Source organism: Cololabis saira, chromosome 4, assembly GCF_033807715.1.
Source record: "Cololabis saira isolate AMF1-May2022 chromosome 4, fColSai1.1, whole genome shotgun sequence".
In the NCBI taxonomy this organism is placed as follows: domain Eukaryota; kingdom Metazoa; phylum Chordata; class Actinopteri; order Beloniformes; family Belonidae; genus Cololabis; species Cololabis saira.
This window is the reverse complement of record NC_084590.1, coordinates 49058904-49117530: the sequence shown is the minus strand read 5'-3', so window position 1 is coordinate 49117530 and position 58627 is coordinate 49058904. Positions and strand designations below refer to the sequence as shown.

General features: G+C 45.0%; 3 protein-coding genes across 5 annotated transcripts in view; 1 reads left to right on the top strand and 2 right to left on the bottom strand.

Annotated features, from left to right (window-relative positions):
- Positions 1-5056: 5056 nt before the first annotated feature.
- On the bottom strand, positions 5057-26524 carry LOC133442475 (uncharacterized). Of its 3 annotated transcripts, none has more exons than XM_061720478.1 (13): positions 26433-26524; positions 25596-25785; positions 22794-22844; positions 12018-12575; positions 11103-11426; positions 8452-8495; positions 8121-8226; positions 7622-7932; positions 7224-7317; positions 6672-6715; positions 6348-6459; positions 5840-6159; positions 5057-5542 (listed from the first exon to the last, which is right to left on the bottom strand). In XM_061720478.1, exons 2-13 carry the CDS (start codon positions 25615-25617, stop codon positions 5456-5458), a joined length of 2073 nt encoding a protein of 690 aa, XP_061576462.1. In that variant the 5' UTR covers positions 25618-25785; positions 26433-26524; the 3' UTR covers positions 5057-5455. The 3 variants fall into 3 exon arrangements, with proteins under 3 accessions (XP_061576462.1, XP_061576463.1, XP_061576464.1); XM_061720479.1 differs by having other exon boundaries at positions 11208-11426; XM_061720480.1 differs by lacking the exon at positions 11103-11426.
- Positions 26525-27951: 1427 nt separating this feature from the next.
- pgm2l1 (phosphoglucomutase 2-like 1) lies at positions 27952-49153 on the bottom strand. Its single transcript, XM_061720014.1, has 14 exons — positions 48918-49153; positions 45353-45520; positions 42972-43078; positions 41052-41136; positions 40586-40669; positions 40309-40505; positions 39730-39919; positions 39555-39652; positions 38615-38795; positions 36830-36923; positions 33695-33824; positions 30358-30547; positions 29650-29783; positions 27952-28706 (listed from the first exon to the last, which is right to left on the bottom strand). Exons 1-14 carry the CDS (start codon positions 49023-49025, stop codon positions 28604-28606), a joined length of 1869 nt encoding a protein of 622 aa, XP_061575998.1. The 5' UTR covers positions 49026-49153; the 3' UTR covers positions 27952-28603.
- A 5188-nt stretch (positions 49154-54341) lies between these two features.
- rnf169 (ring finger protein 169) overlaps positions 54342-58627 on the top strand; it is an 11389-nt gene continuing 7103 nt past the window's right edge. Inside the window, exons 1-3 of the mRNA XM_061720012.1 lie at positions 54342-54550; positions 58107-58174; positions 58551-58627. The exon at positions 58551-58627 is cut by the window's right edge and continues 7 nt beyond it. Coding sequence (XP_061575996.1) covers positions 54352-54550; positions 58107-58174; positions 58551-58627 — 344 coding nt within the window. The 5' untranslated portion in view covers positions 54342-54351. The remainder of the gene's footprint in view (positions 54551-58106; positions 58175-58550) is intronic.

Sequence of the window (58627 nt, the reverse complement as noted above, 5' to 3'; positions counted from 1 at the left end):
TTACTTTTCTTCTGACACCAGTGTAATGTCCCTCATTGACTGACACGGAGGCGTTAGCCAAGTTAACGTCGGTTTATTGTGGGTTTTACACAGGTTACTGTCGGCCGTAACCTACATCAAAAACAAACCTAAACTGAGCCAGCACAACAGCAACACAGCCCGTAACTACCGGAACAGTCAAACTTCCCCCAGCCCCGAGGCGTTCACTGACGCTCTGGGAAAAACAACACTCAACTAAACTCAACAGAACAGACAGCAACATTAACAGTTCGTTACAGTACTTTTGCCCTGATGAATAATCAATATGGGGCGTACCCGGCAGAAATCCTAAAAACTGGGAGGGGAAGATGCAAATTGCTCCATTTACCACGCGCAATGAGATTTACCAAGCCTGAAAGTAATTGCGCGTATTGTGATTGCGTCTGTATTTAATACGTTCGAAAGGAAGGTGCTAATCTGCTGCTGCTGTTATTGTGGCAAGGAGGCGACATCCAAAATCAAAGAATACGCAGAGAGAGAGTCTTTATTCTGCTGCATGCTATTTTAAAAATGGTTGCACAAGTTTTATTAAAGGCCACTTATTCTTTAGTTCTTCGCCTTATATCTTGCAACCTTCTTTTGATGTGGGGGGCCGGTGCCCCGGACCCGGGTACCCCCGCAGCCGGCGCCCCGGACCCGGGTACCCCCGCAGCCGGCGCCTCGGACCCGGGTACCCCCGCAGCCATGTCACGTTCCAGAGCCATGTCACGTTCCAGAGCCATGTCACGTTCCCGTCACGCCAAGCCCCCCGCCAAGCCCCACGCCAAGACCGCCAAGCCCCACGCCAAGACCGCCAAGCCCCACGCCAAGACCGCCAAGCCCCACGCCAAGCCCCACGCCAAGCCCCACACCAAGCCCGAAGCCAAGACCGCCTAGCCCCATGCCAAGACCGCCAAGCCCCACGCCAAGACCGCCAAGCCCCACGCCAAGACCCACGCCAAGCCCCACGCCAAGACCCGCGTCAAGACCCAGGCCTAGGCCTCTTGGGCGGCCCCCGGAGCTGTCTCGCCGGTCTGGTCGGCCTTGTGGACGTCCCCCCGAGCGTTCTCGCTGGTCTGCCTGGCTTCGTGGGCGACCCCCGGAGCTGTCTCGCAGGTCTGCACGGTCCCCAGGACGGCCCCGTTGGCCGTGTGTTGGTTTTTGTCAATCCTGCTCTGCAGCGCTTTGTTTTTTGCCTTTTTTGTATTAAACCCCTTGTTTTTTGAGAACTCCTGCCTCCAGCCTCCCTCTGTCTCCTGCACTTGGGTCTTAGAAAACCGTACCGTGACACGAAAGAAGATTTGAACGCGTCGCCCGCAGAGCTCGTGTTTGGTCAGCCACTTCGTGTGCCAGGAGAATTTTTGCCTGAAAGTTCGGCTGCGCAAATTCACCCAGCAAGCGGCCCCTTCGCATCAAATAGTTTTTTGGCCCTGGGGCCCATTCACCACTGTTTTCCGCGAACATTCATCCCATCGGAGCTCAAGTCGGCTCGGTTTGTCTTCATGCGGCATGATGCTCATCGTTCTCCTCTACGGCCTCCATACGACGGCCCCTTTAGAGTCCTCGAGAGAGGCCTTAAGGTGTTTTTGCTAGACCTAGGTGGCCGTAAAGAGCATGTTGCACTAGATAGGCTTAAACCTGCAGACACTGTAGTGGATGAAGCTGTGGTCCCGGCCCAGGTCCCCCGTCGTGGACGCCCTCCTCTGAGACCTCCTGTCGTTGCTTCAGAGGATGGACGTTCTAATTTACCACCGAAGACTGTTGTTTTTTCCCCGCAGCGTCCCGCTCAGGACGGACGGCGCAGCCGTTATGGTCGGCTGATTAAGCCACCAGTGAGGGACTGATGGGCCCTTCCAAGGACAACCTTCTGGGTGTTCTGGGGGGGGCTGTGTGGCGGACACAATAACGGACCTCGCACCCATCAGGACTAGAGGGAAAGGGGCGTGGTCACAAGTGTTTATTGGTTGCTTAGCAACGAGTGTTTGTTTGCAGTTAGTTGTCAACTGTCAGTCTTTCGTCTGTTGGATTCCGCTGTCACGGAATAAAGACGTGTTTTACCAAACTCTGGAGTCGAGCCTCATCCTGCCACAGTATAAAGTTTGGTGTAAATCGGAGTATCTTTAACTTTTTTCCTCCAGGGACAAGGGGGCACCTGCCAGTCAGCATGGCCGAGGACGGCGCACCATTCCCGGACACAAATCCGCCGAAGACCCCTGGGTTCAGCCGGTGAGCTGGGTTTTAGAGCATGGTGTCCAGGCGATCTTTGGGACGGTGAGCATCGGTTTGGTGAGCGTTCCCCGACAGAGGAGGAGACCGAGAGGTTCCGAGAGACCCCGGACCAGCTGGACCAGAGGTCTCTTGGGGAGGCCCACCGAACATCACAGGGCTTAGATCCGCTGCCAAGTGGCACTGAGACCGCGGGGGCCGTCCCAGGAGGCAGACGGACCCAGAACCGGACCGAGAGAGAGCCATACCATGCACTGAGCTTCTGATCGAAAGAAAACAAAGACAAAGTGTCATCCTCGGCTGTTTACGCAGTCAGTGGTTCAAAACAATCATCAGGACGCTAAGACACACTGGGAAATTGTTCATAATAAGGTGTTTTTGGACAGTTTTGACAGTTTGTGAGGTCCTGCACACACAAGCTGATGGCTGATTTCTCAGCCCTGGAAGGTTCTGGAGAGGTGAAACAACCATGAATGAGCGTCTTTGGTGTCCCGGAGACCCCGCTGGAGGTCCTCTAAAATTCATGACAACCGGGCCGAGGACCAGGACTTCCAGCCGACCGAGTCCGAGAAAGGCGCACCGTTATCGTACACTTGTTTGTCGATCACCGGTCCGCGGCTGGAAGTCCCGACCCGAGCGATTTAGCGGTCAAAACTCTGGCCAAACGACGCCGTTCTACCCTCAAGAACAATCTAAACTCTATCCTGGTGGTCTCGGACTCGTATTATGAACCGTGAGCGAGCGCCACGTGGGACCTTCAGAACAAACATAGAGTCCGGCGGACCGCGACCGGGGAAAAGTACTAAGTGCCACGACCGAAAAGGTTCTTCCAGAAAGTGGTTTAGAGCATGTTTCCGAGCATTTGGAACACAATGAAATTGGTTTGTAGTAAAGTGTAAAACAAATGTTATAGGCTATATCTGGGGAACCGTGAGGTCCTGGAAGCCTATACCCCAGATTTAACACCATCCTATAGTTGCCTATAAGTGTATAACGTTTGGTGTAAATCGGAGTATCTTTGACTTTTTTTCCTCCAGGGACAAGGGGGCACCTGTCAGCCAGCGTGGCCGAGGACGGCGCACCATTCCCGGACACAAGTCCGCCGAAGACCCCCGGGTTCGGCCGGTGAGCTGGGTTTTTGAGCATGGTGTCCAGGCGATCTTTGGGACGGTGAGCATCGGATCGGTGAGCGTTCCCCGACAGAGGAGGAGACCGAGAGGTTCCGAGAGACCCCAGACCAGCTTGACCAGAGACTCGCGGGGAGGCCCGCCGTGCATCACGGGGCTTAGATCCGCTGCCAAGTGGTGCTGAGACCGCGGGGGTCGTCTCAGGAGGCAGACGGAGTCAGAACCGGACCGAGAGAGCCATACCATACCTTGAGCTTCTGATCGAAAGACAACAAAGACAAAGTGTCATCCTCGGCTGTTTACGCAGTCAGTGGTTCAAAACACGCATCAGGACACTAAAACACACTGGGAAATTTTTCATAATAAGGTGTTTTTGGACAGTTTTGACATTTTGTGAGGTCCTGCACACACAGGCTGATGGCTGATTTCTCAGCCCTGGAAGGTTCTGGAGAGGTGAAACAACCATGAATGAGCATCTTTGGTGCCCCGGAGACCCCGCTGGAGGTCCTCTAAAATTCATGACAACCGGGCCGAGGACCGGGACTTCGAACCGACCGAGTCCGAGAAAGGCGCACCGTTATCGGACACTTGTTTGTCGATCACCGGCCCGCGGCTGGAAGTCCCGACCCGAGCGATTTAGCGGTCAAAACTCTGGCCAAACGACGCCGTTCTACCCTCCAGAATATTCTAAACTCTATCCTGGTGGTCTCGGACTCGTATTATGAACCGTGAGCAGGCGCCACGTGGGACCTTCAGAACAAACAGAGTCCGGCGGACCGCGGCCGGGGAAAAGTACGAAGTGCCACGCCCGAAAAAGTTCTTCCAGAAAGTGGTTTAGAGCACGTTTCAGAGCATTTGGAACACAATGAAATTGGTTTGTAGTAGAGTGTAAAACAAATGTTATAGGCTATATCTGGGGAACCGTGAGGTCCTGGAAGCCTATACCCCAGATTTAACATCATCTTATAGTTGCCTATAAGTGTATAAAGTTTGGTGCAAATCGGAGTATCTTTGACTTTTTTCCTCCAGGAACAAGGGGGCACCTGTCAGCCAGCGTGGCCGAGGACGGCGCACCATTCACGGTCACAAATCCGCCGAAGACCCCCGTGTTCGGCCGGTGAGCTGGGTTTTTGAGCATGGTGTCCAAGCGATCTTTGGGACGGTGAGCATCGGATCGGTGAGCGTTCCCCGACAGAGGAGGAGACCGAGAGGTTCCGAGAAACCCCAGACCAGCTGGACCAGAGACTCGCGGGGAGGCCCGCCGAACATCACGGGGCTTAGATCCGCTGCCAAGTGGCACTGAGACCGCGGGGGTCGTTCCAGGAGGCAGACGGACCCAGAACCGGACCGAGAGAGAGCCATACCTTACCTTGAGCTTCTGATCGAAAGACAACAAAGACAAAGTGTCATCCTCGGCTGTTTACGCAGTCAGTGGTTCAAAACACGTGTCAGGACAATAAAACACACTGGGAAATTGAAACAACCATGAATGAGCGTCTTTGGTGTCCCGGAGACCCCGCTGGAGGTCCTCTAAAATTCATGACAACCGGGCCGAGGACCGGGACTTCCAGCCGACCGAGTCCGAGAAAGGCGCACCGTTGTCGTACAGCATCAATGAACATCTAAAGGTCTGTGTAAAAACTAAGTTGAAATACTTTCATGAAACAAAACAAAGAAACAAAGGATTCATTTTAATTGTAAGAATTTTATTATTGATTCATCAGATCAGCCTCAATCATATTCCTGTTTACATCATATGAAATATTTGATTTCTTTCACATTTACATCATGCTCATTCTCAGTTGAGAGAAGAACATTATTGATTAACTTGTCTGAACCGGCACCTTCATTTCTAGGTCGTGTGGATTTGACCAAACTTTATGAAATATGAATCATGGATTGATATGCAAGTTACATTTTCATAGATTTTACTGCCCAAAGTCCCAGAGCTGGAACAAAGGGGGGAATAGGTCGCGCACATCCAATATCTATACAGGTGCTGGTCTCAAAACATAGATGCAGGAAAAAACAAGAGAGGAGACTTTTGCTCCTTAGAGCAGATTTATGTAGCACATCAATCGTCGTTACATTTCGAGCACGTTGTCCTTTTCTTCTGTTCCTACAGCTGCCTCTACTTCTGCTGCTAATGGTTTTATTCCTGCGTCCTTATGCTGCAGGAGGAACAAGAACATGTTTTACACATAGAAAAGATGATTCATGTACTTCAGAAACGATCCATAACTCTGAACATTTATGTGCAACACATCTTCTCTTCATGTGAAGATAAGAGGCAGCAGACCAGAGTGGTGCTGGAACCACGTCTGCTGATCTAAATCTCTGGATCTTTATGAGTGTGACACCGTCATGGAGGAGCGACGGCTGAGAGGACGAGGAGGAGCTCAGTCCTGTTAAAGGTCCAGGGTTCCACCCGGACCCTCACTAACACAAACCACCATGTTCTAACGTACCTGCCGACTCCCAGGCTTGCCGTAGCGCATCTCAGTGGCGAAGTGTTCAGAGTTGTACGTCACCAGGTTGTACTGCTTCTCTGTATCCACCAGTGAACAGGCCTCCTTCACGATATCATCAGCTGGGCGAGGTTTGTATTCATGATCCAGGAGATTGTTGACTATCCAGTAGTTATCTTCCACCACGTCCTGCAGCTTCTCATTCAACACTTTGCCATCACTAATATCACCAAGACCAACGGAGCTCATGGGGCTCATGGAGCTCGAGGAGGCCATGGCCTCCACGGCCTCCATGGAGCTGCTGGAACTTGATCCTTCCCCTAAAAGGATGAACCAGGAAGAAAAGAGTTTCAGCTGCAGCTCACTGAGATGATGCTGACACCTAAAGATGCTGACATGGTTCTACGTCTGCTCTGTTGCTGATTCACACCGTTGAGCAGAGAGAACAACCTGAAACGCTGTTTGGTTTTGTTTCAGTCTGACATGTCGGAGGAACGAGGAAACTCACTGGTTGGTACGAAGTGAACGACGTCTCCATCACCAACATAAACAGCCCAGTGGTAATACCAATCATCAGGATATACCTGGATCAGGTCTCCAGGTTTGACCTCTTTTCCATCCTTCAATTAGAAAAAAAACAATCAAGCAATCAATAAAGAGAATGTGTGATTACAACTGAAACAATGATCAAAACAAACCAGTCGACCCAGTTGTTGGTTTTAACTGGAGTTTGACAAAATTAAAGAATAGAGAGTAGAGTGGTTATTGACTTCCATACAGAACCCCCCCCCAAACCCGACACAAGCAAAAAAGAAAAATGAAATTTACAAACCATGTCAAAGAATTCCCTGTTTGAATCGGCTGAGCTGCTGGAAACTGGAAGAGAAACAAAACCAGACACCAAAAGTTCAGAAATGCATCTTTTAAGTTTGTGATCTCCAAAAACGTCTTCTTTGCTATTAAAATATCAGATATATTTTTTTCCACACATTTGTGCATTCGTACGGTATATACCAAAAGATTATATGAACGTACAGACATTTTTTTGAGTTTGTAAAGTTAGTTAAACCAAATAAATAAATTACTGAAACTGTTACAAAATGTAGTGTGGCAGGGTGGAGGAGTGGGCGTGGTTCCTGACGCGGACGCGCCCGTTCCTGAGGTTTGACCAAACTTTATGAAATATGAATCATGGATTGATATGCAAGTTACATTTTCATAGATTTTACTGCCTAAAGTCCCAGAGCTGGAACAAAGGGTGAAATGGGTCGCGCACATCCAATATCTCAACAGGTGCTGGTCTCAAAACATAGATGCAGGAAAAAACAAGAGAGAGACTTTTGCTCCCTAGTGCAGATTTATGTAGCACATCAATCGTCGTTACGTTTCGAGCTTCTTTTCCTCTTCTTCAGTCCCGAAGCTGCAGCTGCCTCTACTTCTGCTGCTGCTGGTTTTATTCGTGTTGCGAACATCCTCACCTGCAGGAGGAACAAGAACATGTTTTACACAAAGAAAAGATGATTCATGTACTTCAGAAACAATCCACAACTCTGAACATTTATGTGCAACACATCTTCTCTTCATGTGAAGATAAGAGGCAGCAGACCAGAGTGGTGCTGGTACCACGTCTGCTGATCTAAATCTCTGGATCTTTATGAGTGTGACACCGTCATGGAGGAGACGGCTGAGAGGACGAGGAGGAGCTCAGTCCTGTTAAAGGTCCAGGGTTTCACCCGGACCCTCACTAACACAAACCACCAGCAGAAACAAGTTTTAACGTACCTGCCGACTCTCAGGCTTGCCATAGCGCATCTCAGTGGCGAAGTCTCCAGAGTCGTACCTCACCGGGTGGTACTGCTTCTCTGTATCCACCAGTGAACATGCCTCCTTCACGATAACATCAGCTGGACGAGGTTTGTATTCATGATCCAGGAAATTGATGACTGTCCACTTGTCCTTCTTCACCACGTCCTGCAGCTTCTCTTTCAACACTTTGCCATCACTAATATCACCAACATCAATGACGGTACTGGAGCTCGAGGAGATCGAGCAGGACTCGAACAGCATGGGGGGGATGTGGATTAATCCTTCCCCTAAAAGGATGAACCAGGAAGAAAAGAGTTTGAGCTGCAGCTCACTGAGATGATGCTGACACCTAAAGATGCTGACATGGTTCTACGTCTGCTCTGTTGCTGATTCACACCGTTGAGCAGAGAGAACAACCTGAAACGCTGTTTGGTTTTGTTTCAGTCTGACATGTTGGAGGAACGAGGAAACTCACCGGGTGGTACGAAGTGAACGACGTTTCCATCACCAACATAAACAGCCCAGTGCTGATAACCACGGGAGATGTGGATCAGGTCTCCAGGTTTGACCTCCTTTCCATCCTTCAGGTACAATAAAAAGAATCAAGTAATCAATAAAGAGATTGTGTGATTACAACTGAAAGAATCATCAAAACAAACCAGTCGACCCAGTTGTTGGTTTTAACTGGAGTTTGACAAAATTAAAGAATAGAGAGAAGAGTGGTTATTGACTTCCTTACAGACCCCCCCCCCCCCCCCCCCCAAAAAACCCCCACGCAAGCAAAAAGGAAAAATGAGATTACAAACCATGTCAAAGAATTCCCTGTTTGAATCGGCTGAGCTGCTGGAAACTGGAAGAGAAACAAAATCAGACACCAAAAGTTCAGAAATGCATCTTTTAAGTTTGTGATCTCCAAAAACTTCTTCTTTGCTATTAAAATATCAGATATTTCCACACATTTGTGCATTTGTACGGTATATACCAAAAAATTATATGAACATACAAAAGTTTTTTGAGTTTGTAAAGTTAATTAAACCAAATAAATAAATTACTGAAACTGTTAAAACATTTAGTGTGGCAGGGTGGAGGAGTGGGCGTGGCCTGAGGGGGAGCAGGTTGGATCAGCTGATTGGGCATCAGGTGTGTCAAATCAATCTCTCCTCTCTGCCTGGGTATTTAAAGAGGGAAAACACGGAGCTGCTGTTTCTGTTCCCGATGAGGCGGACGCGCCCGTTCCTGAGGCGGACGCGCCCGTTTCTTTTCCCGATGAGGCGGACGCGCCCGTTCCTGAGGTGTACGCACCGGTTTCCTTTCCCGATGAGGCGGACGCGCCCGTTCCTGAGGCGGACGCGCCCATTCCTGAGGCGGACGCGCCCGTTCCTGAGTAGGGATGTTAATAATTAATCGATTTTCGATTAATTGCCGTTATGAAATTACCCGAAATTAACGATTACAATTAATCTATTTATTTATTTATTTTTTTCGTTTAATTTCACCAGCTGGTATTACGCCCGGACCACATTTAATGCCACACAACGCGCCGCGCACATAAAGTTGAAGAAAGAGACGGATATGTTTGGTTTTAGTAATATCATGCTCAGGCAATGAGTCTGCAATGGCCCAGACGGGAGACACATGTAGCTCAGTGCTTATCTTTTATTTTGAATCCACTCTATATTCTTCTGGTTGTTCTCCGACATGCTCAAGCCTGAATTATGGTTCCGCCTTAAATCGACGCAGAGCCGCCGCCGTAGCCTACGGCGTAGGCTCTGCGTTGTTGTAACGCGGAACCATAAATCAGCCTTCACCCGGTACATACATAGGTTTCTCTAAACATCTGTCCCCGCTACAGTTTTAACTAAAAGAAAATGTGCTCCAATACAGCAGGTCTCATCATTTTATTTTGAACACTGCCAAAACTCTAACTTAAAACGTAACTAGAACTTAAAATTTGCTTGACACAAATGACACTATTATGGCTGCTGCTACTACTAATAGCCTTGAAGTGCACTTTATATTATATTCCTTGTGGTACAAAAATGTCTTTTTGTTACTTTTGTATCAAATAAATATTTGATTAAGGAATACATTAAAATGTCCTTTGTATTTATATAAGCAAAAAAAATTATGTTTGTATCTCAGATGGGGGAAAAACGCCGCTTATCAACTAATCGATGATCGATCGATAAGGTTATCAACTGTCAATTAATGAAATAATCGATAATTTGCATCCCTATTCCTGAGGCGGACGCACCCGTTCCTGAGGCGGACGCGCCCGTTCCTGAGGTGGACGCACCCCTTCCTGAGGCGGACGCGCCCGTTCCTGAGGCGGACGCGCCCGTTCCTGAGATGGTCGCACCCCTTCCTGAGGCGGACGCGCCCGTTCCTGAGGCGGACGCACCCCTTCCTGAGGCGGACGCGCCCATTCCTGAGGCGGACGCACCCCTTCCTGAGGCGGACGCGCCCGTTCCTGAGGCGGACGCACCCATTCCTGAGGCGGACGCACCCCTTCCTGAGGCGGACGCGCCCATTCCTGAGGCGGACGCCCCCGTCCCTGAGGAGGACACGCCCGTTCCTGAGGCGGACGCACCCATTCCTGAGGCGGACGCGCCCGTTCCTGAGGAGGACGCGCCCGTTCCTGAGGCGGACGCGCACGTTCCTGAGGCGGACGCGCACGTTCCTGAGGTGGACGCCCCCGTCCCTGAGGAGGACGCGCCCGTTCCTGAGGCGGACGCGCACGTTCCTGAGGCGGACGCACCCATTCCTGAGGCGGACGCGCCCGTCCCTGAGATGGACGCACCCGTTCCTGAGGTCGACGCACCGGTTTCTTTTCCCGAAGAGGCGGACGCGCCCGTTCCTGAGGCGGACGCGCCCGTTCCTGAGGCGGACGCACCGGTATCTTTTCCCGATTAGGCGGACGCGCCCGTTCCTGAGGAGGACGCACCGGTTTCTTTTCCCGATTAGGCGGTTGCGCCCGTTCCTGAGGAGGACGCACCGGTTTCTTTTCCCGATGAGGCGGACGCGCCCGTTCCTGAGGCGGACGCGCCCGTTCCTGAGGCGGACGCACCGGTTTCTTTTCCCGATGAGGCGGACGCACCCATTCCTGAGGCGGACGCGCCCGTTCCTGAGGCGGTCCCGCCCGTTCCTGAGGCGGTCGCGCCCGTTCCTGAGGAGGACGCGCCCGTTCCTGAGGCGGACGCACCGGTTTCTTTTCCCGATGAGGCGGACGCGCCCGTTCCTGAGGAGGACGCACCGGTATCTTTTCCCGATTAGGCGGACGCGCCCGTTCCTGAGGAGGACGCACCGGTTTCTTTTCCCGATTAGGCGGTTGCGCCCGTTCCTGAGGAGGACGCACCGGTTTCTTTTCCCGATGAGGCGGACGCGCCCGTTCCTGAGGCGGACGCGCCCGTTCCTGAGGCGGACGCACCGGTTTCTTTTCCCGATGAGGCGGACGCACCCATTCCTGAGGCAGACGCGCCCGTTCCTGAGGCGGTCCCACCCGTTCCTGAGGCGGTCGCGCCCGTTCCTGAGGAGGACGCGCCCGTTCCTGAGGCGGACGCACCGGTTTCTTTTCCCGATGAGGCGGACGCACCCGTTCCTGAGGCGGACGCGCCCGTTCCTGAGGCGGTCCCGCCCGTTCCTGAGGCGGTCGCGCCCGTTCCTGAGGAGGACGCACCGGTTTCTTTTCCCGATGAGGCGGACGCGCCCGTTCCTGAGGCGGACGCACCCGTTCCTGAGGCGGACGCGCCCGTTCCTGAGGCGGTCGCGCCCGTTCCTAGTGCTGAAGGACGAGAGAGTGAAAGTATTAGTGTCTCCGTACCTGATTGTCTTCCTAAACATCTTTATATGATTGATGTAATTACCTACTGTTAACTGGCTGTGACCTCTTATGCATCTGCACTTTATAAGACGTGGTTTTATCATTTTACTGCTACTTTGTTCCTCTGTTATTGTTTTATATTCTGTCTTTTAACCTTGTGATTTTATTTATTTTGACGTGCTGCTCCTTCTTGGCCAGGTCACCCTTGAGAAAGAGATCCTTGATCTCAATGGGCTGTTACCTGGTTAAATAAAGGTTAAATGAAAAAAATAAAAATACATTTTTACATTTTACTTTTTTTTTTTACTTAAGCTTGGGTGAAAGCCTTTGTCCAGATAGTGAACTATGAAGAAATCGTGGATAACCTGTGAAAATGACATTTGAGTTTTACCAGAAAGTTCTGAATCAGTGAAAGAATGGTCTGTTTTAAAGCTTTTACAAGTTTACAAGTCACAAGTACTTATTAATCTCTCAAAACTTTTTCTGAACTTCCCAAAATCTCTGGAAGCAGCAGTGACGGCATCGTTCGTATGTTTTGTCCCGAGTCCTCACCTGGTGAAGTTGTTTCTTCAAATACTCCATAGGTCAGATGTTCTCCGTTGTTCTCTTTTACAACTTGACCCAAATGTGTTAACAGCTCTGAACGGTCGATGTCACTCATCTTCAGGTGTCGGTATCTGCATTTTCTGATCATCTCCTTCAATGTTGGATTTTCCATGTGGGTTTCCCTCAAGCCTGAGCTCTCCTCTCTGGGTGTAACCAGTGCCAGGCATCGATCAAACGACTGATGGTTGTAAGTTTCAAGGAGTCTGCAGAGCGTCTGTTTGTGTTCCTCATTGAAGTCTTCAGGATGTAGGACCAACAGAAACACATGAGGTCCAGGATCAGAGACTCTGGCAAAGTCTTTTAGAAACTTGTTCAGTTTGTCCTCTGTAGGACTCAGCAGGTCTGGAGTGTTGATGACTGTTACATGTTCGTTTCTAAACCGGCTGGTGTTTCTGGTGCAGCTGAGAGGTTCTGTGTTGAAGACGCTGTGTTCCAGTATGAAGTTCTCCACTGAGTTCCTCTGAATCCAGCTGCTCCCCAGCACAACAACCCTCAGCTCAGACACTGAAATTATAAAATAGAAATCATTTACAAACTGCGGTTTAAAAGAAGTATTAAAAAAAGATTAGTTAAGTCCTTTCTCCCATTAGAGGTACAAGTGGCTTTGTTTCCAGACTCTATTGGTTTATTTTGCAACATTCTTACAGACCCTTGGCGTTAGACATGATATGGAGGGCATGTTCCAGATTTGGACCCTATGTTTGATTGGGAGAAGGTATGGATTAATGTAGGCTTAGCATCCAGAAACCCCGATCATCACCAAATTCATCACAATTTCATACATAGGGTTTATTTAACACCTAGGAAGCACTATCTAATGAAAGCAATTGACGATCGATGTTTTTTTTTTTTTTGTTTGTTTTTTTTTTTTTCGTTTATTTCGGCATGTTTATATAGACACATTTCATCTCCAGAACATTATACATTGCATACTCAGCACATGACGAAAAGGGTACGGGAGAAGCTGACGCTTATCAAAGTCCCGCCCCGTTCTATGTAAGATTCATGATCACATCAACAACAGAATTCAGTAAGATACATAGTTTACCACATAGCAATTTGTCTAATTTCATCCTTCACAGTCCAGATAGCATGTATGTTTGTACACGTGTCCAGTCCACTCATCCTGATCACCGTTCCTGTGATTTACTACTGTGTCCACTGTTCAGTTATTTTTATGTCCAAGCCTCTTTTTGCATGCAATCCACTTTGCAATGGAGGTGCGTGTGTCAATGCAGATTTTGATTAGTCGCCGTCCTCTGGCTCTCTAGCCGCCTTTGCCCCCTCCGCTCGTACTGACTTCATCTCTTCCCGAGCTTTGGACACCTCCGACCATACATAGAGCTCAATGTCACACACACACATTTTATAGTGACTTTGTTTTGTTTCCATGTTTTGATTTATCTATGTTTATCTAGGTTTGATAATCCTTCAATAACAGTTTCTTTAACCCATGTTTGAAAACAGTTACATTTCTTGCTAACTTTAATTCATTGTTTAGGCTATTCCACATTTTCACACCAGCTACTGACAAACTATGGCTTCCCATCGTTGTCCTTATCTTTTTCTGTTTAAACTGCAGCAAGCTGCGCATGCTGTGAGGACCTTGACTAAGAGTGAACAATTTCTGAACATTTACTGGTAATGCCGCCTGTGTTGCTTTGTAAATTGTTTGTAGCATCTGAAAATGAAGTATCTCTCTCAGTTTTAGATATTTCGTCTTTATGAACAGTTCGTTCGTATGTGCCCTGGCTGGGACAGAATGAATGATGCGAAGCGCTTTTTTTTGCAATTTAAATATTGGTTCTGTAATGCCCTTGTAAGTGAAACCCCAATTTTCTACACAGTACCTCATATGTGGGACTATTAGTGCCGAATATATGGTCTTAAGCGAGTTTAAATTGAGAGATTTCTGCAATTTCCACAGAATAGACACACTCCTTGCCATCTTATTTTGAATTATTTTTACATGTGGTCGCCATGTCAAGAGGTCATCCACTAATATACCCAGAACCTTATGTTCCCTCACTCTTTCTATATTGTATCCATTAACTTGCAAGTGTATGCTTTTCTTTACATTATTTCTCCCAAATAACATGAATTTGGTCTTTGCCAGATTTAGTGATAATTTATTTATATTAAACCATGTATTTAGTTTTGTCATTTCTCTGTTAATCGCTTTTTCCAGTATATTCAAGTCGTTTCCTGAGCAGAAAATATTTGTATCATCAGCAAATAAAATAAGTTTTAATACATCAGATGTTTTGATTATGTCATTGATATATAGAGTAAATAGCTTAGGGCCTAAGACTGACCCCTGTGGGACCCCACAGACGACATCCAGGCATGTAGACGCATTTGTTCCCATCTGGACATATTGGACTCTACCAGATAGATAGCTTTTGATCCATCTTAAAGCTGTATCTCTGATACCGTAATCATATAATTTTTCAATCAAAATATCGTGATTTATAGTGTCAAAAGCTTTTTTGAGGTCAATAAAGATGCCTACTGTATATAATTTGTGGTCAAGCGCATCTTTAATCAGTTCTAAGGACTCTGTGAGGGCAAGTGCTGTCGAATGTTGCTTTCTGAATCCGTATTGGCTATCACACAGGATGTTGTGTTCAGTCATGAACTTTTCCAATCTGCTATTATAGAGTTTTTCTAAAATCTTTGAACACTGCGGCAATAAGGAGACCGGGCGATAGTTTGTAGTCATATTTATATCACCACTTTTATACAATGGTAATACCTTTGCTATTTTCATCTTGTCTGGAAATACACCGGTTTTGAAGGATAAGTTACATATGTGCGTGAGTGGTGTTATAATTCCTTTTTGTACCGCCTTCAACAGTCTCATGTCAATTTCGTCTACATCTACTGAAGATTTAGATTTGCACTGTGTGAGGGCATTTACAACTTCTGCTTCAGTGACTGGTTCAAGTAACAGACATGAATTTTTAGTGATTGTATTCTTATCAGAGTCAAAATGGTCCCAGCGCAATGGTGATTCAGGGATGTCCTTGGCCAGCTGTGGGCCAACATTTACAAAGAATTTATTGAATTGATCCACAATCAAGTTCCCGTCAGACACCGTCTCATTATTTATAATAAGGTGGTCTGGGAGTGTGACCTTTGGTTTCCGACCTGATATTGAATTCACTATACTCCAGAGTTTCTTGTTATGATTCTTGTTATCTGATAGTAGTTTTTCATAGTAATCCTTTTTTTGCTTTCTTAGTGCACTATTTATCTTATTTCTATATTTTTTATATTTGGATTCAGCTATTTCTGTTCTGTCTCTGAGAAATTGTTTATATAAAAGGTTTTTTTTCCTACATGCATTTACAAGTGATTTCGTAAGCCACGGTGTGGCTTTCTTTTTTGTTTTGTCTGTTATCTCCCTTGCAGAGCAATGTTTATGGTACAGTCCTGTGAGAGTCTTCAGGAATTCATCATACGCTTTGTTTGTTTCTGTTTCAGAGAGCACATGTCTCCATGTCTGTGTCAACAGCTGACTCTCCAATGCGTTCATATTCTTTTCATTTCTTATCCTAACTAACTTTCTTTTTTTCGTCTCGCTCTTTACAATATGATTCCACTCACACATTGCAAAGACTGGTAGATGATCAGAGATATCGCATATCAATAGTCCACTCACTGGATCTGCTTCTAAGACATTTGTAAATATATTGTCAATTAGTGTGGCACTATGTTTGGTAATTCTGCTGGCCATTGTAATTAAGGGATGCATACCTGCCGCATACATACTATTTAGAAAGTCATCTGTCCCAGCGTTGTTGTTTGGGTTTAGGATATCGATATTAAAGTCTCCACAAATGAAAACATTTTTATGCTTTGTCAGAGAGAGTAGTTCTGTCACACTATCACTGAATAATTCTAACTTTGAATCCGGGGCTCTATACAGACAGGATATTACAGTATTTCTCCCTTTACACATAGATAATTCTACAGTTATGCATTCCATTACATTGTCAATAGCTTTTGACACATTTTCCAAAATGACAAAATTAATGCTCTCTTTAATAAAAAGAGAAACTCCTCCACCAGTCTTTTTTTTTCTATTTTTACACACAAATTCATACCCACTTAAGATGAAGTTCATTCCCTTTTCTTCATTAATCCAGGTTTCTGACACCGCAATGATATCAAAGGATGTAGAAAATCCTTCCAAGTATTCCAATATGTGATCAAAATTTGCATATAAACTCCTGCTGTTGAAATGAATGATTGACAGCCTCTGATCCATCACAATGTCCTTATTGAACTGCTCCCTTGTATAATATCCACAATTTAGTGCTCTGCTGTAGTAGTAGTGTATATCCGGGTCAATTTCTTCATTCGAGTCTTCTGATCCAAGGTGTTGTTTTAAAGATAGGTTCCTTTTTTCATAATTGGCAATCCTGCCTTTAAGTTTATTCATCTTTGTTTTTTGTGAGTAGGTAATCCATTCTTTTTGTAGAGGTTTCATGGTGAGCTTTGACATATTAGCCGGTAAGTTTCTCCAACTCCTCTACCTCCCTGATCAGCACCGGTCTGGTATTTTCTGGCCCATTTTGTTTGATGTAGACTCTGCAGTTTGCCGTCCAGGTATTTTGTATTTTTCCAGCCTTCTTCAGTTGACGAGCTTTCCAGGCGATGGTGGCGTTTTTCTTGCTGAGATTCTCGTTTATAAACACACTGGTATTTTTCAGCTTACTGCCTTGTTTTAGCAGCGCTATTTTGTGTTTTCTGTTAGTGAATTTCAGCAGAACAGCCCTGTTTACATCTTCACGTTCTCCCACCTTTTTTTTCTTGGGCAGCAGTTGACATGTATCCACATGTTCAAGATCGATCTTAATGTTTTTGGAGGTTAGGAAATCCTGTACCTGCTTTTCCACAGATTGGATGTCTTCCTCCTTCATCTCCTCCTGTCCTCTCGTCGCTGCTGCATAGCTCCTGGGCTTGATCTCAATACCCGTAATGATCACATCATTTAGCTTGTTTTGTTGATCAAGCTCCTCCATTTTGTTGTTTAGAGCTATTATCAGCCCATCTTTTTTCTCATTTTCCTTTTTGAGGTGTTGAATCTCTTTCATCAGGCTTTGCATCCCTTGTAGTTGGCTCTTTATCTCCTTCAAGCATTCCAACTGAACCTCCAAGCCTTCCAGCTGAAGCTTTACTCCCTCCAGGGCCTCACCCATTTGGGTCAGGTCCTGTGGATTGAACTGGTTCCCCTTTTTTGGTGGCATTTTCCTTGGATTATCCGATTCTGTCGCTATTTGATACTTTTCGTATAGCTTTTCGCATAGCGGCTCAGTAGCCCGCTATTGTTATGTTTGAGCTTATCACTCCTTCGAGGCCTTCGAGGGTGACATCCACTGGCCGAGGGGGCCCGCGGGCGGGGCCCCCACGACACGGGAAGAAGCAGCCAGGGATCAGACAATCCCCGGCCACGCGGCCAGGAAGCCCTCACCTTCCAGGCCAACGACTCCCACCCGGCGAGGGGCCAGCCTGCCCGGAGAGACAGAGCCGCCCCGGCCGCCGACGCGGGCAGGTGCACCCGCCCCCATGAAAGTGCCCCTCCAAGACCAGAGGGGCGCCCCGCCACGGAGGCAGCGAGGGGGACCGGAGACGGGCCCGGAGAGAGGGAACCCCCCAACAGGGCGACACCCACGCAGGCCCGACAACAGAGGGCCCTAGACCCAGGCATCCCATTCATTCATCCATTCACCTATCCGATATCTATACTAATAATAATATGATATACTATCACAATAATAATAATAATAATAATAATAATAATAATAATAATAATAACCCTCTTTGTATGACATAATATTAATAAATTATTAAATTTTGTTATCCTGCCAATGGAGGCCCAAATCCTCCATGGCAGGACCCTTCCATACCGCATTCTCACCGACACAGACGCACATTCTCCTATGTGCGTATGAATCCTGTAGGGGGGGAAGGAGGGGGAGCAGAGGCCGAAGCCAGGAGGCAGGCCCAGCAGAGCCGGCCCTGAAAAGACGCCCACGCTCCCCCACCGGCCATCCAGTTGACGGGGGCCGGCCCTCCGAGCCGGGCCAGGGCCCCACCGTACCTCCACGGGCGCCAGACGGAGGGGGAACCGGTCCAACATCCCCCCATTCATACTGACAACATAAGACATAGACACCTGGGAATGGTGCCACGCCGCCGGCCAGGGGCCCGGATCCGACACCCCCCCATAGGTCCCCAGGGCTCCCACCGGCTAGAGACAGGGCCCCACGGCCCCAAGGGGGGGGCCACCAGCGGCCCGCGCCCCAGACCCCCCAAGCCGACCCCCAACCCCAAGGGCTACGAGATCACCCCCCCGCCCCCACTAGGTAATGAAGCCTATAATCGGGGACCAGAGAGAGTGCAATTCAGCCGAATGTTGTTCAGTGGAGGCAGACATTATCTCACTACTAATATGATCTGATAAAAGATTCCTAAAGTGGTTGATACATAAATTGGACTTTTGTTTCCAATTCACTAGAAGGTTTTCTAGGTTTTCTTTGCGATACATAAGGCAGTGAGGACCCGGTGTGTCCAATTAGGTTCTAATATCTTCCAAGTGACCTAATATACATATCGTGGGGCACACTGGGATTCTGTAGTTGATCCATGTGGATAAATCCTCACAAATCGCCGTCCAGAACCTCTGTACCGGTCTACAGAACCATAGAGCATGCATATAATTATCAGGAGTGTCCTCTGTGCACTGTGAGCAGATATTAGAGGTGACAAAGCCCATCTGGAACATCCTTTGTCCAGTATAGTGTATTCTATGAAGAAATTTGTACTGTATAAGTTGTAAGTTTGGGTTCTTAGTCATAGTAAAAGTATTTAAGCATATTTGTGACCAAGAAAACTGGTCGGTATTACAGTTTTTCACAATTGTTTAAACACATTTCCTGATAGACCACCTCACTTTCTCAAAACTCTAAACACAAATTACAAAACTCACACACAAAATCCAAAATCCTACACTTCTATTGCAAAAGCACACTCTACCCTCAAAACAGTGTTAACTCTTCACTAAATGGTATTTCCTTCTCAAATGCCAAACACATACATCATTTGAGTAGACATTTCTAAGCACCCACTGAACACTGATGTGCCGAATGGAAGACACTATAGTATGAATGGAAAACACTATATGAATGAGGATGAAAACTTGACAGAAAATAGAAACAGAACAAAAGTATTAGGCAGCATACTGCCTGTCATCCCTGGCTGGCCACAGGACCTCATCCACATCTCCTACAAAGCTGCATGAAGCCTTGACAGGCCTCAGCAGAGACATCGCCACATGCGTCCTCCATGGCCTGCAGCAGTGGGATGCGTGTCTGAGGATTTCTCTCGTATACCTTCCATCTCCAGGCAGAGAAAAACTCCTCAATTGGGTTGAGGAAGGGAGAGTATGGAGGGAAATATAGGACATCAACTTCTGGATGGATCCTAAACCACTCACGGACCAGAGCAGCCCGGTGGAAACTGACATTGTCCCAGATAACAACGAACCTGACCACCTCTGTGTCCTCCATCTGGTCTGGCTGGACAATGATGTTGTAGAGCTGGTCCAGGAATGCTAGAAGAAGTGCAGTGTTGTAGGGGCCAAGGGTGGCATGGTGATGGAGGACGCCGTGGTGATTGATGGCAGCACACATTGTTATGTTCCCTCCACGTTGGCCAGGGACCTCTGTGATGGCACGCTGGCCAATGATATTCCTCCCTCGGCGCCTTCTTTTTACAAGGTTGAACCCCGCTTCATCAATGAATATGAATTCAATGGCAAATTGCTGATTGCATATTGCACAACAGCCTTTGGAGTTTAGAAATGTGATTGACTGTGTGTTCTGTGTGAACAGCAAGAGAGGGAATACAGGAAGAGTGTGCAGGGTATTGGGAATTGTGTGTAGTGTTGTGAGGAATGTGTGGTATGGAATGGGAATGTGAGTCTAGAGCAGTAAATGTGCTTGGAGTTCAGCAGGATTGGTTTAGCCACCTGAAAAATGGGTTTCAGGTTGTGCACATTGTGTCTGATGTTCCAATAAATGTGTTTAAACAATTGTGAAAAACTGTAAGAGAGAGATCCACCTCCCACTTGGAAATCGGGAGAGAGACTGAATTATCCAATTTAGACACTAACCTGTAGAGTTTTGATAACAACTTTAAAGTGCTTAGATTCAATAAATCAATTATCCTAGCGGGAAGTTGTAAGTCTAATTGGCTAATTTTATATGTTTTATTTATTATGGCCTTAAGTTGTTGGTACTCTAAAAATGTATTACTGCTAACTCCATATTGAACAATAACTGTATTGAAAGGTACAAACTGTCCTCCTACAATTACATGCTGTAAATACCGTATTCCTTGATCTCTCCATTGAGCAAAGTTAACCATCTTTTTATCATTTTTCACGATGTCTGGGTTGTTCCATATGGGTGTACGGTCACATGGAAAAAGTGAGATTTTCGCCACTTTAATAAATTCCCACCAGGCTGTCAGGGTTGTGCTAATATTAATGCTTTTGAAACATTGATGATGTTTGATGCTTTGACTAATAAATGGTAATTCTGAGATGTCTAGCTCTTTGCAAAACACTTGCTCTGAGTCCAGCCATTGACTATCTAGAGGATGATTTTTTGACCATTTTACAATATAGCCTACTGTAGTTTATTGGCTATGAAGTAATACTGGAAATTAGGTAACTCTAAACCTCCACATTCTTTGGATTTTTGCAATGTCTTTAAACTAATACGTGGTGTTTTATTTTTCCACAGAAATGTTGATACATATGAGTCCAATGATTTAAACCAGGAAAGAGGGGGTTTGAATGGTATCATCGAAATAAAAAATATACTTTTGGTAAAACCATCATTTTAATGGTGGCAATTCTTCCCATGAGTGAAATGGGGAGAGAGCTCCATCTGGAAAGATCATCCTCTATTTTCTTTAAAAGCTGAACATAATTTAATTTTATTAACTCTGATAGCCTAGGGGAGATGTTTATACCTAAATATCTAATGTTCCCTGATTGTAATTGAGTATTGGTTATATTCCTAAAATTGCAGTTAACACACAAAACAGTGGATTTAGACCAATTAATAGAATAGTCAGACAGAGATGAAAATCCCTCTATGAGTGCAATTGTCTGTGATAGTGAAGTACGTGAGTTCTGGAGGAAGAGGAGTACGTCATCCGCATAAAGACTTATTTTGTGCTCTAATACTTTGCATTGTAAACCTTTAATATTTTGATTTTGTCTAATAGCTGCTGCTAAAGGTTCAATAAATATTGCAAATAGTGAGGGAGAGAGAGGGCAACCCTGTCTAGTGCCTCTTTGCAAGTTAAAACTTGTAGAGATTTGATCATTTGTCCTTACACGTGCCTTGGGAGAGCTATATAATATTTTTATCCAGTCAATGAAAGATTCGGCAAATCCAAATTTATGTAAAGTTGCCAATAGAAACTTTCAGTTTACCTGATCGAATGCTTTTTCAGCGTCTAAGGATATAATAGTAGTCTCCTGTTTATTGATACTCGAATAATCTATAATATTTAATAATCTATGAATATTAGTAGAGGAATGTCTACCTTTAATGAAGCCTGTTTGATCCGGATGTATAATAGAAGGGGTGACTCTTTTCAGACGTTTGGTAAGAGCCTTGCTAATTATTTTAAGGTCCACATTTATCAGTGATATTGGGCGGTAGCTCGATGGGAGAAAGGGATCCTTATTCCGTTTTAATAAAAGACTAATATTAGCAGAATTCATATTTAAGGGTAAGCTTTCATTCTCATTCACATTTAGGATCATTTTATAAAATATTGGTGCTAATATGCTCCAGAATTCCTTATAGAATTCAGCTGGGAAACCATCTGGGCCCGGAGCTGAGAGCTTCATGGAGTTCTCCTATTGAAAGCGGTGAGTCTAAGTTCGTAACCTGCTCATGATGTAACTTCGGCAGATTAATTTTCCCAAGAAACTCGTTGATGGATTGGTCGGATGGCTCGATTTGCGATGAATATAGTTTAAGTAGAAGTCTCTAAAAACTGAGTTTATTAAACAGGGATCATGTGTAATGTCCCCTGATTGGTCCTTAATAGATGATATGGTTGCTTTCTCCCTATTTATTTTTAATTGATTTGCTAAATATTTCCCCGATCTGTTGGCGTGTGCAAAGTTTTCCAGGCGAAGCCTTTGTACTAAAAACTGTGTTTTTGCGTCAATTATTTTATTTAATTCTATTTTAGTTTTCCTTATTCTATTAAGAATATGTTTATCTGCAGAGGTCCGGAAGGCCTCCTCTAGCATTTTATTTTAAACCACTTATCTAAGCTAGGCTTGATACTGAACAAAAACGAGCCGTCCTTTGAGCCGCCGAGCTGCTGGTATAAAACACACTGATGCAGGACGTCAGTGTGCTCTCTATGCTCTCTCTCCTAGTCTTGGCTGGGCCGTTTTGTTTTTGCCCAAAGGCTTTCCACGCGAAGCCCTGCTCAATAGGTGTGTTCACTTTTTACATCCAAACATCAAACCCAATCACTGAATATAATAACCAGTGATCTTTTTCTTTATATTAAACAACATCTAACTAGAGTTTAGTTTTTTTATGACAAATTATAATGCCAACGAGATTTAGTTTCAACATCAGAACTGTTCAGACTCAGTTCAGAGAAACTTACTGTAAGGAGGCAAGAGCTCGAGGCTGCTGCTACGTTTCCAAGGAAGTCCTCCTGAAGAGACACAAAGACGAGTCAGAGGTAACGACGAGTAAAAAGTAACGGCGAGTCAGAGGTAGCGACGATTGAGACGTAACGGCTAGTCAGAATTAACGGCGAGTCAAAAGTAATGGCGAGTCAGAGGTAACGACGAGTCAGAAGTAACGGCGAGTCAAAAGTAACGACGAGTCAGAAGTAACGACGAATCAGAGGTAACGACGAGTCAGATGTAACGGCAAGTCAGAAGTAACGGCGAGTCAGATGTAACGACGAGTCAGATGTAACAACGAATCAGAAGTAACAACGAGTCAGAAGTAACGACGAGTCAGATGTAACGGCGAGTCAAAAGTAACGGCGAGTCAGATGTAACGACGAGTCAGATGTAACGACGAGTAAAAAGTAACGACGAGTCAGAGGTAACGACGAGTCAGATGTAACGACGAATCAGAGGTAACGGCAAGTCAGAGGTAACAACGAATCAGAAGTAACAACGAGTCAGAAGTAACGACGAGTCAGATGTAACGACGAGTCAGAGGTAACGACGAGTCAGATGTAACGGCAAGTCAGAAGTAACGGCAAGTCAGAGGTAACAACGAATCAGAAGTAACAACGAGTCAGAAGTAACGACGAGTCAGATGTAACGGCGAGTCAAAAGTAACGGCGAGTCAGATGTAACGACGAGTCAGATGTAACGACGAGTAAAAAGTAACGACGAGTCAGAGGTAACAACGAGTCAGAAGTAACGGCGAGTCAAAAGTAACGGCAAGTCAGAGGTAACAACGAATCAGAAGTAACAACGAGTCAGAGGTAACGACGAGTAAAAAGTAACGGCGAGTCAGAAGTAAAAACGAGTCAGAGGTAACGACGAGTCAGAAGTAACGGCGAATCAAAAGTAACGGCGAGTCAGAGATAATGATGAGTCAGATGTAACGGCGAGTCAAAAGTAACGACGAGTCAGAAGTAAAAACGAGTCAGAGGTAACGACGAGTCAGAAGTAACGGCGAGTCAAAAGTAACGGCGAGTCAGATGTAACGACGAGTCAGATGTAACGACGAGTAAAAAGTAACGAAGAGTCAGAGGTAACGACGAGTCAGAAGTAACGGCGAGTCAGAGGTAACAACGAGTCAGAAGTAACGATGAGTCAGAGGTAACGATGAGTCAGAGGTAACGGTGAGTTAGAGGTAACGGCTAGTCAGAAGTAACGACGAGTCAGAGGTAACGGCGAGTCAAAAGTAACGGCGAGTCAGAGGTAACGACGAGTCAGAGGTAACGATGAATCTAAGGTAACGATGAATCTAAGGTAACGATGAATCTAAGGTAACGGTGAGTCAGAGGTAACGACGAGTCAAAGGTAACGGTGAGTTAGAGGTAACGGCTAGTCAGAAGTAACGACGAGTCAGAGGTAACGGCGAGTCAAAAGTAACGGCGAGTCAGAGGTAACGACGAGTCAGAGGTAACGACGAGTAAAAAGTAACGACGAGTCAGAAGTAACGACGAGTCAGAAGTAAAAACGAGTCAGAGGTAACGACGAATCAGAGGTAACGGCGAGTCAAAAGTAACGGCGAGTCAGAGATAATGATGAGTCAGATGTAACGGCGAGTCAAAAGTAACGACGAGTCAGAAGTAAAAACGAGTCAGAGGTAACGACGAGTCAGAAGTAACGGCGAGTCAAAAGTAACGGCGAGTCAGATGTAACGACGAGTCAGATGTAACGACGAGTAAAAAGTAACGAAGAGTCAGAGGTAACGACGAGTCAGAAGTAACGGCGAGTCAGAGGTAACAACGAGTCAGAAGTAACGATGAGTCAGAGGTAACGATGAGTCAGAGGTAACGGTGAGTTAGAGGTAACGGCTAGTCAGAAGTAACGACGAGTCAGAGGTAACGGCGAGTCAAAAGTAACGGCGAGTCAGAGGTAACGACGAGTCAGAGGTAACGATGAATCTAAGGTAACGATGAATCTAAGGTAACGGTGAGTCAGAGGTAACGACGAGTCAAAGGTAACGGTGAGTTAGAGGTAACGGCTAGTCAGAAGTAACGACGAGTCAGAGGTAACGGCGAGTCAAAAGTAACGGCGAGTCAGAGGTAACGACGAGTCAGAGGTAACGATGAATCTAAGGTAACGATGAATCTAAGGTAACGGTGAGTCAGAGGTAACGACGAGTCAAAGGTAACGGTGAGTTAGAGGTAACGGCTAGTCAGAAGTAACGACGAGTCAGAGGTAACGGCGAGTCAAAAGTAACGGCGAGTCAGAGGTAACGACGAGTCAGAGGTAACGATGAATCTAAGGTAACGATGAATCTAAGGTAACGGTGAGTCAGAGGTAACGACGAGTCAAAGGTAACGGTGAGTTAGAGGTAACGGTGAGTCAGATGTAACGACGAATCAGAAGTAACTGCGAATTAGAGGTAACGTCGAATAAGAGGTAATTTGTATGTCAGAGGTAACAACGAGTCAGAGGTAAAAACGAGTCAGAGGTAAAAACGAGTCAGAGGTAACGACGAGTCAAAAGTAACAACGAGACAGAAGTAATGACGGGACAGAAGTAACAACGAGACAGAGGTAACGACCAGTCAGAGATAACGACGAGTCAGACGTAACAGCGATTCAAAAGAAACGACGAGTCAGAAGTAACGACGAGTCAGAAGTAACGACGAGTCAGAAGTAACGACGAGTCAGAGGTAACGACCAGTCAAAAGTATTGGCGAGTCAGAAGTAATGATGAATAAGAGGTAACGGAGTTCCAACAACTACAGTTCATCTTCTCACCTGGTTCAGCCGCCGCTGCCATCCTGACACTGATGCTGAAGCAGCAGGAGGAGTTCAACTGGAGATCAACTGGAGATTAACTGGAGATTAACTGGAGATTAACTGGAATTTAACTGGAGATTAACATCAGATTCCTAAAATCTTCTGCTTCCATCCTGCAGGTGTTGCAGCACGTGGATGAAGAAAACAGCTAAAACAAACAAAACAGACAAAAAACATTTTATTTCACTCGTGTGTTGAGTTTATATTTGGCACACGCTAAACCCACTCTGAACCCACTCTGACACTCGCGGCGCGGCTGATTTGACCGTAAATACGAATGGCGGCTGGTTGGACTTCAGTCAAAAACTTGTACTCGTCCTACTCAGGCCGCCTGAGTAGTACGTCTGAATTAATGCATACTACTAATATTTACTCAAAAGTGTGCCGAACTTAACCCTCCTATATCTGTAATTACATTCAGGCCGCCTGGATTTATTTTGATTTTATGGCTGTAGAATTGTCAAATGTGCAAAGAATCAGTGCCATTTTTTCCCAATATAACCTCAACTTTCAATATCTGGCAGTTATTCAATATTACTGTGTGTTCTGACAGTGTAATAACTGTTTAAGTTACTTTTTGATATACTGTTTAGTCTGGCATTTCTGACGCACCGCAAGACTCTAATCTAATGTTTCTCTGGTTACTTTTGTGTTTCCAGGAACGAGGAAGTACATTCCAAAACTAAACTAAGACGTTTTGATGACAGAACAAACTTCAAAACGTTTCACTAAGTGGTTCTTAAACAACTTCTAACAAAAGAATACTAATTCCTTAATCAGGGAGGTTTTACTCACCAGCTGCTTCAACTGCCGCAGCTTCATCTGCTGAAATCAGAAGCAATTTAGAAGAGTTAAAGTTTAACACTTTTACCGTCAGGGGGCGAATTTCAGGCCAAACCAGTTTTTCTAACATCCGCATTGTTCCGACCAAAACACTGGTTTCTGTCACATTTGTGTAAATGTCCTGCAGAATCCAAGAACGAAGCTTCAACCTGCATCAAAGTTTCAGGTTTGTGGTTTTAATGAAACTATTTGTGGCTTTAGTTTAATTATGTTAATTTTAGTCTCTGAGTGTCGTGTCTTCCTACACAAACACCAACAAGGTTAGTAAATTATAAATTATAGTAAATTATAAAAATATCTAGTATGAATAAGAAGTCATAATATAGATAATGAAGGTAACAATAACAACAATAATAATAATAATAATAATAATAATAATAATAATAATAATAATAATAAAGATGAGTAAGTAAATACATAGATAATAAAATAAATACATAAATAAATGAAACAGGAGAATAAAACAGCTATGAGGAATAGAATCAGATGAATAGAAATCAATAAGGAAAGGTCAAGACAATTATAAATAAAAAGAGGATACAGGGAAAAACTTTTAATAGTTGATTAAAAATATATTGCTTTTTTTGTTGTTTATCAAATAAAGAGATTTAATAAGATAATTTAATTCTAGTAGAAAAGGGCAAATTTAGGAGTAGCACCAGCAAATGTTTGTTTGTGAATAAAGAATTTAGCGTAAATAATGATAAAATTCAATAGATGTTCAAGAGCACGATCTTTAGAATAATCAAAGTAACAAATGATATGTTTAATGTCCACGACCGTCCTCCCACTTCCCACACCACGGACGCGTCACTCACTCCCAGGAAAACATCACGTTATTTTAGCTTTAATTAAAGATGTGTGTATTTCATCTGCAAATAAAGTGTCCAACGTTTGGAGATTTATCATAAACAGACTAATAAACTTATTATGTTCCATGTTTCTCAGTCAAATGGAAATAAAACAATTAAGAATAAGATTTGAGTAACAATACAATAAACCCAACATGTATTTGTCATGGATCAATATCATTTGTTTGAATTAGGAACCAGTGAATGAATAAAACTGCAATATAAATAACTTTATTTTGTCTTTATGTCTTTATTTTATTTTGTTTATTTTTGTATTTCAGATTCAGATTCTTAAAACACAAAATGTAGAACTCTGGACTGAAAATGAACATATATATTACATTATTTGTCAAGTATTACATTATCAGTTTTGGAAAAGCCAAAAAAAGACCCACCTGAAAATGTAATAAATTCCCAATAATGTAATAAGGTATTACATTATCGGTAAAAATGTTATTACAATATCAGTCAGGATATTTTATTACCTTATTGGATTTTATTACATTTTCGATTGAGTTAAGTGCAAATTTTATTACATTTTCAGGAAATTGTTGCATTATAGAATCTACACATTTAAATCTTCATCAACGTCTGTGATGAATGAAAACAAGGAGACGGGAAAAGTTTCACCGCAATTTATTCCAAACAAGAACAAACACCTGAAGCTGCGACAGGAAACACGTTTCACAACAGGAAACAGACTTGGGGATTTAACAAAATAAGAGCTTGTGACGGAAGCAGCAGCGTTTGTGTGACATAAAATAAAACTCCTCGTTTTTTAACCGTAGGAAGTTCAAACAAAGTTATTGATCCTTTTTGGACCGAACTAGTCACGCGTTTGTCGCAGTTCACACTTAGTTTTTAGGAAACAAAAATATAAATAAATAAAAATTCTATTCTGACATATTTCCAACATTTCTTTTGTGTCAAAGTTGATAAAAAAAAAGAGAGTTTCACTCAAATTCCCTGAAAAACAATCAGTCTGAAGTGCTTTTATTTTGAAGGAAATGTGAGGGAACAGGAAGGAACATTTCACACGATGATCTTCTCAGCTCTGATTCGTCGGCTGATTGTCGATCAATTTAGTCAATAAATACGGTAGAAAAGCTCAACTTTCAGTCGCTACGTTTGAAAACGGCAAACCATCAAACCTTCTGATCGATCAAACGATTGATCAAACATCTGATCGATCAGCAGATCAAATTTGTCCTCTTTTTTTTGGTTTCAACAGGAAGTGGGGGGTGTGATGTCATCAGCAGGAAGTGGGCGGGGCTACTCGCGGCGGCGGATCAGCCCGTTCTTCTCCGGTTCCAGGAAGTCGTCCAGCAGAGACGCCGTCACCGCCTGAAGCTCCGCCTCCAGCCGGGAAACGTCACTGCAGCACAGAAACAGGAAGTGATGTCACAGAGGCCCCGCCCACAGAAACAGGAAGTGATGTCACAGAGGCCCCGCCCACAGAAACAGGAAGTGATGTCACAGAGGCCCCGCCCACAGAAACAGGAGAGTGATGTCACACAGGCCCCGCCCACATGCAGGTACGGCCACCGAAGACGGTTTTCGGTTCTACGACGCGTATCAGGACCAGAATCAGGACCAGAACCAAGAGTGCGTGGAATTTTCACGTACGCAAAAAAGAAATTCAGATGTTCAAAACTGTGCGTTCGCCCGAATCCACGCAGGTTCGTTTGAACATCAGAATCAACGTGGATTTGAGCGTCAACACTCCGCCCCGTCTCCTCCCTCAAATACATACATTTGAATATGATAATTAAGATAATTATCCATTAAAAAAACGTTCATCCTAACAAGGAATTTGCAAAAACAAGTAAAACAAATAAAAAAAAAACATCGGATGTGAGCTGGAGACAGTCCTGTCAAAAGTTGAGGTCTGGAAAAAATAATTTATTTGGGGGCATTTTTTCTGATTTCAGCTGCATTGCATTATGGGGATTGCTGTTCTTTGCTTTGCGTTGCGTTCCGTGAAGAGTTGTGGTTTTATTATGATCGTACGGGTTTGTGAATGTTTATGGGCAGCGTTAGTACATCATTACACTCTCCTTTTCTTGTTTGTATTTTAAGAACCGACACCAGAATGTTGATGTAAAGCACTTTTATCGACCTTGTGTTGAATTGTGCTGTACAAATAAACTAGCCTAGCCTCTTAGCCTCGGACTGGTTAGCCACCGCTTAGCTAGAACATCAAACGTCTGTGAAAGTGACGAAGTGGGTGAAGTAACGAGCAGTGATGTCATAAGGAGCTGTGATGTCATAAGGAGCAGTGATGTCAGAAGGAGCAGTGATGTCATCAGTCAGCTGACCTGTCTCCCGGCGCGGCGCAGAACTCCGTGTAGTATTTGATCTTGGGTTCGGTTCCACTCGCCCTCAGCGTCGCCACCACGCCGTTCTGCAGCGTGAAGGTGATCATGTGACTGGACCTGGACACGGGGAGAACCTGGGGGGAAAGTCACATGACCAGCGGGTCACAGGTAACATGACCTGCAGCTCATTGACATATAGACGTATCCTCCCATGGAGCTGCTGCGATACGTCAACGTCGCCGCCATATTGGATGTTCAAGACTGTAAACTAATACAATTAAATGGACTTATTTTTATAAAGCTCCTTTCTACAAAGAAATTTACGTTTTACGTCTCATTTATTCATTCACACACGCACTAATATACATGGAAAGAGTTAGGCACCAAATATAATATATTTAATTTTCTCAGATGGCAAAAATAAGAAATTTACTGATCCGAAACCGAGACGAAAATAAAGACCATCCATTCATTGATTCATTCATTGATTCATTCATTGATTCATTCATTCATTCATTCATTCATTCATTCATTCATTCATTCATTCATTCATTCATGCATCCATTCATTCATTCATCCTCACGGATCGGAGGTCCGGCCTGCTGCTGTCGTATCCCGTGGTGACGTCTCTGACGCCATTCATTCATTCATTCATTCATTCATTCATTCATTCATTCATTCATGCATCCATTCATTCCTTCTCCTCACAGATCGGAGGTCCGGCCGGCTGCTGTCGTATCCCGTGGTGACGTCTCTGACGTGGACGATCTTGACGCCGCCGCAGGTCGTCGGGTACGAACCGTCGCCGTGGAAACTCCGTATCCGGCTGAAGATTTTCTGGATGGTGATTGGATCGTAACAGATGACGTAAGAGGTTCTGGACACGTGGTAACCGTAGCTGCAGACAGGAAATACATACACCGTCAAAATAAAAGAGGTCCAGAAATACCTGCAGACAGGAAATACATACACAACACCGTCAAAATAAAAGAGGTTCAGCAGACTTCATGAAAGAGTCAATCTCGCCAACAGTTCATGTTGCCAGTTCAGTGGAACTGGAGTGAGGAGACCCATCCAAGATGGCGGTGACGCTGGATTACGTTCCAACACGTCATGAGGCGTCTACATGTATATGTCTGTGCCCTACGTGTATATGTCTGTGGCCTACGTGTATATGTCTGTGGTCTACGTGTAAATGTCTGTGGTCTACGTGTAAATGTCTGTGGTCTACGTGTATATGTCTGTGGTCTACGTGTATATGTCTGTGGTCTACGTGTAAATGTCTGTGGTCTACGTGTAAATGTCCGTGGTCTACGTGTATATGTCTGTGGTCTACGTGTAAATGTCTGTGGTCTACGTGTACATGTCTGTGGTCTACGTGTAAATGTCTGTGGTCTACGTGTATATGTCTGTGGCCTACGTGTATCTACGTGTATATGTCTGTGGTCTGTGTGTATATGTCTGTGGTCTGTGTGTATATGTCTGTGGTCTGTGTGTATATGTCTGTGGTCTGTGTGTATATGTCTGTGGCCTACGTGTATATGTCTGTGGTCTACATGTATATGTCTGTGGTCTATGTGTATATGTCTGTGTTCTAAGTGTATATGTCTGTGGTCTACGTGTATATGTCTGTGGTCTACGTGTATATGTCTGTGGTCTGTGTGTATATGTCTGTGGTCTGTGTGTATATGTCTGTGGCCTACGTGTATATGTCTGTGGTCTACATGTATATGTCTGTGGTCTATGTGTATATGTCTGTGTTCTAAGTGTATATGTCTGTGGTCTACGTGTATATGTCTGTGGTCTACGTGTATATGTCTGTGGTCTACGTGTATATGTCTGTGTTCTAAGTGTATATGTCTGTGGTCTACGTGTATATGTCTGTGGTCTACGTGTATATGTCTGTGGTCTACGTGTACATGTCTGTGGCCTACGTGTATATGTCTGTGGTCTACGTGTATATGTCTGTGGCCTACGTGTACATGTCTGTGGCCTACGTGTATGTGTCTGTGGTCTACGTGTATATGTCTGTGGTCTATGTGTATATGTCTGTGGCCTACGTGTATGTGTCTGTGGTCTACGTGTATATGTCTGTGGTCTACGTGTATATGTCTGTGGTCTACGTGTATGTGTCTGTGGTCTACGTGTATATGTCTGTGGTCTACGTGTATATGTCTGTGTTCTAAGTGTATATGTCTGTGGTCTACGTGTATATGTCTGTGGTCTACGTGTATATGTCTGTGATCTACGTGTATATGTCTGTGGTCTACGTGTATATGTCTGTGGTCTACGTGTACATGTCTGTGGTCTACGTGTACATGTCTGTGGCCTACGTGTACATGTCTGTGGCCTACGTGTATATATCTGTGGTCTACGTGTATGTGTCTGTGGCCTACGTGTATATGTCTGTGGCCTACGTGTATATGTGTATGGCCTACGTGTATATGTCTGTGGCCTATGTGTATATGTCTGTGGCCTACGTGTATATGTCTGTGATCTACGTGTATATGTCTGTGGTCTACGTGTATATGTCTGTGGTCTACGTGTATGTGTCTGTGGTCTACGTGTATATGTCTGTGGTCTACGTGTATATGTCTGTGGTCTACGTGTAAATGTCTGTGGTCTGTGTATATGTCTGTGGTCTACGTGTAAATGTCTGTGGTCTACGTGTATATGTCTGTGGTCTAAGTGTATATGTCTGTGGTCTATGTGTAAATGTCTGTGGTCTACGTGTATATGTCTGTGGTCTAAGTGTATATGTCTGTGGTCTACGTGTAAATGTCTGTGGTCTACGTGTATATGTCTGTGGTCTACGTGTATATGTCTGTGGTCTACGTGTATGTGTCTGTGGTCTACGTGTATATGTCTGTGGTCTACGTGTATATGTCTGTGGTCTGTGTATATGTCTGTGATCTACGTGTATATGTCTGTGGTCTACATGTATATGTCTGTGGTCTAAGTGTATATGTCTGTGGTCTACGTGTAAATGTCTGTGGTCTACGTGTATATGTCTGTGGTCTACGTGTATGTGTCTGTGGTCTACGTGTATATGTCTGTGGTCTACGTGTATATGTCTGTGGTCTGTGTATATGTCTGTGATCTACGTGTATATGTCTGTGGTCTACATGTATATGTCTGTGCGCAGAACCAGGAAGTAGCAGATCTGAACGGGTAGCGTGGACTGACAGAACACGGTGCAGGCCGGTGGCGGCGTTGGCGTTACTTACGTGTGGTAGATGTTTTTGCGTTGGCGTTACTTACGTGTGGTAGATGTTTTTGTGTTGGCGTTACTTACGTGTGGTAGATGTTTTTGCGTTGGCACCGTTGGCGTTACTTACGTGTGGTAGATGTTTTTGCGTTGGCGTTACTTACGTGTGGTAGATGTTTTTGCGTTGGCGTTACTTACGTGTGGTAGATGTTTTTGCGTTGGCGTTACTTACGTGTGGTAGATGTTTTTACGTTGGCGTTACTTACGTGTGGTAGATGTTTTTGCGTTGGCGTTACTTACGTGTGGTAGATGTTTTTACGTTGGCGTTACTTACGTGTGGTAGATGTTTTTGCGTTGGCGTTACTTACGTGTGGTAGATGTTTTTGTGTTGGCGTTACTTACGTGTGGTAGATGTTTTTGCGTTGGCACCGTTGGCGTTACTTACGTGTGGTAGATGTTTTTGCGTTGGCGTTACTTACGTGTGGTAGATGTTTTTGCGTTGGCGTTACTTACGTGTGGTAGATGTTTTTGCGTTGGCGTTACTTACGTGTGGTAGATGTTTTTACGTTGGCGTTACTTACGTGTGGTAGATGTTTTTGCGTTGGCGTTACTTACGTGTGGTAGATGTTTTTACGTTGGCGTTACTTACGTGTGGTAGATGTTTTTGCGTTGGCGGGGTTAGCGTTACTTACGTGTTGTAGATGTTTTTACGTTGGCGTTACTTACGTGTGGTAGATGTTTTTGCGTTGGCACCGTTGGCGTTACTTACGTGTGGTAGATGTTTTTGCGTTGGTGTTACTTACGTGTGGTAGATGTCTTTGCGTTGGCGTTACTTACGTGTGGTAGATGTTGAGCAGCTGCTGGTTCAGGCTCAGGTTCTGGTTGTGCAGATAAGCAGCCATTTCTGCCACCACCGCAGCGGCGCTAACACCGTCCTTCTCCGGCACCATAGAGCCGCACAGGAAACCTGGAAAACACGATTTATTTAGGTTTAGCTACTGCACAGGAACCCTGGGATAGGATAAAATAGAATAGAATAGAATAGAATAAAATGTATTAATCCCACAGAGGAGAAATTTGCTTGTGCAGCAGCAAACACACACACTCTCAAAAATTTTACAAAATACACACAGGTATGAAAAAGGTATAAAAAAAGTATATCCTAAAAAGAAAAAAGAAAAATAACCAATAAATAGCTAAACATTTAAAAAAAGAGCAATATAAAAAATGAGCAATGTACAAAAGAAAAACTAGACAGAAATACTAAACCCGAAAAACGAATAATATATCCATGTGCAAAAATATCAGTGAGGTATTTAGAGGGAGAAGATTATTGCTGTATCAGAAAAACAGGTTATTGCACTCGAGTGGCTAGAGTTGGACAGACGGCTTTCTTTAGGTTTACAGAGGAGTGATGTCACTTCCAGGTTTTAATCTCGCAATGAAAGTATCAGCAATTCGGTAAATCTACCGTATCGTCCCGAATATCAGACGGAGTTTTCTGCTTTGAAATCGGAATGAAAAAGTTGGCATTGTCTTCCATTCTAGTCTAGACATTATACCCATAACAACGCTAGATGGAGCCAGATATCTTTTTTTTTTGTCTGCATATATATTAATGCTTAACATCAAGTTGGTAAAAACCTAAGGCCTTTTATATATAATATATATATATATTTCAATATATCATATATATTTATATACACACACACACACACACACACACACACACACACACACACACACACACACACACACACACACACACACACACACACACACACACACACACACACACACACACACACACACACACACACACACACACACACACACACACACACACACACACACACACACACACACACACACACACAGTCTGCATATCAATGGTAAAAACTTAAGGCATATATAATATATATTTTATATAATATATAATTTTAATATACCATATATTTATTATATACACACACATATAGTATTTTTATTTATTTTATTTAATGCCGGATATCTTTAAATGCTGAACTTAACTCCCCAGGCCAAAGCCAACCCCTGTCACAAAGAAGAAAAATTAAAATAGCCGTAACATGAAAAAGAAAAATAAAAAATAGTGGTAAGAAAGAAAAGAGAAGAAAATAAGAGAAGAGATAACAGAAAATGGATCGACAGGTGAACCGGCAGCTGAGGAGAAGTTATGATGCAAACTTCAACATGACGGTTTGAATGAGGCTAAATAACAGGATTTTTCACTCCAATATATTGTTATTGTCACTGGTTTCAGATGTACTGGGATTATTTTCTGTATACAAATTAAATTTGGTGTTCAAAAAGTCTTTTTTCAAACTGGAGTCTCAGGAGGCATCTCAGGAAGGGATTAGATGGTGTTGCGATGGCTTCCAGTGCAACTGTGAGAAACCTTGGTGTTGTTTTCGATCAGGATTTGTCGTTTAAACCATATGTTAATCAGGTTTATAAAATAGTATTTTTCCATCTCCGTAATATTGCAAAGATTAGGAAAATCCTCTCGCAGAGTGATGCAGAAAAACTAGTTCATGCGTTTGTATCTTCTAGACTGGATTACTGTAATGTGTTGTTAGCAGGATGTCCAAGTAATTTGCTGAATAGGCTCCAGCTGATCCAGAATGCAGCAGCACGAGTGCTGACAGGAATCAGCAGGAGAGACCACGTCTCTCCAGTGTTAGCGTCGCTCCATTGGCTACCCGTAAAAATCAGAATCCAATTAAAAATTTTATTACTTGCATATAAAGCCCAAAACGGCTTAGCTCCGCATTATTTGCAAGACCAGATAGTGCCTTATGTTCCTGGCAGAGCTCTCCGTTCTCAGAGTGCAGGTTTACTCGTAGTTCCTAGAGTATCCAAATGTAGATTTGGAGGGCGGGCGTTCTGCTATCAGGCACCATTACTATGGAACCAACTTCCAATCTGGGTTAAGGAGGCTGACACCACCTCCACCTTTAAAACTAAACTTAAAACCTTTCTGTTTAGTAAAGCCTATAGTTAGTTTTTAGTAAACCTCTAGCTGGTGTTGGTAAATCTCCAGGTATTGTAAACTCTAGTGTGTTAGAGTCGCTCCTGTAGTTTCTTGTGCTGGCCCCCCTTTTCTTCTCTTTTTTCTCTTTTCCATGGTGCAGCATCCTCTGCGGGTGGCGAAGAGCATCTCTGAATGCACAACACTGGATCCTGCAGTGTGGGAGTGAGGGGGTCAGGGTAACGGCCCGGTCAGGCGGGGCAGAAGGTTTGTCCGTCAAGACTCCTCTCCCTGGCCCTGCCCCTTCTGAACCTTTTCCCCGACCCTGCACCTAACCTGGGACTTGCTGATTGGGCCGGAGCTTTGGGAGCTGCGTGCTGGCCTGCGGCCCCCACCCCTGGTCATCCCGCTGCTGCTTCCACCTGCCTGTGGTCCGCACCCCCGGTCATCCCGCTGCTGCTTCCACCTGCCTGTGGTCCGCACCCCCGGTCATCCCGCTGCTGCTTCCACCTGCCTGCTGTGCTGTTGCCGTCCCTGACCCCCAGTCTGGCCCTCGGCAAGAGGGTCCCCCCTTATGATCCTGGTCCTGCTCAACGTTTCTTTCCTCCTAAAGGAGAGTTTTTCTTGCCACTGTTTGGTTTACGGGTTTTCTCCCACTATGGGAGTTTTTACCTGCCATTGATTATGTAATAATTGCTCGGGGGTTTATGTTCATAAAATAAGGTGTAAACTCAATCTTCTTCCTGTTCCCTTTCATTCAAGGAAAGGGATTTGTTGTAATGATATTGAACTGTTTTGTTTTTCTTTTAATGAATGAAATAAAGAATATTGACATATTCTGGTCTGCTGATACCGGTTCATTTTTTTCAGTTGTTTCACGTCGATGGCGACTCTCAAACTCAGAGTCGGTGAATATCGGACCCAGTTCAGGCCGAGCAGCTTCTCCAGAAACAGAAAACAGAAGTGGTAAAAGCGTTATTTACCGATCGACTCCTCGAAGGAGAAGATGACGGTGTTTCCCGACTCGGAGAGTTCGTGGATCCGGTTCCCGATCCACTTGAACCCGGGCAGAGTTTCCTGTTGAGACAAAAGATCGTCGTTAAAACGGCGGCTTCGTTTCTGTTTCACAGCTGAGATAAAACCAGGAGCATCGTTGGGTCTCGATTCAAAACGGTTTACAGACTATTCTTGTCTGATAAAAGTAAACCGTTCTGCTGCTGACTGACTCTAACCCTAACCCTGTAATCCTAATCCTAACCCCAACCCGATAATCCTAATCCTAACCCTAACCATAACCCCAAATCTAACCCTAACCTGCTCACCCTAATCCTAACCGGTAATCCTAATCCTGACCCTAACCGGTAATCCTAATCTTAACCCCAACTCGCTAACCCTAATCCTAACCGGTAATCCTAATCCTGACCCTAACCGGTAATCCTAATCCTAACTGGTAATCCTAATCCTAACCGCTAACCCTAATCCTAACCGGTAATCCTAACCCTAACCGCTAACCATAATCCTAACCGCTAACCATAATCCTAACCGGTAACCCTAATCCTAATCGTAACCGGTAACCCTAATCATAATTCTAACCGGTAATCCTAATCCTAACCGGTAATCCTTATCCTAACCCTAACCGGTAATCCTAATCATAATCCGAACTGGTAATCCTAATCCTAACCGTAGTCTTTATTCTTGCCTAACCCTAACCTCAATCTTGATCCTTATCCTAACCCCTAACCCCGCTCTCATCCCCAAACCTAACCATTAATGAATTTAATTAGATACTGTAAGAGTTAAAAAAGTGTAAATAAAAAAATTCACGTATCATTGAATAGACACTCATTAGACTGAAAAAAAGTGATTCAAACAATTAATTGGGCAGTGAAAGGGTTAAAAATTGAGGGGATTTAATTTAATGGACATCATAAGGGTTAAAACAATCATTAAACAGTATACATTCATTAAAAAAGTACTTAAAACAACTAATTTGGCAATGAAAGGGTTACAACTTCATGGTTAATTTAATTGGCATCATAAGGGTTAAAATATTCTATAAATAGTATAATGTATTCAAGTATATCTGTTAAAATTCATTATATACAATTTAGTTTGGCCTCGAAGTGGACACGGGTAGATACACCTGACCTGGAAGTGGACACGGGTAGATACACCTGACCTGGAAGTGGACACGGGTAGATACACCTGACCTGGAAGTGGACACAGGTAGATACACCTGACCTGGAAGTGGACACGGGTAGATACACCTGACCTGGAAGTGGACACGGGTAGATACACCTGACCTTGAAGTGGACACGGGTAGATACACCTGACCTGGAAGTGGACACAGGTAGATACACCTGACCTTGAAGTGGACACAGGTAGATACACCTGACCTGGAAGTGGACACAGGTAGATACACCTGACCTGGAAGTGGACACGGGTAGATACACCTGACCTCGAAGTGGACACGGGTAGATACACCTGACCTGGAAGTGGACACGGGTTGATACACCTGACCTGGAAATGGACACAGGTAGATGTACCTGACCTGGAAGTGGACACAGGTAGATGTACCTGACCTGGAAGTGGACACAGGTAGGTGTACCTGACCTGGAAATGGACACAGGTAGGTGTACCTGACCTGGAAGTGGACACGGGTAGATACACCTGACCTGGAAGTGGACACAGGTAGATACACCTGACCTGGAAGTGGACACAGGTAGATACACCTGACCTTGAAGTGGACACAGGTATATACACCTGACCTCGAAGTGGAATCCCTCCAAGTGAGCGAAGGCCTGCAGGATCTTGGAGGACACGGTGGTCGCCAACATGTAGACGCTCCGGGTGTCGGCCGGATCCGGATGGTTCTGTTTCCAGTTCAGGAACATCCACCAACCCAGTAGAGCGGCCAGCTCGTTACCGGTGAACACCTTCCAGGTGCACCTGCGGGACCGGAATACAGGTAAAAACAGGTAAATACAGGTTTTTTTCAATAAAATTGTTGATTCTATAATCTGGCCTTGACAGAGCGGTCTTGGCCGACCGCTCCGGTCACAATCTTCCTGGTGGAATGTAAACAAGGTGGCTCTGCCCCCACTAACCCTCCCCTCTCCCAGGAACACCTGTGGATCCCTGTTTCAGAACTGTACCGAGCCGCCTGATAACATCAAGGACATTTGGCTGAGAGCAGCTCTGGGCTAAGGTTCACGGACGGACTCATCGCTTCACAGATAACTGATAAACACACACAAATCCCTCAATTCAATGCCTTCAACGCCAACAGTCTCCGGGTTTCGAGCGCCAGACGGCGATCACTTGGATGTACTGTGCGAGGACCACCCCCAACCCCCCCACACCCAAACACCCACATGCAAGTCTCGTGATGTCTGTTGCTCTGTGTGCTGAGGTGTTTTTTTGCACCTTGATACTGTGTATATACTCAGTGTGAAGATGTTTCCCCCCACCACCCCCCCCCATCCCAGTGTTACCCTTTGGAAAACAGGCGCACAAAACCATCGTGTCGCCGCCGGTGTATCCAAAGTCAAAAACTGTTTTCTAAGCTGACTTGATAAACCTGATTCTGATTGATTCTCATTCTAAACATAGGTAAATACACCTGTGGGACAGGAATACAGGTAAAAACCGGTAAATACAGGTAAATAAACCTGTTCTTTGTGCAACGGTGCCTTTGAGCAAACGTACCTGTCGGTTATTTCGGCCACGGCCAGACGGTCGGCGTCGGGGTCGGTTGCCAGGACGACGCGGGCGTCCCGTTGCTCGGCCAGGCGGAGAGAGAGTTCCTGGAACAGAGGAGGAACCGGATCAGCGGAGGAGAAGAACAACCCTGGACTCAGAACCGGTCCGGGTTCTGACCTACCAGCACCGACTCGCCCTCCTCCGGGTTCGGGCAGCGCAGCGAGGAGAACTCCGGGTCGGGGTTCTGCTGCTCCGGTACCGGGATGGGCGGGTCGAACCCGAACTCCTGGAAGGCCCGGCGGACGAAGGCGTGTCCGACGCCGTGGAAGGACGAGTGGACGAACCGGAGTGGGCAGGCCCGGTTCTGCTCCCTGAAACACAGCAGAACCAGCGCTAGAGTCTGGATCGGGAACCAGAATCAGAACCTCTACCGGACCCACATCGCTCCGGTTCTGGTCCCTGGGGGGCAGAAACACGCTAGCATCTGGACCCTGGTACCAGGGCCTGGGCTACCAGGGGTACCAGGGTCAGGGGAACCAGGGTCAGGGGTACCAGGGTCAGGGGTACCAGGGTCAATGGGTACAAGGGTCAATGGGTACCAGGGGTACCTGTGGTAGCAGAGAGAGGCTAGCTTGTCCATGTATTCAATTCAATTTTATTTGTATAGCATCTAAAATAACAGATGTTGTCTCTAGACGCTTTCCAAAGACCCAGAACATGACCCCAATGCTAATGTAGCATTGGTGGATGTGGTAGCTACCTGTGGTAGCAGAGCGAGGCTAGCTCATCCATGTAGCATTGGTGGATGTGCTCCAGCGGGTCGGTGCTCAGCGGGCTAGCGTCCGCCGCCTCCTCCTCCCAGCAGGAGGCGCTCCAGGGCTGCAGTTGCTGCTCGATGCTGAGCATAATCTCCTTGTCATGGGGGGAGCAGATCTGGGCGCCGTTGCTCCAGTAAACCTGCAGGGGGAGACAGAGCGCCGGCTGTTGGTCGGGGAGACTGCGGCGTCGCCGGTTCGAGTCCCAGCGCGAGACCAGACCTTGTATCCGTTGTCCTCCTTGGGATTGTGGGACGCGGTGATCATGACGCCGGCCGCCGCTCCCAGCTTCCTCACGGCGTAAGGCTGGAACAAACGGAGCAAACGGAGTTCAGTGAAGACGTGAGAACCAGAACCAGACAGAAAACACCAGAAACTACTGCTACTACTGCTACTGCTACTACTGCTACTGCTACTACTGCGACTACTACTACTACTACTACTGTTACTACTGTTTGGTCAGAATTTTGGTTGACGACAGCAGCTTGATGGATGGATGGATGGATGGATGGATGGATGGATGGATGGATGGATGGATGGATGGATGGATGGATGGATGGATGGATGGATGGATGGATGGATGGATGGATGGATGGATGGATGGATGGATGGATGGATGGATGGATGGATGGATGGATGGATAAATGGATGGATAAATGGATGGATGGATAACAGCAGTTTTACTCACCACGTACGGTGTAGGAACGTACGAGGAGAAGAGATGGACCCGGACGTTTCTGCTCAGCATCACAGCGGCCGTTAGCTTCGCTAACCTGAAACACAAACGTCATCAGTCACTACTACTACTACTGCTATTGCTACTGCTAATGCTACTGCTACTACTACTGCTAATGCTACTACTGCTAGTACTGCTACTACTACTTTTACTACTGCTATTGCTACTGCTACTACTACTACTGCTATTGCTACTGCTACTACTACTACTGCTGCTACTACTACTTTTACTACTGCTACTACTACTGCTATTGCAACTGCTAATGCTACTACTGCTGCTACTACTACTACTGCTATTGCTAATGCTAATGCTACTACTACTACTACTGGTGCTGCTACTGCTACTGCTAGTGTTTGTGGATTTTTTTTTCTGTGTTCCCTTCCCGTCCAACAGTCCTTTTATACGTGAAAACTAGGTCTTAAATTCACCATCATAATATAATGTTGTCATGAGTGCAGCTGACTAACACCTGAACACCTGGGGCCTCATCTATAAAGCTTGCTTGCGCAGAAAAAGCGCCTGAAAGTTGCGGAAGCCACCTTCTACGCAAATCCTCGGATCTAAAAAGAAAAAACTAACCGAAAAATCTGCTTATCTTTACGGCAACTCGGACCCTCCCGTAAGAATTTACTTAAGACACGGGGAACTGGCGAGGCAGGGATTGAGGTGGTGAAATGAAGCCAGATTCATGCCATACTCTTAATAATGTCATCACACATCACAACATATATCAGACTTAAAATAATAAAATAATAAAATAAAATAAAATAGCGCTGATCGTGTTCCTCTGTGTGAAGCTCAGTCAGTCAGGACTCTGGTGCTGCTGGAGCTGCAGCCTCTTCTTCACCCGCTTTAGGACCAACAAATGAGGGGCTGCGTTTATGGAGCCCCACGGAGCCCCTAAAGGGACTCAGATTTCTTTCACGCGCGAGTTTTACGCGCGCGTGAAACCTTTACGTGCGGGTGTAAGCCTAAATTAGGGTCCCGCGTTACGCAGAGCCTACGGCGTAGGGTACGCGGCGACGCGCACCTACGCCGTAGGCTCTGCGTTAAAGGAACGCAGAACCATAAACCCGCCCTGAGCAGCTCTGAGGGTAGACGGGGGGGAGGAGGGGGAGCGGGGGGTGAAGCGGGGCTGCGGGGCCGTTTTCGTATCGCTTTCATACAGTGTCTTGATAATTTGCAATTTAAGGCTGAGCCTACCGTTAGTTTTTAAACTGTAAAAAGTAAGGGGAAAAAAAACATGGTTTTGAAAAGACGGGGGACATGTCCCCCCTGTTGCGCCGGGGAACTCACGGCGTTTAGCGCAGCAACAACGTGCTGCCACTCACTCGCTTTATTTTATTGTATACTATTTATATAGTTATTCTAACTTTTACTGTGACCACCAAATAATGTGGTTTTCCTGTCCTCCACATCATCTACAACATCTCTGTCTCCGTGAAAGTCAGTGCCACGGTGGCTGCTACTTCTAATTCATTCTGAAACCAAACAGGCTGCAGGAAGCCACTGCGCATGCTCAGTAGGCTCATCCATATGCATTTATGGGCGTGTAGAGGGCGGGATTAGAGGCGGATTCAGCTGCGCAGGTCTGTGATTCATAAAGGAACGTTGCGTGCAAATCTGCGTGCACATGGTTTTATTGATCCGGATTTTTTTTTGCGCCCGGCATTTTCGGCTTTTGAGCGTACGTGCACTTTTAGTATGAATCCTACGCACTCCATTTTAAATGAGGCCCCTGAACACCTGGACATCTGAACACCTGAACACATGAACCTCTGACACCTGAACACCTGAACACATGAATCTCTGACACCTGAACACCTGAACACCTGAACGGTTGTGAGCAGGTGACGTGTCGGTGTTACTCACCGCTGGCTGCTACAGCCGCTCTCCTTCTGTCCTCTGGTGTCGAACCCGATCACCAGCCCTCGGCTGCTGAGGTCATCCATACACCTGCTCAGGTACGAGTACAGACCCTGGAGAGAGAGGGAGGAGGTGAGACCTTAACTAACACTAACAAACCAGAACTAACCCTAACAAACCATAACTAACCCTCACATTAGTGTTTAGTAAACCTCTAGTTAGTGTTAGTAAACCTCTAGTTAGTGTTTAGTAAACCTCTAGTTAGTGTTAGTAAACCTCTAGTTAGTGTTAGTAAACCTCTAGTTAGTGTTTAAACCTCTAGTTAGTGTTTAAACCTCTAGTTAGTGTTTAAACCTCTAGTTAGTGTTTAGTAAACCTCTAGTTAGTGTTTAGTAAACCTCTAGTTAGTGTTTGGTAAACCTCTAGTTAGTGTTAGTAAACCTCTAGTTAGTGTTTGGTAAACCTCTAGTTAGTGTTAGTAAACCTCTAGTTAGTGTTTGGTAAACCTCTAGTTAGTGTTAGTAAACCTCTAGTTAGTGTTTGGTAAACCTCTAGTTAGTGTTAGTAAACTTCTAGTTAGTGTTAGTAAACCTCTAGTTAGTGTTAGTAAACCTGTAGTTAGTGTTAGTAAACCTCTAGTTAGTGTTTAGTAAACCTCTAGTTAGTGTTAGTAAACCTCTAGTTAGTGTTTAGTAAACCTCTAGTTAGTGTTAGTAAACCTCTAGTTAATGTTAGTAAACCTCTAGTTAGTGTTTAGTAAACCTCTAGTTAGATTCAGATTCAGAGAAACTTTATTCATCCCCGAGGGGCAATTCAAGGACAACTAAGCAGCAATACAAGTACAGTAAATCTGCTCAGCTGCCGGCCGGTCGACCACAACGAGCAGCGACCCGAAACCAGAACAGAACAGAGAAAGGATGACATTGGGGAGGGAAGAGGGAGGGAAAAAAAGGCATCCTCATACTGTGTATAAATACACAATGAGAAAGTGCAAAAAAACACCTCAGCACAGAAAGCAACATGACAAATTTAACATCACCATCACAAGACTTATAGCCGGGAAGGCATTGAGTTGAGGAAGGTGTGGTTATCAGCAAATGTGTGTGTAGCGGTAAGTCCGTGAACTTCGCTCAGAGCTGCTCCTCAGCCAATGTCCTTGATGTTATCAGACGGCTCGGTCAGTTCTGAAACAGGTCCACAGATGTTCCTGGGAGAGGGGAGGGTTAGTGGGGGCAGAGTCACTTGTTTACATTCCACCAGGGAGATTGCGACCCGAGCGATCGGCCAAACCGCTCTGTCAAGGCCAGATTAGAGAATCAACAATTGTATTAAAGAACAGACAGTCTCAGTAATTTTCCGTCTGCCTTTAGTCTCTGGTTCATCAATGGCGACTCCAAACAGACGAATTTGTGATCAATTCCCGCCAATACGAGCTTCCAACTTCTCCAAGGTTTTCTCCATCTTGCCAATGAGCTCAAAGACCGCTGCTAGCCTTCGATTCTGTTCAAGAATCGCATCCAGCTTGTGGCTTTGCTCTCCCAACGTTAAAATCTGAGTGTAAAATCCCCGTGCTTATCCCCTCCTCAACGTCGGGCAGCTCAGAAAGGGCCAAAACAGCTTTAGACGACTTACGCGTTTGTCGGTACACCAGGAATCCCCCCACTCCAATTAGAAGAAATCCTGCTATCATAAATCCAATTATGAAGCGTCTTCAACGTCCTCGACAGACAGAATCGCCAAACACAACGGATTCCAATGTTTCCAGGAATCCATAATGTATCCAGCAAAAATGTCCCATCGGGGCAGGAGGGCTCCCTTACCCCCTGACTTCTCGTCGCAAAAATTTGGTCAATTGTGCTGAGAGACCAGTTAATCAATTCCATGATTGTAGAATTTCGGAGGAGTGAAAAAAAGAGACTCTGAGGACAAGACAGGACAAAAGCAGCAGCAGGGCAGATAAGAAGGGAGAGGAGCAGAAAAGCGTCCGCCTTCACCGAGAGCCGGAAGAGAGTGTTTAGTAAACCTCTAGTTAGTGTTTAGTAAACCTCTAGTTAGTTCTTGTAGCGTTAGCTACGTAGCTCGTAGCGTTACCTGCGTAGCTTCATAGCGTTAGCTGCTAGCAGGTTGCTGCTAGCGCTAGCTGCATAGCTTCGTAGCGCTAGCTGCGTAGCTCATAGCGTTAGCTGCTAACGATTTCTGCTAGTGTTAGCTGCATAGCTTTGTAGCGTTAGCTGCGTAGCTCAGTAGCATTAGCTGCGTAGCTCCGTAGCATTATCTGTGTAGCTCCGTAGCATTAGCTTCCTCACCTGCGTGGACTGGACTGGTTAGTGTAGTTACTAAGTACTAGTTAGTGCTAGTTAACCTCTAGTTAGTGTAACTAGTCTCACCTGCGTGGACTGGATCACCGTCAGGTCGTTGATCCGGTTGAATCCGGTTCCCATCGGCGCTCGGAGTCCAGCGGTTCCGAAGCTCATCCTGCTGCAGAACCGAGCCCGGAGCTCCTCCTGCCGACCCGCCAGAACCAGGGAATCCAGCTGGGCCCGGGTCCGCGGGTTCTGGTGGAGAACAGGTGATAAATCAGAACTAGAACCAGGACCAGAACTAGAACCAGGACCAGAACTAGAACCAGGACCAGAACTAGAACCAGGACCAGGACCAGGACCAGGACCAGAACTAGAACCAGAACTACAACCCGCGATGAACGGGCCCTCGCACGTGCAATTTTCACCAATTAAGGTCAAGGACTCAAAACTAACGACTCTTTACCATTACAAAGTTATGGCAGAAAGTAGGAAATATGGACCAATCAGATGAAGGGGGGGCGCGCTTTTTGGCGTCTATCATCGCCACGGTAATGCTTTTGACTGAGAAAAGTAAAGCGTGTAGTCGCAGGATGGAGATGCACATTTTGATGTATAACACACCTGGGTGCACGTTACGGTTCGGGCCGTATTAACTGCCGAAGGAATGGCATAAATTGCGCCAATATTACACGATTAATTCAAAATGGCCGACTTCCTGTTGGGTTTCGGCCATGGCGCCAAGAGACTTTTCTTTAAGTTGCGACATGATACAGGTGTATACCGATTTTCGTGCATGTACGTCAAACCGTATTGTGGGGCTTGAGGCACAAGCTGTTGAGCCGTTAGGCCACGCCCATTAATGCAAACCATTAAATATCACATTTATCACCAGGCATGGCTTGGTGCAAAATTTGGTGACTTTTGGGGCACGTTTAGGGGGAAAAAAGGCCCTCATTTCAAGAGAAGAAAAATAAAAAAGAGAACTACTACAGATACATTAGTGAGAAAAAAGTTGAAAATTCGAGAAAAAAGTTGAAATGTCGAGAAAAAAGTTGAAATGTCGAGAAAAAAAAAGTCGAAATGTTGAGAAAAAAAAAGTCGAAATGTCGAGAAAAGTCGAAATGTTGAGAAAAAAGTCGAAATGTTGAGATTAATGTTGAAATACAATTTTGAGAAAAAAGTCGAAATGTCGAGAAAAAAGTCGAAATGTCGAGAAAAAAAAAGTCGAAATGTTGAGAAAAAAAAAGTCAAAATGGGACTTTTTGGGCATGTTTAGGGGGCAAAAAGGCCCTAATTTCATCGGAAAAATAAAAATAAAAACGAGAACTCCTACAGATACAATAGGGCCTTCGCACTGTAAAATAAAATTACAAAAAATAAAAACAACCGAGCGTTTGAGATGAACAGAAGAAGCAGTTTCTAGTGTCACGGAGCAGTAAAGAGTTCTGGAAGTAGCGACGTCTGGCAGCAGCAGCTCTGGTTTTATTCCACATTTCTCTGCCCGGGAGGATAAAGATAGAAATCCGAGCCGGATCTTTTCCCGCGCTGACATTTGCAGCAGGCCAGAGACGCAGCGCGACCTTTCAGGACCAGCGGGGTTTGAACCCGCAACTCCACCGCCAGGTGGAATTAACCGCATCTCCTAAAGTATGGCATTCTTAAGTTTACATCTTCTTCCTTTTCCCACATGTAATCAAGATATTAAGTGTTAAAGTATGAAATTCTTTGTTCATTGTTTTTTTTTGGTTTGCTTTGTTTTCTTATCTTCTCTTTAATTGTTGCTTTTACATGTACAAAATAAAAAACTAAATCAAATCAAGCCTGTGTTGAACAGATCGATTTTCTGATTGTTTTTTTTGTGTGATCAATTTGTTTATTAAGAATCTGGTGGTAACAAGACGATCATGGAACCGTCATGAACGGCTTAGAGACTGGAAGCAGTACGCTCACAGATTATCTCTTTTTCTTGTGCTAAAAAAATTAATTAATTAAAAAAAAATAAAACAAGACAAAAACAAAAAAACTACAGCAACAAAACTGAACAAACAGCAAAGACAAAACAAAACAGAAGATAAACAATTCATGACGACCCCAACCCTTCCCACTATTACCCAGAAATCCCAGTTTCTCTGCAAACCATCAACATTAAGATGCAAAGACACAACGGTGATAATTTCCTGCACCATTCACCATGAAATCCACAGGAAGTAAATGTTTCCACTAGTCCAGGGGTTTCCAACCCGCCGCTCTTCAGCGCCGCCCTAGTGGCTCCTGGAGCTCTTTCAACAATGTTTGACCTTTTTTTCTCTTTTTTTCTTCCTTTTCTTCTTTTTTCCTCTTTTTTCTTCCTTTTTCTTCTTTTCTCTTTTTTTCTTCATTTTTCCTTTCCTTTTTAATCTCAACATTTGAACTTTTTTCTCGACATTTGAACTTTTTTCTCAAAATTGTACTTCAATATTAATCTTAACATTTTGACTTTTTTCTCGAAATTTCGACATTTTCTCGACATTTCGTCTTTTTTCTTGAAGTGCATAATGAAAAAATAAATCTCCCCCCAGTTCTAACTAATATACAGGACTGTCTCAGAAAATTAGAATATTGTGATAAAGTTCTTTATTTTCTGTAATGCAATTAAAAAAACAAAAATGTCACATTCTGGATTCATTACAAATCAACTGAAATATTGCAAGCCTTTTATTATTTTAATATTGCTGATTATGGTTTACAGTTATTAGAATATTCTAATTTTTTGAGATATTTGAGTTTTCTTAAGCTGTAAACCATGATCAGCAATATTAAAATAATAAAAGGCTTACAATATTTCAGTTGATTTATGAATCCAGAATGTATGACATGTTTGCATTACAGAAAATAAAGGACTTTATTACTTTCATAATATTATAATTTTCTAGATCTAAACATACCGTACATTTGTTATTGATAAAGTTTGTCAAGTTAAATGGTGTGAAAAGCCTGATTTATGGTACCGCGTTAAATCGACGGCGCTACGCCGTCGAATTAACGCGGAACCATAAATCAGCCTTTACACAGTCATTTTGATACATCTGGGATGGGGAGGGGGCTCCTAATAACATGTTGCTTAGGGCCCCAATCCGGTCCTGCTGCTGCTCCATCACCTGCTAACCTGCCCCACCGAACACCCCCCAGGCTCGGGCCCGCCTCCCCGGGGCTCGGGCCCGCCTCCCCGCAGCTCGGCACCGCGGCCCCCGCTCACCGACCCGGGGGGAACCAGCAGCTCCAGTCACTCGCAGAACTCCCATTCAGATTCCGGGGATTTTAGTTTCACTTCAGAACCGACGGTCCAGGACCAAGTCGGAACCGGACCAAATGGGGTTTCTGGGATCAACCCCATGTGAGGATGCATTCGGCGTGCATAATATATACGTAAAAGGCCAAGTTTAATACGAAAATATGTGTTTTATTACGCTGCCACCGCAGTTCTCACGTTTCACAGCTCTGAAGGCATCAAGCTCAAAAAATCATCCTGGTGACAAAAAGCGCTGGATTAGTGATTAATTAGCGCCGAATTCTCAGCACGAGGCGGTTTGGTAGAATAGCAGTGTTTAAATCTGTTTTCTGGGTCCGTGTCGGACAGCGTGGGGGTGAATCTGGGTCAGGGGTGACTCACCCGGTCCCAGGACCTCCAGCGCTGCAGCGCCGCGTCCAGCTGCGGGTCCCCGGGGTTGGGTGGCCTGTGGGCGGCCTGCGGGGCTCCGGGAGCTCCGGGGGGATCCATGGTTCCAGGGGGCGGGGGTCAGGCCGGTATCAGGGCCATCAGGCTCGGGATCAGGCTCCGGATCAGGCTCGGGTCGCTGCTAGTCCGCTAAACTTCAGCCTGACAGTTATTAAGGGTGTTCCGGTCGGGGCCGCCGACTGCAGTAACACGCCGCGGCCGCCAGGGGCCGCCAGAACCGCCACGCAAGGCCTAGAATATTCCTGAAATATCAAATAAAGTGTATTAATATGGAGGATTTTTAGTGCCATAATTAAATGAAAAAAAGGTAATAAAATATAAATAAATAAATAAATAAATAAATACAATTATTAATTATAAAATAAATACATCAAATAATAATAATAATTCCACAAACACAATCCCTGACAAGAATGACAGTGAGACAAAAACAAAGAAAATAATGTTGAAATACAATTTCCAGAATAAAATCGAAATGTCGCCTTTTTTTGTCAACATTTCAACTTTATTCACAAAATTAAGGCTTTTTTTCCTCGACATTAGAGGCCGCTAGGGGCCGCTAGGGGCCGCTAGAGGCCGCTAGGGGCCGCTAGAGGCCGCTAGAGGCCGCAAGGGGCCACTAGAGGCTGCTAGAGGCCGCTAGAGGGCGCTAGAGGCCGCTAGGCGCCGTTAGGGGCCGCTAGGGGCCGCTAGAGGTCGCTAGAGGCCGCTAGAGGCGGCTAGGGGCCGCTAGAGGTCGCTAGGGGGCGCTAGAGACCGCTAGCGGCCGCTAGAGGTCGCTAGAGGCCGTTAGAGGCCGCTAGGGGCCGCTAGAAGTCGCTAGAGGCCGCTAAAGGCAGCTAGAGGGGCCGCTAGGGGCCGTTAGAGGCCGCTAGGGGCCGCTAGAGGTCGCTAGGGGCCGCTAAAGGCAGCTAGAGGGGCCGCTAGGGGCCGTTAGAGGCCGCTAGGGGCCGCTAGGGGTCGCTAGAGGCCGCTAGGGGCCGCTAGAGGCCGCTAGGGGCCGTTAGAGGTCGCTAGGGGCCACTAGAGGCCGCTATAGAGGCCGCTAGAGGTCGCTAGAGGCCGCTAGAGGTCGCTAGGGGCAGCTAGAGGTCGCTAGGGGCCACTAGAGGGCGCTAGAGGTCGCTAGGGGCCGCTAGAGGCCGCTAGAGGTCGCTATAGAGGCCGCTAGAGGTCGCTATAGAGGTCGCTAGAGGTCGGTAGAGGCCGCTAGGGGCCGCTAGAGGTCGGTAGAGGCCGCTAGGGGCCGCTAGAGGTCGGTAGAGGCCGCTAGAGGTCGGTAGAGGCCGCTAGGGACCGCTAGAGGCCGTTAGAGGGGCCGCTAGAGGCCGCTAGGGGCCGCTAGAGGCCGTTAGAGGGGCCGCTAGGGGCCGCTAGAGGTCGGTAGCGGTCGCTAGGGGCCGCTAGAGGCCGCTAGGGGCCGCTAGAGGCCGCTAGGGGCCGCTAGAGGCCGTTAGGGGCAGCTAGAGGTCGGTAGAGGCCGTTAGGGACCGTTAGAGGCCGTTAGAGGGGCCGCTAGAGGCCGCTAGAGGTCGGTAGAGGCCGTTAGAGGGGCCGCTAGAGGCCCCTAGGCCTAGAATATTCCTCAAATATCAAGTGTATTAGTATGGAGGATTTTAGTGCCATAATTAATAAATACAATAAATAATAATAAATACAATAAATAAATACATAATAATTATTAATTAAAAGATAAATAAGTAAAATAATAATAATAATTCCACAAACACAATCCCTGACAAGAATGACAGTGAGACAAAAACAAAGAGAATAATGTTGAAATACAATTTCCAGAATAAAGTCAAAAAGTCGCCTTTTTTTTGTCAACATTTCAACTTTATTCACGAAATTTCGACTTTTTTTCTCGACATTTCGACTTTTTTTCTCGACATTAGAGGCCGCTAGAGGGGCCGCTAGAGGTCGCTAGGGGCCGCTAGAGGCCGCTAGAGGGGCCGCTAGAGGCTGCTAGAGGCCGCTAGAGGCCGCTAGAGGGCGCTAGGCGCCGTTAGGGGCCGCTAGAGGCCGCTAGGGGGCGCTAGAGGCCGCTAGGCGCCGTTAGAGGCCGCTAGGGGCCGCTAGAGGTCGCTAGGGGCCACTAGAGGCCGTTAGGGGCCGTTAGAGGACGCTAGGGGCCGCTAGAGGCCGCTAGAGGTCGCTAGGGGCCGCTAGAGGTCGCTAGGGGCCACTAGAGGTCGCTAGGGGCCGCTAGAGGCCGTTAGGGGCCGTTAGAGGCCGCTATAGAGGCCGCTAGAGGCCGCTAGGGGCCGCTAGAGGCCGTTAGGGGCCGTTAGAGGCCGCTAGGGCCCGCTAGAGGCCGCTAGAGGTCGCTAGGGGCCGCTAGAGGCCGCTATAGAGGTCGCTAGGGGCCACTAGAGGCCGCTATAGAGGTCGCTAGGGGCAGCTAGGGGCCGATATAGAGGCCGCTAGAGGTTGCTAGAGGCCGTTAAATACATTTTTCAAATAACAAAATAACATTTGAACCATTTTTCAGACAATAAAATAACTGAAAAAATCTGAAAAATGGTTCAAATATGTTATTTTGTTACATATAAAATATGTTTATGTAAAATATGCTTTGTTGATGAGAAAATATGTTTCTCTATTTTTATTATTATTTTTTTGTGAGGGGGGATATATATTGTTTTTCGGCACTACCTTGTTCTCTATATAGACCCTCCAGGAATCCGCGATTCCGTGATCGCGGAATTTTTCGCGGATTTCACGGCTGTCCGTGGATTTACAGACCTTCCGTGGATTTCAATGTCTGGTGCAGAAAAATCACTTTTACTGGGGTTAATATTGCATATGTCCGCGCTGAATATGCGAATTATGCGGGGCTCGCTTGATTTCACCGCATCATCGCCGCACATTTTCGCATAAAGTTTGGAAAAAGGGGGGAGTGTTGTGAGTGACATGTCGGGTAGCCTGGTCGCGACGTGCGGGACCCGCCCGGGGACCTCCGCACCCCTCGCAGAAACCGCCACCCCCCAAACAGCAGCTCTCACCCGCGGGGGTGAGAGGAAAAAGGAGTGCCGTCTCCGCGGCTGCCGGTGGACTCTGGATCCGCGCTGACCGCGCAGCACTGCGCCTGCGAGGGCCGGCGGAGGCGGAGCTCCCATCCACTGGGGGATCTTGGCGGCGGACGCGTGGGGTGACGGAGCTCCGGCTCGTCCCCCTCGTCGCGCCGGTGCGCCCGGCAATCACCCGAGCACTGAGCCGCGGGCTGGAGGGAGAGAGACGGCCGGCCTCCGGGCTGCCACCGCCCCTCTCCTCTCCACCCGCGCTCTCCTTTTTTTTTCTCCTACGACCTCAGATCAGACGAGACAACCCGCTGAATTTAAGAGGGAAGAGCTCAGCGCCGAATCCGCAACTTCCTGCATATTTTGCATATTTTGCAACTTTCCGCACATTCCACGACTTCCCGCATATTCCGCAACTTCCAGCATATTCCGCAATTTCACCGCATAAAAGCACATAAAAAACCTGCACATTTAATCGCATAATCAATGATTTTAGCGCGTTTTTTGGAGGGTCTATCTATAGCTGATATAACATGAATTACTCCGATGTGGGATCAATAAAGTTCTTATTTTTGCCATCTGAGAAAATTAAATATATTATATTTGGTGCCTAACTGTTTCCCAAGTATATTAGTGCATGTGAATAAATAAATGAGACGTAAAACGTACATTTCTTTGTAGAAAGACACTTTATGAAAATAAGTCAATTTACTTGTATTACGGTAGTTTCCAGCGCAGTCTTGAACATCCAATATGGCGGCGACGTTGACGTATCGCAGCAGCTCCATGGGAGGATACGTCTACATTAGTACTGGTAATAATACCAATACTACAGCATTGTAGTACTGTAGTACTGTGGTACTGGTAGTACTGTAGTACTGTGGTACTGTAGTATTGGTATTACTACTCAACTTAAAGGAAAGATCAACTTTAGCATTTATAAAATTATTAAGGTCAATAACTATGGATGATTTTTTTGTGCCAAAATTCAATAAATAAATACATACATAATGTATTAATTAATTAATTAATTAATTAAATATGTCATTCATTAATTAAATGTGTCATTAATTAATTAAAATTGAAATGAAATATGTCAATAATTAATTAAACGTGTTATTAATGAATTAAATATGTCATTAATTAATTAAATACAATTAATTTTAAGTAAAAACATATTTAATTATATCAGTATTTAATTAATTAATGACACATTTAATTCATTAATGATATATTTAATTCCCATTTTAATTAATTAATGATGTATTTATTTATTTAATTTTGGGCTGACGTCACGGCGAGCTCCCGCTCCGCCGGCGGCGGGAGGGGGCGGGGCTTTAGCTCCCACCGGGCCTTTAGCATTTATAAAATTATTAAGGTCAATAACTATGGATGATTGTTTTGTGCCAAAATTAAATAAATAAATACATAATTAATTAATTAATTAATTAATTAAATGTGTCATTAATTAATTAAAATTGGAATGAAATATGTCATTCATTAAAGGAGCTTGAGGCCGGATTGTGGCAAGATTTATGAAAAAAATCCGTATACATTTTAAGTTTTCTAGTAATAATGTCAGATGAAGCGTTCCAAACCCAAAAGAATGAGCCCTCTAGTGTATCTCTCCATTGCCTTGAACAGGCTGTGTGCTGCAAAATGTGCTGCAATTCGGTCCCGAATTTCCCGCGCTGGGCTGCGGATGTGACGTCACATGAAGCTGCATGCACGTTCTCCCCGTTCTCCCGTGCCGGCTTCACTGTTGGCTGCAGTACCCCCGACGGCCATCGTGGTGAAGGGTGGCGCTAGAGAGTCTCATTTCTTAAAAGGAGCCTCAAGCTCCTTTAATTAAATGTGTTATTAATTGATTAAATGTGTCATTAATTAATTAAAATAAAATTAATTTTAAGTAAAAACATATATTTAATTTGTTTTTATATTTTTATTTTTACTGTATTGCACCAATCACCACAACAAATTCCTTGTGTGTGTTAACAAACTTGGCAATAAACCCCCTTTCTGATTCTGAATTATTTCAGTATTTAATTAATTATTTCAGTATTTAATTAATTATTTCAGTATTTAATTAATTATTTCAGTATTTAATTAATTAATTACACATTTAGTTCATTAATTATATATTTAATTCCCATTTTAAATAATTAATGATGTATTTATTTATTTAATTTTGGGACAAAAATCATCCATAAATAACATATTTTATTTTATTTTGAAATGGAAACCTGGGCTGACGTCACGGCGAGCTCCCGCTCGGCCGGCGGCGGGAGGGGGCGGGGCTTGCTGCTGGAGGGGGCGGGGCCTGTTTGTGGGGGAAACAGAGCAGGAAGATGGCGGCGGCGGCAGCGGCTGCAGCGGCGGCCGAGCGTCCGGCCAGCGCCGTCCCCGACACGTCCCGGCCCGGCCCGGGTCCCGGTCCCGGTCCTGGGCCCGGCCCGGGTCCGGGGGCCAGGACCGGGGCCAGCCCGCCCGACTACCCCGCCAGGAAGGAGCCCAGAGCGGGCAGGAGGGAGCGGGATCCCCGCAGAGGTCGGTCCGCGCTCCGCGCTGTTTTTATTAAAGTTAACGTTTTTATTAAAGTTAAACTTTCACAAAGTTCACTTTAATACCGTTTTACAAACGTTTAAGGACTAAAACCCGCGGCTGGAGTCACATCCGAGCAGCTGCTGATCAGGAATCAATCAGATCCGAGCAGCTGTGATCAGGAATCAATCAGGACGTCAGTGAGCTGCTGGCGGGGTCACGTGGGGTCCGGGGGTCACGTGGGGTCCAGGAGGTCACGTGGGGTCCGAGGGTCACGTGATGTTCCAGGTGCAGGAGGTTGATCTGCTGATCCCGGGACGAGTTGAGACATGTTTGGACATGAACGGGAGGTGGTACTGTAGTATTACTGTAGTATTACTGGTAGTACTGTAGTATTACTGTAGTATTACTGGTAGTACTGTAGTATTACTGGTATTACTGTAGTAATACTGTAGTATTACTGGTATTACTGGTATTACAGTAGTATTACTGTGGTATTACTGGTATTACTGTAGTATTACTGTAGTATTACTGTAGTATTACTGTAGTATTACTGGTATTACAGTAGTATTACTGTAGTATTACTGTAGTATTACTGTAGTATTACTGGTATTACTGGTATTACAGTAGTATTACTGTAGTATTACTGTAGTATTACTGTAGTATTACTGTAGTATTACTGTAGTATTACTGGTATTACAGTAGTATTACTGTGGTATTACTGTAGTATTACTGTAGTATTACTGGTATTACTGTGGTATTACTGTAGTATTACTGTAGTATTACAGTAGTATTACTGGTATTACAGTAGTATTACTGTAGTATTACTGTAGTATTACTGTAGTATTACTGTGGTATTACTGTAGTATTACTGTGGTATTACTGTAGTATTACTGTAGTATTACTGTAGTATTACTGTAGTATTACTGTAGTATTACTGGTAGTACCATAGTACTGGTTGTACTGTAGTATTGATAATACTGTAGTATTACTGGTATTACTGTAGTATTACTGGTATTACTGGTATTACTGTAGTATTACTGGTATTACTGTAGTACTGGTAATAATGTAATACTGGTAATAATGTAGTATTACTGGTAGTACCATAGTACTGGTTGTACTGTAGTATTGATAGTACTGTAGTATTACTGTAGTATTACTGGTAGTACTGTAGTATTACTGGTAGTACCGTAGTACTGGATGTACTGTAATATTGGTGTTACTGTAGTACTAGTAATACTGTAGTATTACTGGTAGTACCGTAGTTTTGGTAGTACTGGTTGTACTGTAGTACTGTTACTACTGGTAGTACTGGTTGTACTGTAGTACTGTTATTAGTGGCAGTACTGTAGTACTGTTACTACTGGTAGTACTGTAGTACTGTAGTACTGCGGAGGTTGATCTGCTGATCCCGGGACGTGTTGAGACATGTTTGGACATGAACGGGGGGTGGGGCACTGTAATAGTGGTAATACTGTAGTATTACTGATATTACTGGTAGTATTGGTAGTACTGTAGTATTGGTATTACTGTAGTATTGGTATCACTGTAGTATTGGTATTACTGGTAGTACTCTAGTTTTACTGGTAGTACCAGTATTACTGTAGTATTGGTAACACTGTAGTACTGGTAGTAATGTTACTACTGTTAGTAGTGAACTGGGGTACTGTAGTACTGGTAGTAGCCTCTTGGTAGTACTGTATTACTGGTACTACTGTATTATTGGTATTACTGTAGTATTGGAAGTGCTGTGGTATTGGTAGTACTGGTAGTACTATTGTATTGGTAGTGCTGGTAGTACTGTTACTACTGTAGTACCGCAGAGATTGATCTGCTGATCCCGGGACGTGTTGAGACATGTTTGGACATGAACGGGGGGGGGTTGTGGTACTGTAGTACTGGTATTACTGTAGTACTGGTATTACTGTAGTCTTGGTAATACTGTAGTACCATAGTATTGGTAGCACTGGTTGTACTGTAGTAATAGTAACCTTGTAACACTGGTAGTAATGATAGTACTGTATTATTGATAGTGCTGTAGTACTACAGTATTGGTTGTACTGTAGTATTGGTATTACTGTAGTCCTGGTAGTACTGATAGTACTGTAGTATTGGCATTACTGTAGTATTGGTAGCACTGGTATTGCTGTACTATTGGTAGTGATGGTAGTACTGGTAGTACTGTATATTGGTAGTACTGTATTCATAATACTGGTAGTACTGTAATTTTGGTAGTGATGGTAGTAGTGGCAGTGCTGTAGAATTGGTAGTAGTGTGGTACTGTAGTACTGGTAATACTGTAATGTTGCTAGTACTGGTAGTATATTAGTACTGTAGTATTGGTAGTACTATAGGGGTGGTAGTACTGTAGTGTCGGTACTACTGGTAGTACTGTAGTGTTGGTAGTACTGTAGTATTGGTAGAACTGGTAGTTTGGTAGTAGTGGTAGTACTGCAGTGTTGGTAGTACTGTAGTGTTGGTAGTACTGTAGTATTGGTAGAACTGGTAGTTTGGTAGTATTGGTAGTACTGCGGTGTTGGTAGTACTGTAGTGTTGGTAGTACTGTAGTATTGGTAGAACTGGTAGTTTGGTAGTAGTGGTAGTACTGCAGTGTTGGTAGTACTGTAGTATTGGTAGTACTGTAGTGTTGGTAGTAGTGGTAGTACTGTAGTGTTGGTAGTAGTGTAGTATTGGTAGTACTGGTAGTTTGGTACTACTGGTAGTACTGTAATGTTGGTACTAGGGCTGGGCGATTTGGACCGAAAGTCATATCTCGATATTTTCTAGCTGAATGTTGATACTCGATATATATAGATATTTTTTCTGTACCATAATTGGGGTTTCCCCCAAAGCGTTATAGCATAGCATCTCTGTTAGCATCTCTGTTAGCATCTCTGTTAGCATCTCCGTTAGCTTCGTTTTTTTTTTTTTAATTATCCTATCCAGATTCCAGACTGAATAAGCTGCTGAATCATTTCATTTTCAAGAATGCACATTTCTTATTGTTCACTTGAAATATGGCAGATATGTTTACACTAAGTACATATCTGGTTTACTTGAATTAATGAACTCATTAAATCCAGGGCTTGACCGTTTTCAGTGTTTTCCACCAATAGAGGGCGCTCTCATGCAAGTGCAGCTTTCCCTGGTCAAAGTTAAGTAAGTCAAAGAGCAAATGTTTACATAGTCATAAAATACATTATTTTGTGTCTTTGAAAAATACATGTCAATTGTTCAAAAAACCTTGTTATTTACTTAATGAGTGTTGTTAGAGGAACTGAGTTAATTGATTGGCTATTTATTTACAAATGTAGCCACAGATGAAGACAAAATCAATCTTGTATGGAAAAAAGCATTAAAAATCACAATAATCGAAGAATCGTGGCACCAATAATCGAATCGACAATCGTTATAATCGAAGAATTGAAGCTCCAATAATCGAAATCGAATCGTGAGGTACCCTTGTTTGCACACCCCTAACTGGTAGTACTATTGGTAACGACGCCGGAGAAATGTTCCGGAGGTTCCGCTGACTGACGTCACTTTCCTGTTTTCTTCCCAGAATTCTTTGTGTTTCCGGCTCTTCCGAAGTCGGCAGACGTGGTTTCAGGACCGACCGGGAAACACAAGGTGAGTCTGGCACCGGACCGGTTCTGGCCGGGCTCTGAACCGGTTCAGGAACTGTAGTACCGTCTCACCGCTCAGCTGTGTTCCAGCTGGTTCCTGCTGTAGAGTCATGGTGGAACCAGGAACTGCAGTACCGTATCAGCTGTAGAGTCGTGGTGGAACCAGGAACTGTAGTAACGTATCAGCTGTAGAGTCGTGGTGGAACCAGGAACTGTAGTACCGTATTATCAGCTGTAGAGTCGTGGTGGAACCAGGAACTGTAGTACCGTATTATCAGCTGTAGAGTCGTGGTGGAACCAGGAACTGTAGTACCGTATTATCAGCTGTAGAGTCGTGGTGGAACCAGGAACTGTAGTACCGTCTCACCTCTGTGTTCCAGCTGGTTCCTGACGACGAGCTGAAGAGGAGGAACTCCCAGATCTGCAGAGACGAGTCCGGACCGGTTCTTGGAGATGA

What these genes read in the sequence shown, in the direction of transcription:
- LOC133442475 (XM_061720478.1), bottom strand. Translation starts at nt 25,617, where the DNA reads ATGGCAGCGGCGGCTGAACCAG. An exon ending in ACAGGGAATTCTTTGACATG is followed by an intron (nt 6,460 to 6,671) that starts GTTTGTAAATTT and finishes TTCTAATTGAAG; the next exon opens with GATGGAAAAGAGGTCAAACC. An exon ending in GCAAGCCTGGGAGTCGGCAG is followed by an intron (nt 5,543 to 5,839) that starts GTACGTTAGAAC and finishes TTCCTCCTGCAG; the next exon opens with CATAAGGACGCAGGAATAAA.
- pgm2l1 (XM_061720014.1), bottom strand. Translation starts at nt 49,025, where the DNA reads ATGGATCCCCCCGGAGCTCCCGGAGCCCCGCAGGCCGCCCACAGGCCA. An exon ending in AGGAGGACAACGGATACAAG is followed by an intron (nt 40,506 to 40,585) that starts GTCTGGTCTCGC and finishes CTCCCCCTGCAG; the next exon opens with GTTTACTGGAGCAACGGCGC. An exon ending in TGCGCCGCGCCGGGAGACAG is followed by an intron (nt 28,707 to 29,649) that starts GTCAGCTGACTG and finishes TCTGTGCTGCAG; the next exon opens with TGACGTTTCCCGGCTGGAGG.